This window comes from Sarcophilus harrisii, chromosome 2 (genome assembly GCF_902635505.1).
Source record: "Sarcophilus harrisii chromosome 2, mSarHar1.11, whole genome shotgun sequence".
NCBI classification, from domain to species: domain Eukaryota; kingdom Metazoa; phylum Chordata; class Mammalia; order Dasyuromorphia; family Dasyuridae; genus Sarcophilus; species Sarcophilus harrisii.
Genome location: NC_045427.1, coordinates 476,170,470 through 476,234,065, shown reverse-complemented (window position 1 = coordinate 476,234,065; position 63,596 = coordinate 476,170,470). Strand labels below are relative to the sequence as shown.

The 63,596-nt window shown below is 40.6% G+C and overlaps 1 protein-coding gene across 1 annotated transcript; it reads left to right on the top strand.

The window, feature by feature from the left end:
* The first annotated feature begins 7,453 nt into the window (after positions 1–7,453).
* Positions 7,454–52,084, top strand: TGM3 (transglutaminase 3). Its single transcript, XM_031954607.1, has 13 exons — positions 7,454–7,554; positions 17,578–17,751; positions 18,081–18,326; positions 19,835–19,953; positions 20,592–20,720; positions 25,736–25,913; positions 26,746–26,881; positions 36,060–36,163; positions 37,920–38,162; positions 41,828–42,136; positions 44,027–44,184; positions 47,582–47,715; positions 48,401–52,084. Exons 1-13 carry the CDS (start codon positions 7,548–7,550, stop codon positions 48,546–48,548), a joined length of 2,085 nt encoding a protein of 694 aa, XP_031810467.1. The 5' UTR covers positions 7,454–7,547; the 3' UTR covers positions 48,549–52,084.
* The last annotated feature ends 11,512 nt before the right edge of the window (positions 52,085–63,596 follow it).

The following is a 63,596-nucleotide window of genomic DNA, read 5'->3' as shown; positions in this document are numbered from 1 at the left end:
TTGAATTCCCTTTCTTTGTGGTCCAGTTCAAATGCTACCTATTTATTTCATAAAGTATTTTCCTGGCCTTCCTGTACACCTGAGTCCAAGCAGGATGAACTACATTCCAACTGTACTTTGCAACACATTACAAGCAAGAAATTACAAAAGACAAGTGGTATAAAGCATGTCATCCAAAAAGTGTTAGTGAAACACAGGTGGACTTGTCATATGGTGAGAATGAAGGGAATGAAGGATAACTGATAGATACTGCCTTCATTCTATTAGGATCTTCCTCATGGCAAGAGAAAACAAGCTTCAGCACATTGTAGATCCCACCTTTGGGAAACTTATGGAAGAATATGGGCAAGAGTCCCCAGAATAGGCAGACATAGATAGGTTACAGGCTACATCACTGGAAGAAACGCACCCATGAGACTACAGATCTATCTGAATATTTAAAAGGTGTCTCAGATAATTATATAAGTAACCTATGGGTAGGAAAATGTCCAGCAAAGGGCTAGACAGTTTATGCTGTTATGTTGATGATACCAAAGTAAAGTGATTGTAATCCAGCCGTTAGAGGCTTTAGGCCCTTAACCCTGTTTGTGGCAGAAATCTCTCAGGCAGTATTTTGACACCTGTCAATCCTTTCTCAGGATCATGTTTTTAAATACATAAGATAAAATATATAATGTTAAAAACAAATTAATTATATTGAAAGGCAATTACCAAAAATGTTTTAAAATAAGATCACCGACCCCAATTAAAAAATTTAGAGGATAAAGGCCATGTTTAACAATTTTAAATAGAAGGATGGAAGACTTATTGGAGAGATAAATGGATAGATAGTTATGAATGTGTGGATTTAATAAGAAAACTTTTACAAAAGATGATTAAAAATATGAAATGGATAAAAGGGCAAGCCTTCCTCTAAATGGCCCAAACATTCCTAGGATGCTAAATCCAGAGCTGGAAAGACCAAGGCCACTTGTTCAACACTCTTATTTACTTATCAGGAAACTGAGGACCAGGAAAGATAAGTGGTTTGCACATAGCCACACAGGGAATAAATGGCACTGACAAGATTTGAACCTAAAGGTCCCTGACTTCAGAAATGGATACCTTTTCAACTTCCCCATTCTGCCTGCCTGGTCAGGGTCCACTACATTTCATCCCTACTTTCCAGGTGGACTTTTCTCTTTCACTGTAATTTCGACAGAATCACCAATATAATCAAGCAAAATTATCTGCCCAAAATCTTCAGAAGTGACAGCAACATTTATTGAATGTCTGTTGTATACAAAGCTTGGCTAGACACTATGCAAATTACAGTGACATAAAATATACATCTTTTTTCCTCCCAAAGTTAAATTATACCTGAAGAAATAGGAGAAATGAGTAAATAGATAACTAACAATGCAAAGCAGCATCCAATAAGTACTTTAATTGCCATTGGAGTTCAGAGGAAAGAGACCTTGTGAGTCAGACTAGTTAGGAAAGGATTTGTGGAAGAGCTGAGCTTGGCTAAGTGGGAAAGAATGGTGAGAACATCATGGACAGGGAAACAGCTTGAGCAAAGGCAGATGTTTCTCTTGATAAATGGACCAGTTTGACTGACACAGTTTCTTTAAGGAAGTTCTTTAGTCATTCACTTATGTCTGACTCTTTGTAAACCCATGGATTTAACCCATGAGGTTTTCTTGGCAAAGGTATTGGAATGGTCTGCCAGTCCCTTCTCCTGTATCTCCCCATTTTACAGTTGAAGAACAGAGGCAAATAAGGGTTAAGTGACTTGCCCAGGGTCACACAGCTAGTAAATGTCTGAGGCTGGATTTTAACTCAAAAATCTTCCCAACTCTAGACCTAGCACTCCATCCACTGCATCACCTAGCTACCCATCTTTAAGGGAGTAATGGCAAATAAAAATAGAAAGGTTAGCTCAGTGTTCAAAGCCCTCTATAGTCTGCTTTGTCTTGATCCCTCACTAGTCCTCCTGACAAATATGTTCCTGCTGAACTGGGCCACGAGCTATGTCCTAAACATGTGCAATGCTTTTCTTCATTCATAATTTTATCCAACATTTCCTGAACCTACAATGCTGGTCCCTCCATTTTCACCTATTTTAACATTCTGCCCATCTTTGAAACTCTATTGTATATGCTCCCATAAAATTTCTCCTGTTCTCATTCAGCTGGTAGTGATTTCTCCCTTATTTGACTTTATAGGATTTAATAATCCTTTAATGTATTTAACATGTTCTAATTTGTATTACATTTATTTTCATCTAAAATTGCCTTTAGTGCCTCATCATAGCAGGAAGATGAGCCTATGTTCTCAGAGGATATGCCTATGAAGAGCAAGCTCTAGCAGATCCTACCACGCTTGAAAGGTTTTACATGTGGGTGTGGTGGTGGGTCAAAGTTAGGTACTTAGACCAAGCATAGGCTTATTGGCACCTGTGATTGGTCAACAAATAATTAGAGAGAATGCTGTGTAATTATGACCAAACTTGGCCCTGGACAAGAGGAAAAAGCACACCTCCCTCCTTTTTTTATACAAGTGGGGGACTATGAGTATGGAATATTTCACATAGTCTGAGACACAGTCCATGTGTTAGTTAATTTTGCTGAAATTTTCCCCCATTTAAAAATATAATAATGGTAATAAAGATTTATAAGGGAAGTCTCTCTAGATAGGAAAGGACTGAATTCAGAAATGAATATGATGTAAAAAACAAAAGGCATCAATAAAAATAAGATAAAATTTTTGATTAAAAGAGGTAAACAGTAAACCTTTGGCGTGATTAATAGATATTTGTTCTTTTTTTAAATTCTTATTTTGTTGCAACATCGGGTTTTCATAAATTTTTATGTAGATGAATATCCTATTCTATAATTCAGTCTTATATTCCATCATATTTATACTACATTATATAAAAATATCTTTTTATGTAGTTGAATATCTCATGTAGTTAACCTCCATGAATGAATTTTAAAGTATGAAGTACTTACCATATGCAAAGTGTTGTTCTAAGTTCTGGGGATATAAGTTAAAAAAAAAAGACAATAAACATATGGTTCTGAGAATGAAGCAGCAAAGAAAAATGTTACCTCATATTTTATTCTTTTTTATTCCAACCTACATTGTATCTTTTTACATGTACACCCTCTTATTCAGCACCAGCAAAAAAAGGATTGATTTGTATATATTCCTTTCTGTCTAAAGAAAAGAATGGAAACATTCCACTCTTTTTCATTGGTTTAGGGATTATTGCATGTACTTAAGAAGCATGATGGGCAGCTAGATGACACAGTAGATAGAGTACCAGGCCTGGAGTCAGGAGGACCTGAGTTTAAATCTGGTTTCAGATACTTGATAACTGTGTGACTCTGGGCAAGTCACTTCCTCATTCTGTAAATTGAGTTGGAGAAGGAAATGGCAAATCACTCCAGTACCTTTGCCAAGAAAACTCTAAATGAGCTCACAAATAGTCAGACACAACTGTACAACAAGAATCCTGGCACAGGCCTAGTATGGAGTTGGCATGGAAGCATGTAGCTCACAATGAGCCCTTAGAAACTGACAGATCATATATTATTGATCTGGACTAGCCAGTATTGCCCTTGTGGGTAATTCTTCCTGAAGTATACCTAAAGCACTACTATACAAGAGATGTTAGATTTGGACCCAATTGTGGAGGGCTTTGAATGTCCAGTTGAACTATAATTAAGAAGAACCAGCTGAAGTTTTTTTTAGGAGAGGAGTAATGTAAATCAGATGAGATGCCCCTTCATCAAGGCAGTCTAGTGCATTAGAAAGACCATTGGATTTGGGTTCAGTAAATTAGGTTAGAATTGTGGCCAGCATGCCTGCTAGCTGAAAGATCAGTTAACCTCTCAGCCTCAGTTTCTTCATCTGTAAAATGAGTAATAATACTTGTACAACATCCCTCACTGGATAGTTGTGGCAAACTTTATTAATATTAATATGCTATATACATGTGAACTTTTATTATTATTATGGATAATAACAAGGCTACTGCTGTTCCTTCCTGGCTGTAGTCCAAGCCTTCATCTTAGGCTCAGCTCAGCAAGAGGGTAAACAGAAAAGATCTCTAGCTAAACAATCCCCCTTTTCAAGTAATTATACCTGCTGAAGAAGCCATTGCAAAGGCTCAGTTTCTCAATTAGAGAGGGAAAAGGATAAATGATTAATTGACCTCTCCTTGAAAAAGCTCACATTAACCTCCATCTATTTGGTTTTTCTAATGTCTCTGTTACAGAGTGTGGCCAAGCAGGAAATCCATCAGGTTTACAGACAGATGACTCCACCTATGAATTTAAAATCATTTATCCTGAAATTGTGACACAACCCTGTGCAAATTATAGTCCTCAGTCTGCAGGCCTGGGCTCTGGCTCCCCATAGTGGGGCAATCCTCAGAGACATTAAAGGTACCAAAGCCCAGGTGATGTTCACTCCTATGGTGGCCAAGAATCTCTGTGAGCTCACTAATTACACATTTAGCCTCCACAGGAGGCTAACCGCATTGGGAGAGCAAAGAATCAAAGCCAAAGTTTACTCCTGGAGGAGTGAAAAAATCTCATTCTCGACTTATAGGGTTCAGTTACAAACCCTCCCCAATAAAGGCGGCTCTCCAGAAGGGCCAGTTGGGCAGTGCAGGTCCCTCGGTGGAGTATCAGGACTGCTTTTGAGTGCTGGCTTTGCCATAAATCATAACATGACTCCAGTGACCCACAGCCTCTCACAGCTTCATCGGTCTCTTTCAAAAGAGAGAGTCTGAGATTCTATGAGTAATACCTATGAAACACTTAATAATCATAGTGCTGAATGTTGGAAGGCATTTCTTCTGCACACCTGTGGTTTCTCACCAAAATATATAGCTAAAACAAGCATGTGTTTCCTAAGGGAACCACAACTTCCCCAGCATCTTTTTCTCAAGATTTTGCTTCCCTAGAGTCTCCATGGGATACCCCAGGGAACTGTGCTCTACAGGCCAGATACCCTGTTCTCCCATGCCAACCCGGGCTATCTCCCTGGCCATCTGCCCGGGCAAACACAGGGCACGTTCTGCCTTGTGTGCGCGCCGAGCTGTTCTGTGGTAACTAGACCAAGTCGCCAGCCAACAGCTGCATCTGAGACCCAGGAAAGGAGACCTGAGCTTAATTCTCAGCTCTGTTACTGACTTCCCAGTGACTCTCTTCCAGATTATTTCTTTCCTTTCTTTGGTGAGGCAGCAGGGGTAAGTGACTTACCCAGAATCACAGAGCAGCTATGTGTCGAGTATCTGAGCTACTCAGGTCCTCCCCACTTCAGAGCCAGTGTCCTCACCACTGAACCATCTAGCTATCCAGGCGGATTATTTCTAAGACCCATCCAGCTCTGAGATTCTGTATGCTATGTTATGAAATCACTTTCATCCTCTGCTCTGAGATTTCTTCTAGCTCTGACATCCTAAGTTCTGAGGTCCTTTCCAGCTCTGACATTCTGTGTTCTGCCGTTCCTTCTAGTTCTGACAGTCTGTTCTAAAGCCTCTTCTAGGTCTGGCATTTTTAGTGATGTAAGGTCCTTTCTAGCTCTGGCTTCTGTTGTTAGCCTGCCATGACATTTGTTTTAAGATTCCTTCCAGTTATATAACGTGATAGGATATTTTTTAATGTAACTTCTGACCTGACATGCTCTTCACATGGAGCAGGGGAAATCTCACTGTCACTTCCAGTCTTTCTGCCTGCCCCTGGTAAGGGACGATGAGCAGGAGCATTCACAGCTAGGTTGCAAAGAAAGGATATCCAACATCCTGGAAGAATAAACTAGGTTTTTGTTTTGTTTTGTTTTAAACTCAACTACAATCCTTAGTTCAAAGAATTGACAGGGAAGACATTCTGGTGGTTTTGGAGCTTAGTTTTAGAGGGTCATCTGGGACACCATTGTGATTTGTTGTTATTATTTGTCCTTCATTCTCAAATAGCACCATGACATCAGGGAGGTGATGCCGTGACATTCAAGTGAATTGGATTTAAGGGAGGGAGGGTTGGGCAAGGTCACCTGCCTCACTTCATTTCCCACTCTCCCACCCCACAGAGTTATCTGCGAACATAGCTTGGTATAGATTCTGTATGCTATGATTGGAGATGGACCTGGATGCATTCAGGAACCTTGGCCTTTCTAAGCTAAGGTCTTCAACATTGGTCTGTTTGACTGAGGTTATACCCAGTCAATGATTAATTAGATAGCAGCTGAGAAAAAGAATCTTCTCTTTTACCTAGTTCAAAAAATAAATTCTAAATAAATAAATCTGGGAGGGAAAGACCCTTAGTATTTCTGAGCAAAGCAGAAATAACTATTTTATTTATTAAATTTATTATTAAGTAACTATTTTATTTAAATCTGAGTCAATCAGAACTCAAACAATGACCAAATGGGGCTTGACCTAGAACCCATTGGTGGCCAATGGTCACCCTTAAGATTCTAAATGAGAATCTTAAGGACCGTGCCTTAAAAAAAAAATCTGGGGACTCTAAGAAGTTGAGGGACCTACCTGGGGTTTCACAGCCTGCATGTATGAGTGGTAGTCCTTGAATTCAGGTCTTCCTGACTTTGAAGCTTGCTCTCTAATTCCTAAGCTATTCTGATTCTCTAAGAATGAGTGTTGTAGAATTATGGCCCTTTTTCTTTTCTTTTCTTTTTTTATATTTCCACATTTATCATGTTGCACAAGAAAAATCAAATAAAAAAAATGAGAAAACAAAACAAGCAAGCAAATGATAACAAAAAAAGTGAAAATACTATGTTGTGATCTGCATTCAGTCCTCACAGTCCTCTTTCTGGATGTGGGGATGGCTTTTTCCATCCCAAGTCTATTGGAATTATATGGCCTTTTTCTCCAATAAAAAACCTAATCTGATTCAGTGGAAAGAGTCCTTGAATTGGAGACCTGGGATCTGGCTGGTCCTGATCCTTTCCACCCATATACTGTCTGACTTTGGACATTCACTTCCCTTTTTTGAACTGATTTCCCTACTTAAACAATGAAAGGATTGAACAAACTTATTTCTAAGTGTCTTTTCCATTCTTAGGACTTGTATTCCCAAACCTAAATGTATAGGAAAGAGAAAGAGGTCTTAGTCTTTTCTGATTTGCAAAGTTTACTTATATATTGTCTGGATCCTTGTAGCGAGCCAGAAGGATCTCTATAGAGGAAAAAGGGGGTGTCATACACCAAATCCCAGGATCCAGATCCTGAAATCACTTCTCTTTAAGAAAAAATCCGACTGGCTGACCCCTCTCCCCCACTTTCCTCCCCCAGTCACTTTTTTCATCTTTCTTAAGTACAGTGACTTTCTGGTGGGTGATAGGTATGTCGTAAGTGAAGGCTACAGGCACTACAGGAATGACCTGGTGCCTCACCCACCTGGTTATAATTCTAATTGTTGTGTGTAGGAGCGGCTTCTATAAATGGTAAGGCAGTCAGGAGCAACCCTGTCTCCCGGCACAGTATCTCAGCCATTCCAAGAGGATCACAGAGAAGGAGCAGGGGCTGGAGAGACATGGCTGGTAAGTGTGAGAGAAACTTCTACAATGGATAACTACTAGGGAGTCAACTAGCTCTTCCAATCCAAACAGGCCCTCCAGTCTGACCCAGGAGGATTTCTAAACGGTTCTAATTCACTCATTTACCTTGGAAAGGCAGCATGGCTTAGTGGATTTGGAATCCAAAGAACTGGGCTCTCAAGACCTCACTCCTTCAAATGGGGACTATAGTAGCGATCCTGTCTACCTCAGGGTTATTGCTAAGAAAGTATTTGGAAACTGTAAAGGGCCATAGAAATGTGAGTTTGTTATTTGAGATTCATGGATGAGGTCAGTTTTCTTGAAAGGGTATATATATTTCAGTGGACAATTTACATAACATTAAAGATATTATTATTGTACTTTAAAAAAAAAAAAAGAAAGAAAGAAAGAAAGGGTATATATACCACAGTCACTGTTGCAGGGGTTGCAATGAGATTCTGATCTCCAAGGCAGCAGATGTGTGTATTTGGGATGGATCTGACAATGGCAGGTGTTTGTTCAGCAGATATTAGGCTTGGCCATTCATAAAGAATAGTTTTGCCTCATTGGAATATCTTAGACTCCAGGTATCTGGTGTACAGTCCCTCTCAGCTTCTCAGCCTTCTGGCAGTTTTCCGTGTTCTAAGGGTCTTCCTAGTTCTGATAATCCCTGTTTCTAAGAGAACAGCTATCGTAACTAAAGTTGATTGAAAAGAAAACATCTGCACTATAGGAATGTACTTTAGAAAAATAACATCCGGGAGCATTCTTCAGCCTGGTTTGAAAGTGATTTGGTGATGTCAAAATTCCCAGTAGCAGGATGAGCAGGTGGTAGTGAAAGATTATCTTGTTTTTATAAATAGCTCCTGGGAAAGAAAGTTAGAGGGGGGTGGGAGGGAGGGAGGAAGCCAGAAAGAGAGAAGAAATAAATTATGAGAAAGAAATTAAGAAAAAGAGAGAAGGAAGGCAATGTCTTCAGTGTAATGACAGCTGTCGAGGATTCGGGCTCTTGTTAAACAGCCCTGCTGCTCTCCAGCAGGCTAATTATTGTGTGCTGCAGCTAAGCCAGGGTGGGTGATGGCCAAGCCAAACCCAAACAAGGCGTGAGTCAAACTCTTAAAAATCTCATGAATGGTGGTGAAACCTACAAGAAAGCTTGCCAAGGGAAATTGTTAAGCCAGATACGGGAGCCAAGTCCCACTCACTCCGTGGCTTGTGAGAGATGGGACTGGAGGACACTGCACAGATCTCCTGCTGTCCATGCAGGGAGCACTTGGCCTTTGCCAGAGGAGTCTTTGCAAAGAAAAGATAATCATATGGAAAAGAACCTAAGGAGAAGGACCTTAGCCGAAGTCTGGCATTTCACACTCATACCTGGGGGCAGTGAGGTGGCTCAGGAGCTAGACTCCTGGGTCTGGAGTCAGGAAAACCTGAACTGAAATCCAACCTCAGACGTTTACTAGCTGTGTGACCAAGTCACAAATGACCAGGCAAGTCACAGCTAGTTGTGTATCTGTGAAAAGGGGACAAGACCTTCCAGGATTCTTGTGAGGATCAACTGGGATAATAATTGTAAAATACTTAGCGCAGTGCCTGGCACATAGAAAGCACTGGCTATTGTTTATTATTATGCTCAAAAAGCCCCACTGGTTCCCGCTTGCCTCAAAGATAAAAAAATCTCTGCTTGGCTTTTAAAACCCATCACGGTCTGCCTCTAGACTATATTTCTATTACCCAGTTTTGTTCATTGTACAGATCTGCCAAACTAACCTGCCATTCCACAAATATAAATTCTGTCACCTATCCTCCACACCTAGAACATCCTCCCTCTTGATCTGGGCCTCTTAGAACCCCTAGATTCCTTCAAATAAGAACTACCTCCTACAGGAGACCCCTTTGAGCCTTTCCTCCCCCAATAACTTTGTGTATATTCTCATCCTCCACTTTCATCCCTAGAATGGAAGCTCCTTGAGGACAGGGACTGATTCACTTTTGTGTTTGTATCCCCACAACCTACATTGTTTGGCAAATAGTAAGGTCTTAATGCTTGTGGAGTGTATGAATGGATAAAATGAATGAACAAATAACCATAGAATATTAGAACTTAATGTAAGAGAAAAGTTCTTTAAAAATTAGAGCAATCTGAAACTAGAGCCATCTCAAGTGGGTTTCTTCCTCCTTACCCGAGGTCGTCAAAGGCTAGAGAGATCCTTGTCTGGAATGCTATAGAAAGAGCCCTGTTCAGAACTGAGGGCCTCGGATGTCCCTTCTAGCTCTGTAATTTTGTAATACCAGGAAATGGGGGTTTCTCTGGCTTCTGTGCAAACAATTGTCTGTGCTTTCCATCTCAACACATGGAAAGATGATTATCCAAAGCAACACTACGGACAAATCTGCAATTGCACACAGCTTAAATAAGTCCATGTAGCCTCTCTTAATGATTGTTCTTTGTCAAGAAGGAGTCAGCATCAAATTTCAGCTTGAGCCTGTGGGATGGGTATTTGGGGGAGGAGGAGTAAGGGATATAGAGACTTTTACTCCTTCCCGCATTTTTATCTTATGATTTTCGTTTTAGGGCTGGAGTTGTTGTATATTACCCAAATGCCAATTATAGACACTGTCTGAGGTATACATAGTCTAGGGAGAAAAAGAGACGGAAGTAGATGTGAAGGAAGGGGGATTTTTCTGTTTCTTTGGAATTTTTGTATGCCACTATTAGAAATTTCCCTAAATTGAGGTTTGAGAGTACTGGGATCCTAGGATTGACATAGGATGTTCCAAAAGTTTTAGTGCAATTTTGTTGTTTGTGGGGGATTGTTTTTTGTTTGTGTGATTTCCTCTGCCTGACCCCTTATTAAAAAGCTCAGGACTTCATTGATATCTGTTCTCCCTTCATTGTCCCCGGGAAGTCAGACACAAATTTGGGTGTGGTATAAGGAAAATTTTCTAACAATTAGCATCATCCAAATGATCCAAAAATGGAATAAACTTCCTCAGAAGGAAGTGCCAGTCTTTAAGTAAAGGCTGAACAACCTCTTGGGAAAGCAATAGAGGGGATTCTTGTTCTGGTAATGGTTGTGCTAATTGACCAACAGAGGTCCTGTACAATTCTGATGCCCTGTGATTCTGGGCAAGGTCTTTAGGTAAGGTCTCAAGTTACTTTCATTCATCTTTGAACAAGTTTTCTACACGTTGAATATTAAACATAAATAATAAATAAATAAATATACATAATATATTTATAAAATATAAATTGTCAAAATTATATAGTAATATATTTATAAAAGGGATAAAATAAAATATAAATATATAAATAAGTTGTATATTTATATAAATAAATAAATATAATACAATGTTAAAATTTTAGAATTTTAGAGTAGCAAAATGATTCATTCTCAGGCCAAGGGATAGTTGTCTATTAATTATGTCAGGCTGTGCCAGAGCCAAGATGAAATAAATAGATATACATGTGTATATCTCTATGAAAGGCTGTCAGGGATGACAGCATAGATATACAGAAAAACCAAGTAGTTCTAAAAATCTAGAACATCTGTACTGAACATCCCTGGGATGTGGTCCTAGCCTTTTCAGAGTATAGCACATAATAGAATGACCTCTATAATGCACTGACCTGTGCAAAATTCATGTTGTTCATAGATTATTCTATTTAATTTCACTTATATCTTCAGTATACATTGAAGAAGGAGAGGAGAGAAAGATTTATTAAACACATTATGTCTATTATTATGTATGCACTATGTGAAACATCAATGATCTTAGTAATAATAATAAAATAATGTCATTCCTTTGGCACCTTGCACTTGACAAAGTGTTTTCCTCAATGAGGTCTCATGAAGAATATCATGTAGGTATTATTATCCCCATTGTATAAATGAAATCTGGATGGAGAAGTGATTTATACACTCACACCACATTCTTCAACACCAAAAGGATGTTTCAGAAGCAATTGCTTATACCAGACTAGGGAGTAGGGGGAGAGGGAGAAGGGATATCACTGGTTCAGAAATTCTAGTAATTTCTTGAAAGAGAAAAATTCAGAATAAATTCTTGGGAATTGTGATCCAGTGGAAGGTAATTTCAACATGAGACTAAAGGATGAAATCTAACTGTTTGGTTAAAAACTGGCTGAACAGCTGAAGATTCTAGGATCCCTGGTCTCATCATTGTGTCAGAATATGAACATTGAACATTGTTTTCCGAAGCAAGATTCTGTGATCCCTCTGAAAAGAAAAATGTCATTGGGTTTATGATATGACACACTGGCTAAACCTTAGTCTTCTTGGTGAGTCTGGATTGGTGTCTACATGTCCTCAGGAAAGAGAATTGCTGGATTATTGTGTCTTCTGTATACAGTTCAGTTCAGAAAGTGGAGACAACATCCATTCCTTTTCAGCCCACCTCCATACACACACATAAATTCTACCTTTTTCTTATTCAAATTTGCTTTTATTTTCTTTTTTACTTCTTAGGATTATATAACTTGAATTTTTATAATATGGTTGACATGGTTAACTTGAATGGTTACTACATAGAGGAAAAAAATTTTTTAAAGGTAATAAAGCAGCTCTTCTTCCTCTTAACCATTAAAAAAATAAAAATTAATAAAAACTGGCTGAAAATTACATTAGAAAATCTTCTTATATCTTCACATAGACTATTATCTGGACCCATCTAAATCTTCAGAGGCCAAGTGCCCAAAGGTTTTTCTGGCTTTGTTCTTGGTTAGTGTTAAGTGCTAATTAAGCATATGGTTGTCAGACAGCATGGAACAAAGGAACACTAGATTTGAATTCTTAGCCATGTTAATAACTATGAAAAGTCCATCTCTTACAGCCTTACTTTCCTTATTTGTAAAATGGGAATATTAATACTTCTATGACTTATCTCATGAGGGTCTCATGAGGAAAGTGTTTTATAAAATGTCATATACTATAGACATGTGAACTAATATTAGACAACTTTCCAAGGGTCTGAGTCTGACATCTCTTAAGTCCTCATAGATAAGAGAGAAATTTCTCTGTTTGACCTCTAAATTACTCCAGTAATTAGGGGTGAGGGATGACATTTGGGCAGGCTACTTCCTTGTGAGATAACTCTGGGATCCTTGCCTTACAAGCAATTGCACAAACAATCTGCTATGATATCTATGGCCTCGATGAACAAGTCAGGAGTTAGAAAAAAAGGACTTATTTATTTAAACAAGATTTGCTGTCTCCCTCAAGGTACCTGGAAGTCAGAGAACAGTGACTGATCAAAGGTCTCTCCTGATTTGCCTAACATTTGCCTAGAGTAGGCCACAGGTCATGAAGTCCCCTTACTTGGTTGTTGTCAGCTTCTGGATACAACTGAGGATTCCAATCTTCATCTTAAAAGTGTGTTTCCTAGATATAGGGAATCAAGACATAGACAGCCCTAGGGCTGCCACTAACTTGTTTTACAAACCTGCGTTTTTCCTGGGCCTATTTTCTTTTTTGCAAAATGAGGTTAAAATGAGATACCTCTAATAGCCCTTTAAGCTCTATGTTCTGAGTTCACTGGCATTCTATATAAAGGATAGTTGACTCTCAAGAGTATAAATAGGAACTTCGGGTAAAAATTTCAAAGATTTCAATTTCAATTTATCCTTCATGTAAACTTCCTAACATTTATAATTAATCACAATTGGAATGGTCTACTGTGCAAATTGAGGGTCTTCAAACAAAAGTTGGCTGACCATTTATTGGATATATTGTAGAGAAGACTCTGTTTCATGTTGAAGTTGAGCCAGATAGGACTCTGAAGTGCCTTTTACCACTGACATTCTATGTTCTAAGGTCCCTTCCACCTCTGGCCTTGTGTATTCTAGGGCCCTTTTCATCTCTAACAATCTCTGTACTAAAAGTCCCTTCCAACTATGACATTTCCTTTTACATAAAAAACAGGAGGACCCTAGAGCTCACTCTAAACCTTTAGGAAACAGGGTTTCTTTATTAGACTTTCCCTCAGCATACAGGAACAAGCAGCTAGGCTAGAATTAAGCCCACTAAGTCAAGTGTTTCTGAGAAACAGTCCTAGATGGCTACTGTCGTTATGGATCTAGTTGCTCTGTTCTTAGTCTGAGAAGAGGAGTCACCTCCTCCACTCCCCTCACCCGGAGGCCTTTCACCTGGGACAAAAACCACTCCCCTCCATCTGGGGCCAGACTCACCTCATATGACCTGAAATGGAGCCGTTCCCACTCTACCAGGTGCTGATGGATTTTTTTGTGGGCCTATCTTCCAGCTTTGGCTTATTAAAAGGTTTACTCACTGGACCAAGTCTTATATTCCATGATAAGAGAAATTGTGGAGAATTCCTCTTTCATTAGTAAAGAGTTATCTTCCTCCCTACCCCAACTATCTTCCCAAGTCTCCCAGGATTATCTATCCCATCCTCCCCCTCATCACCCAAAATTCTGCTGGCATGAGCCTCAACACCTGGGGAAATGATGCTTCCATAGAACTGAAATGAGAACAAGGTGCTCTCCTCCCCCATAGGAAGAGGGAAACAGAGCCCCTAAATTGTCTATTGGGAGAGGCAGAGGAAGAGGTACAGAAGTCAGTTTCCTCCATCTCTTTCTTTCTAGATTTCCAGTACAATCTGGAGACTGTTAGTAAGAAGGCCTTTCTCTTCATGCATCTCTTTTCCCTGGGGGCAGCTGGTGTCAAACTATTCTGGAAGGCTTCAGTACCTTGTTAGCTTTGTACCTGGGACCCAGTCAATCGCTTCTCTATTATAAAATGAAGGGGTCTCTCATGTCCCCTCCACTTCTAACATTGAATGTTCTGTGCTATAAGTGTCCTCTCTCCTCCTTAAATTGTCCTACAACACTCTGAATCTCTGGATTCTGGATCATCAGAATCTACCTTGCATTATATTTATTTGGACTCCATGGTAAACTGTAAGCTCCCTCAGGATGTGTATCATTTTCTATCTTTTTAACTATAGTACCCAATACTTAATAGTTGCTTAACAAATATGTACTTAAATAGAATGAAACTTTCCATCTGTTAACATTTTATGCTCTAAAGTCCCTCTCAATTCTGCATTCTATGTTCTGTGTTTTGAAGTGCCTTCCAAAAATGACACTCTATGTTCTAATGACAGTTTCAGCTCTGACATTGTATGGTCTATAAAGTGAAAATACCTCTTTTTTGGCTAAAGAAGGAAAATTAAAGGGGTTAAATTGGAGATTTCTGTCCACTAGGCTCCTGAGTTCAAATGAGGTTGTCACCCTTTCCTACATGTATTTCATCCTGATGGGCAGCAAACCAGAGTCATGGGTTCTTGACTTAAACACATAAAACAACTTTAGTTATAATAATATAGTTAGTTACATAAACTTATTGGCCCTAGACACCTAAGAATGAGCCAGAGATAGATTGCAAACAGCTAATTTCTTTTTAAGGCTGTCTTTGGTGTTTTCATTTTAACCTTGTTTCACAGACCTATACATAATATCAAGGGAGAGAAATGATTCACAACAAAATTTGTTCCTTTGCTCTATGTGAGTGGCCCTGGGTACTCTACATGTTATACAGTAGAATTGGGCTTGTAATTATGAAACCTGAGATAGAAGACTGAGCTTCAATATTTAGCATCTGCATGATCTCGAACATCATTTTACCTCGCATTTTTTAGCCTCAGTTTCATCATCTATAAAATGAGAATCATAATATATGTTACTACCTCAAAAGGTTATAGTGAATAAAACCTTTTGGGAATTTTCAAGGGACATATAAATGTGTGCTGCCATCATCACATTATTAGAGATGGCCCTGCCTAGAACACAGAGCTTAGAGGCCTGTAACCCTCAATTGAAATGAATTTAATTAATTGAACTCATAGTCCTTGGGAAACAGAGGTCCTCCCCAAACCCAGAGCCTTCTCCTCCCTGCTGACAGCAACACAGTCTGCCTAGTTCCTGGTGGGTGGAGGCTGGGAGAGGCTGGGGCTACTTTAGAAACTCTTTTCCCTAATCCCTCTTCCTTCATCAGAGAAGGCTGGCCACGGCTTTCAGAATGAAAGAAAAAGAGACCAGAATAACCTGAGATTTAATCAGAAAATTGAATGTCCCATGGGGCAAGGAGGAGGCACACCTTTCATGTTGGTTTGGCCAATCTGAGAGAGAGAAATTGCTACTGCAATTCAGTAAATATTGATTGATGAATAAGGGAAAGAGTTTAGTAATCATTTATAACTATGAGCAAAGGATTGGGGAGACAAATAGAAAAATCAGACAGACCCTATTATCAAGGAGCACACCTCCAGGAATGTTTTAGTCGCAAGTCAGCTGAATGGAGGGTCCCATGATTCTTAGAATGCAGCATCTGAGACAGGAGATCCATTCACATCCATTCACATGTGTGCCATTGTGTACTCTGGGGACACAATGAAGAATAAGCCACAGTCCCTGCCCCCAGAACAACCAAAACTCAACTATAGCCCTGGAAATGGCTAAAAAAAATCCATTTTGACCATGGAGGAACTACGAGCAGCTAGGTAGCTTGCTGGAGAGAACACTAGGTCTGGAGTCTTCCTGGAGAACTTCCTTAGTTCAAGCCTGGTTCCCAACATTTCCTAGTTTTTTGATTTTAGACAAGTCACTTAACTGCTCCTCAGTTTCCTCATCTTAAAAAAAAAAAAAAAAAAAGCCTCACAACAGCTTATATCTCCCAGGGTTGTTGTGAGGATCAAATGAGGTATAAAAAAAAATTTAATAGCTTTTTAATGACAGAACATATTCATGGATAGTTTTTCAACATTGTCCCTTGCGATCACTTCTGTTCCAACTTTCTCTCAGTTCTGATTCCTACTATCCTAAATAATTTCAATTATCTATAAATATGATCATAATACTGACACTACCTTAATGGACTCTTGTATGGAAAGTGTTTTGAGAGCCAAAAAGGGGAATTATCATTTGTGTGCCACTACTGCACCCATTTGTCGTCCAATCATTTTTCAGTGGTGTCTGACTCTCCCATGCTCCCATTTGGGGTTTTCTTGGCAAAGATAATTGGAGATAAATTTCCATTTCCTTCTCCAGCTCATTTTGTAGATAAGAAAATTGAGGTAAGCAGGCTTAAGTGACTTGCCCAGGGTCACACATCTACTAAGTGTCTGAGGCTGCATTTGATGAGTCTTCCTGACTTCTTCCTGACTCCAAGCCCAGCGCTCTATCCACTGAGTCATGTAGCTGCCCACAGTATATTCTTATGAGTATATATATGTTTATATATTTTTGTTTCTATACATACATATGTGTATGTATATACATGCATACAGATATATATATATATATATATATATATATATATATATATATATATACATCTCACATATCTGTTGAATGAATAAATGTAAGAATGGTTGAATGTCTCCAGTTCCACTTCCCCTCTGTACATCAGTCTGTGGTTTCCAACATAAGTGTCCCAAGTTTTTCAGGTGCCTCCTTAGTCTCCAGGACCTAATATAGCTGTTTGGCATTCGAAGCTCTTCATCACTTAGTTACTCCTTTCCAGACCTTTCCAGTCTTCTTATACCCCATTCCCCAACACATACTCTTTGATTCAATGACCCTGGCCTCCTGTCTATGCACAAATAAGACACTCATGTCTCTGCTCTGGGCATTTTTTCTGACTGTCCCCTATTTCTGAACTATTCTTCCTCCTCTGCTTCACCCACTGATCTCCCTGGTTCCCTCTAAATCCCAATTAAAATCCCACCTTCTATAGGAAGCCTTCCCCCATCTTCTTTAATTCCTTTGCCTTCCTTCTGTTCATTATTTTCTGTTTATCCTGTTTTTAGCTTTGTATATACTTGTGTGCTTGTTGTCCCCTTCATTAGATTGTAGGCTCCTTGAGAGCAGCTACTGCTTTTTTTTTTCTGGTCTTCCTGGTACTTATAGGCAATTAATATCAATTGCCTGATTGTTGTTCTATAAAAGATCCCAAAATCCCCAACTTGTCCTTTTTCTTTTCCCAGATTTGAGACTCACAGACTTCAACTGGCAGACACAAGCTAATGGATATGCTCACCACACAGACAAGTACTACAGCAACGAGCTGATCACAAGGAGGGGGCAGCCCTTTAAAATCAAGATATCTTTGAACAGACCCATCACCTCTCTGGAGAGGCTGATCTTCACAGCCTCAACAGGTAACTGAATTCTTTTTTTTCCTCTTTCCCAGGACCCAGCATAGTGTTCTACATGTAGCAGGCACTCAATAAATTGTGTCAAATTTGTTGTCACAAGATGTTACGATTAACATAAATATGCAAGACGGGATGTAAGAGCTCTGGGCTCTGTTTGTGGGACCTCTCTAAGATTGTGATGAATAATGACTAAGATCCCTTCAACTCTATTGTTGTTTGTTTGTGTCTGATTGAGATTCCATTTGGAGTTCAGCTCATTTCCCCTACTCTCTCCTAAATCCTTGTTCAGATATACTACATGGATTTCATTGTTCTCTGTTGTTTTTGGAAAGGCCCAAACCCCTCCGAATCAGCCCGGACCAAAGCCGTGATGCCGTTGTCTACCGAGTCAAGTGGCAGTTCCTGGAGTGCAATACTCGGGTCCAACAACCAAGACGGTTCAATGACCATCGCCATCTCCAGTCCAGCCAATGCCCCTATTGGTCGATACACACTCAGCATTCAGATCGCCTCTCAAGGTGGAAGCACCTCCACAACTGTGGGGACATGGGTTCTACTGTTTAATCCCTGGCTGCAAGGTAGGAGGCAAGCCCCCTCCCACATCATGAGCCCACCACTGGACTGATTCCCAGTCCAGGTGAATCTTGCAAGGGTTTACAGAAGAAAAAGGGGGGATTGGAGAGAGCTCTACCCCTACCCCAGGAGGCAGGAAAGTTGGGACATAATGCTAGTTCTTCCATTAACTTGGGGTTATCTTGAGCAGTTCACTCCCTGTCTCTGGCCCTCACTTTCCCCATGAGGAGGTTGGGCTAAATCATTTTAGAGGCTTCTTTTGGTTATAATATTTTACATCCTAAGTATCCTTTCAAATCAAACATTATGCATTGTGTTTTTTTCTAGTTCTGATATTCTGTTTTGGGGTCCTTTCTATCTCTAATGTTCTGCTTTTCATGCTTTAAGGTTCCTTCCAGCTCTAAAACTCTCTTCTCTACATTGTGATGTCTCTTGTAACTCTATCCATCTCTGTTCTGTCAAGGGCTTGTTATAGCTCTAAAGTTCAATGATACTCATTGGAGTCAGGGAATTAGGTCAGTGACTCTCAAAGGTGAATTCTAGCACAAGGACTTTATGCATCAATATTTCTGAACCAGTTAAATCATGAAGATATTGTCATAGCATTCAGTAGTTCTCTGGCAGCATCCATGCCTTTAGATTTGATGACAGTATTACAATAGACTAGTAATACTGAATGACTTCCTGGTGATGTGGACAGCTACTGTTCCACATTTCCCAAATTCTCAGCACTGAAACACAATGACCTCATCTCTTCAGCCTGAGCCCTTAGAGTATCTCAGTTTATTTAGACATAGGACTTAGTGCTGGTTGGCAGCAGACCCTTTCTCCAGCCTCCCTTCCCACCTGCATTTTTCCAAAAGCACACACAGGGAGTCAGAAACATCAAGCCTAGACCTGCCATGTAAAGAAGGGATTAGTTCTGTATGAATTAGCTGGAAAGGGTAGAGTCTGAAACAAAGGCTGGAAGACATAAGCTTAAAGTAAAGAAAACCTTGTCAAGAATTAGAACTAGCCATAAGTGGCACATTCTGCTTTACAAGAGGTTTTTAAGCTGATCCTGGAAACATGATATTATAGAACCCATTCCTCTTCAGGCATGAGTTGGACTTGTCTGCAAGAAGTCATAGATCCCTTTAGCAGTCTGATAAAGTGAATGAACCTGCTCACAGAATAATTGTTGTTTGATTTTTAAAATCATAATAGAAGGAAATGCAAAATGTCGGAAAGAGATTAGTGAAAACAACAATATAATTGCCCTCCCATACAAATACATGGACCAATTGAAATATATCCATAGAACCTCAGGTTAAGGATTTTTGGACTAGAGGATATCTGGGGTACTTTCCAACTCTGAATTCTGTGTCAATGAGTTCTTTTAAAGTCCAAGAGTGGAACTTTCTCTGAAACAGCCAGTTCCTTAGTATAGAGTGTATCTGGGATGAAGTGGAAAAATGAAAGGGCCCTTTCTAATTCTCTCCCACCTCGAACATTTCTTTTTTGGGGTTTCCAGAGGATGCTGTATTCATGAGGAATAATGCAGAGAGAGAAGAATATGTGGAGGAAGATGCTGGCATCATATACGTAGGGAGCACAAATCGAATCAGTATGGTTGGCTGGAATTTTGGACAGGTAAATTAATAATAAGGCAACCAAAGGTTGCATACAAGTTTCCTGAGTGATTGACTTCAAAGAACAAGTTGGATTATCATTTGTATATAACTTGTGTGTTAGTCATTTAATTAAAAAATACATTCAGCTCTTTTTGGCAAATGTTTTCATTCAAAATTCTAAGCTCCTGCTCTGTTCTGCTCCTTTCTTTTAGCTTCTAGTGTAAGTATACAGTGCAACTAGGTTTTCTCATCTTGGAAAAACTGGCTTGCTACATTTTGTAGTTGGAACAGCTGGTTACACAGCCCTGACCAAGATACTTTCTTCCCCTGAGCCTAAGGTTCAAATGAGGGGATTGGGCTTTTATTGCGGAATCATTTCAGTCATGTCCATACTCTTCATGATCCCATTTGACATTTTCTTGGCAAAGATACTGGAGTAGTTTGCTATTTCCTTTTTTTATAGCTCATTTTACAGATTAGTAAATTGAGGCAAACAGAATTAAATGACTAGTCCATAGTCATACAGCTAGTAAATATATAAGGCAGATTTGAATTCAGGTCTCTCCATTTACCTTGTGGCCCTTCCTCAGGGCCTCTCTCCTCCCTTCATTACAGTCATGTCACCACTATTAACCCCAGGCTTCTCTTTCTGAACAGTTTGAAGAAGACATTCTGAACATTTCTCTCATAATCCTGGACAGGAGCCTCAATTTTCGCCGTGACCCTGTCACAGATGTGGCCCGAAGAAATGACCCTAAATACATTGGCCGAGTGCTGAGCGGCATGGTAAGGAGAGTATTGTCCAGCCCATAATCAAGGCTCTGGACAATTCTAACTTGGATCCTGGCTCATAACATTTCTTCTTCTAACATTTTTGTCAAAGTAGTCAGACCCTCTGCCCAGCAGGCCCAGAAACAAGGCAGGGTTCAGTCCATAAACTCTAGTATTGTCAAGAGCCAGGACCCAACCTAGGAGAAAGAGAGAGAGGACATTAAAACATACTTCCCAATGTTCCACATGGCATGGGCAAGGGAAGAAAATAAGCATCTGTATAGCACCTGCTATAAGCCAAGCACTGTGCTAAGCACTTTAGAAATATTATACTCTCCCCCCAAAAAAAGAAACATTATTTCCATTTTACAGCTGAGGAAACTGAGGCACATACTAGTAGTCTCTCATTCATCCAGGGTTACACAGCTAGGAAGTATCTGAGACGACATTTGAATGCCATCCTCTGGACCAGCTGGAGGCTCTGGAAAGTGCCCTGGCCTTAGAAGGAGAAGACTTCGATTCAATTTCCAGCTCTAATGGCTGGGTGACCTTGGGCAAATGACTTCCCCTTCTGAACTTCAGTTTCCTAATCTATAAACAAGGGATAACAATTTTTATATCACCCATCTTAGGTCTGTTGTGAGGAAAATGCATTTTAAACCCTCAAAGGCTTTAGAAATGTGAGCTGTTATTATCCTGGCTCCACTCTGCCACATCCCGCCAGAGCCTTCATTCATTCAGCAGGCAAGCAAGCCTTCTCCAAACAATCTCTCCATACCATCCTGGGCAATCCTGAGAAGCCGGGATAAGAGACAGGCAGCCCGCGTCCCAGCACTTCCAGGCTGGGGTGTCGGGAGAGAGCTCGGGTACTAACACGTTACACAGGAGGAAACTGAGTCCCAAAGAGGTCACTGACTTTCTGAAGAAACAGAAATAATCATTAGAAAGTGAAGGTACAAACCCTGGCCTTCTGAATCCAAATCTTTCTTCCCCCCCACTCTTGTTGAGCTTATAACCCAATAAAAGAGACATAGATAAAAAATCTTCCACCTTGACAGAGTGTGAGGTCAGACCAGTTAGCCAAGTGTTCCTAGGAAAGCACTGCATCAGGAATGCTGGGGGAGGCTCAGGGGAGTGTCCTGCGACGACCTCATTCCCGGGACGGCCTCATCCTCTGGAACAAGTGCCCTTAGCTCTGGTACTCTTCCTGCAAGAGAGGCCTGCCACCCGGAACTGGGTCAGCCTTGGCAAGGGAAGTGAAGTAGTCTGAGCATCGTGGAATGGCAGTGCTGGAGGGAATCTGAGCTCGCTGCACGTGGGACAACGGTGGCCCACAGCCAGGAAGGCACCCACCTCACGTGGAACCAGAGTCCCAAGCAGTCAGAGCTACAGGGCTCCTCACTCCCGGTGGGAGTGAGCCAGGACACTTGGCTCCCTGCAAGTATTTTAAAGTTCAAAGTCAAAGGGGTGGCTGTAACTTGTTACCAGTCACCTGGTTAATTAACTAGAAATCTCCTTACCTTTCAACTTGTTAATGAGCTCTGATGGCTGGGGAATAGACTTAGCTAAAAGGTTAAAAGGTAGAGCAATCTCTCTGGCTTTGAACTTTTTAACTTTTAACATTTTAACTAGTTAATTGAAATGACTTAGATGCAGGCCAGAAGCCCTGCCTGTCTGGTCTAGGATGCCAACATCTCTTCCTACTAGCCTTCAGAAAGGCATTGCAAAATCTCCACTTTGCTGTCCCATTCGCTGGAGATTATTTTCTCTTCTCTTAGCCAGAAGTCCTGCATTCCAGGTCCATCTTTTGTCATTTTCTTTTCTTTTCTTTCGGATTCATCTTTGTCACTTTGTCATTTTTTCCCTTTTGGATCCAGTTGGGTTAAGTGACTTGGCTAGGATGTAGCTAGTATCTGAAGCCAAATTTGAATTCGGTCCTCTTGACGCAAGGGCCAGTGCTCTATCCACTGTGCCACCTATCTGCTCCTGATTCACCTTGTATTCTTAAGTCCGCGGGACCTGAAATCAGCTCCCTCAGTCTCCCTGTTTCACAAGAGGACCCGAGGAGGGACTTGTCTAATATAAAGTTAGTAATGGCAGGCGCAGGTCTTGAAGTCAGGACTTCATGGTGAGGAGGAAAGATCTCTGGATTTGGAATGAGAAGAACTTGGGTCTGAATCACAGAACTGTGATCCTGGAAGTCACTCAGCTGTTTTGGGTGTCAGATCTCTCACCTGAGAAAGGAGAGGACTGGGCTAGACCCCCCTAAGGTCCCCTACCCCTTGAAATGCATAAATCTGTATTCTCAGTAAGAAGCAACAGCCTTCATTGAATGAGTGCCTTCTTCATTGGGTGGAACACTTTGTTTTCTGGAACTCTCCCTGCTGTGCCCCGCTGCCCCTTTATAACTCAGATAGGCTACAAATCAATAACCACTGAAGCTTCAGAAGGCAGGTGAGACTTTGAAAGCTAAAGTTTCAGAAAAAGTGAGAGCATTGAAGGTCAAGCCAAAGATCAGAGAAGATTGGGGCTGAGAAGCTGAAGCCTGTGGCCTGTGAGGCAGCCGGGAAGGTCCTCCACAGTGCCCAGCCCTCCCAGTTGGCATTCTTTGTGGCTTCATCGGCTGCTGATTCATTCCTAGCCCCTCAGGCAAACCGCTTTATCTCCCAAGAGTTTCCTGAGCTGCATTTAGGAGATGATCCCTCCCAAACTGTCAGCTAGGCTGGGCTGAGTGAACTACCCTAATTATCACCTGCATTGCCTTTTGAAAGTATCAGAGCTCTTCAGTAACTCAGCTGATTACTACTTTCCATGCTTCGGCCCTGGTGATTCAGGAGATGGGGACAGATGGCGAAATCTTTCATCTTGGCCTGTCTGTAACATATCTTATGATCTCAAATGATGGTCCATCAGAGTGGGAGGAAGGGAGAAAGATTTGTAGGTCTTTGGCTCAGCTGCAAACAGGGGAGTGCTATCTTCTTCTAGAAAGAATCATAGACATCAGCTACTGGAAGAGGCCTTGGAAGGTTAACTGTCAGAGTTGGAAGGGACTTGCTAGTAGTCCCCTCTCATCATTTTGTAAAAGAGAAAACATTCCAAAAATCAGTGCCTTCTCTGAAAAAAAGTAAAGAGTTTTTTTTTAATCTATGTTATTAATAATATAGCAATAACAAAATCCAAAGGAAATAATGGAAAGAGAAAGTTGATTCAAAATAGCTATGAAATATGCATAATATCTGAGAGTCAGTATACCAAGAAACAAAATAGATAGATATAAATGGATAGGTAGATGGATGGATAGATAGATGAACAGATGGATAGATAAATGAATAGGTAGATGGATGGATGGATAGATAGATCAATGGATGGATGAATGGATAAACAGATAGATAAACACAAAGCAGTGTTTAAAAAAATAAAGAATAGGGGCAACTAGATGAGGCAGTGGATAGAGCATCAGCCCTGGAGTCAGGAGGACCTGAGTTTAAATCTGACCTTAGACAGTTAATATTTATTAGCTGTGTGACCCTGGGCAAGTCACTTAATGCCAGTTTCCTTACCCCCCCCCAAAAAAAAAGACTTGAGAATGACAAGTAATTGAAGAGCTATTCACTGCTCATGGTTAAACTTTATGAATGAAATAAAAATGATAAAATTCCCTATATCAACTTTAAAATTAGTACTTTTTTAATCAAACTAACAAAGGAGTAGTCTATCGAGCCAGACAAAATAATAACAATTCATTTGAAGGAACAAAAGGGATAGAATCTTAAAGGAAATGAAATTTAAATAGAAGGATAAAGAGAGAACAACACTTCTAGATTTGATGTTATAAAGCAATCATTATCAAAACTATTTGGTCCTAGGGGAAAAAACAAGAAAAAAAGTATATCAGTGGGATATAATATGTCTCATTCATTCAATAACCCAGCAAAAACAAGAATATAAACTACTTACAGAAGAACTCTCTATCTGACAAACACTGCTAAGAAAACTGGAAAGCAGTTTGGCAGAAATTCCATTGTTGTTGTTCAGTCATGTCTGACTTTATGAACCCATTTGGGGTTTTCTTGGCAAAGATACTGGAGTAGTTTGCTATTTCCTTCTCTAGCTCATTTTACAGGTGAAGAAACTGAGGCAAACAGGGTTAAGTAATTTGCCCAGGGTCATACAAGTATTTAAACTCAGATTTAAACTCAGAAAGATGAGTTTTCCTGATTTCTTGCCCAGCTCTATCCACTGTACCACTCAACTGCCCTAAAAATTAGGCTTAGACCATCATTTTACACCATATATCACAGATAAGCTTAAAAAAAAAAGACCTAAATATAAAAGGCTACCCCATTAAGAAATTAAAACAAAATTAAATAAGACATATCTCACAATTATGGCTAGGGAGATAATTCTTAACCAAATTAGGAAATGGATCACAAAAAGATAAAATATATAATTTTGTATGTGAAATTAAAAGGCTTTTGAACAAATATAATTAGTACCATAAGACAAAGATAATTTGTTTTAATGGTTTTGATGAGTTTGGCTAATAACAGTAATAATAACAATATTTCCCTCCAACAGATCTAAAAATAATTTAATAAAGAATGAGAGGAAAAACATAGATTTAACAATTATAGTGCTAAATATAAATGAACTGAACTTCCTGGGGGGAAAAAAGATACGGTCATCCAACAATAGGTTGTTTGTAGAAAACACATTTAATAGAGAAAAATTTTAGTAGATTTAAATGAAAAGATTGATATAAAATTTTCCATGTTATTGCTAATTCATGAGGAGTCAGGGTAATACTGAAGATGTCATAATCTATAGATGTAGAAATCGAGACCCAGACAGTAAAAGGTACTTGTCCAAAGTCATCCAGTGCCCAGATCTCAACTCCCAAGCCACTACTTCCCTCTTCACCATGCTGAGCTCTTCTCATCTGCCACTTCTTCTTCTCCTCATTCCCTCTCCAAACATTGCCCTCTTTCCTGCTCTCCACCAGGGGAGTTGACTGGACAAGTATTTTTCAGATCAATGGCAATGATGACAATGGGGTATTATCTGGGAACTGGAGTGGAGATTACACTGGAGGCAAGGATCCCCGGAATTGGAACGGCAGTGTGGAGATCCTGAAGCAATGGAAGAAAAATCGTTTCCAACCTGTCCGCTTTGGCCAATGTTGGGTCTTTGCTGGGACCCTGAACACAGGTATTCAGTGGGATACTGGGGGAACTGCAGTCTGGCTGAGCCAGTGCCAAATAGGGAACTCACTCCCAAAAGCTTATCCCAAATTCCCATCCCTGAATTAGGAGTCAGGAGTATTAGGTTCCAGTTCCAACTTTGCTATTGCCTCCCTTTGTGAATTGACAACACTGAGACTCAGAAGAATGGGGAATAATCATATTGTATCACCTGCCTACCAGGGCTGCTGTAAGTTTAATGCTTTATGAGCCATAAACTGCTATAGAAATATGTTATTATTATTATCCTCTTATTACCCATAGAAAAGGGCCAAACAACAGACTTATCCAAGGACTAGCATTAATTAAATGTGGAGAGAATCACCTGGCTGACCAGACCACAGCAACACTTAGTAATCCTCTGCTAAGTTACAACCTCTAGGTTGTGACCTGTGCCAGCAGGGAGGGACATCTCGTACAGGTGAAATTGCAAATCCCTGAAACACAAAGGTTTAAAGTAAAAGATGCTTTGAGGCTTACAAAGCATCCCTGTATCAAGAGCGCTGGCTGGCTGGCTGGCACCTCATTTTATAGATGAGGAAGTTGAGGTTCAGAGAACTGAACTGAGCCACCAATGACTACATGGACAACCCTGTATTGTCAGACCTCGTATTCAGGTCCAGATCTCCTTATAACTCCAAATGAGCACATCAGTCTCTCCACTGCACCAAACCTACTGCAGAAGGTTATTGTGAGGAACCGCTTTTGTAAATAGTATATAAATGGAGATTGTCACCACTACTGCTGCCACCATCACCATCATTGTCTTCTAAGCTGTCTTCCTGGTTTTTGACTTCCAGTGCTTCGGTGTTTGGGGATCCCTGCCCGGGTGATCACTAACTTCAACTCAGCCCATGACACAGATCGTAACTTGACCATAGATGTCTACTATGACCCTCTGGGAAATCCATTAGAAAGAGGGAGTGACAGTATTTGGTAAGTCCCTTTCCTTCTGTATTGACTCTGGTATTAGAGAGGTGGGAGGAGGAGAAATGCAGACCCACAATGACTGACAGACTGATGACACATCCAAAGTTAAACCATTCTGACATAGTTCGGAACAGGATCTGAAAAAATGGAACATACTATGTAGTGTTTTGGTTATGGATTACCTAGAAAACCCATTGTCACTGCCACAATGGTTATCCACTCTTTGGAATCAAGCCTAATAAAAAGAAAAATATGTTTTGGAAATTTCACTCAGTGCAAAGAGTTTTTAAAATTATAAAAACTCTGATTAGCTGAGTTCTTAGAATTTAAAAGTGGAAGCTCCTTTAGGAAATAGAATGTTAGTGCTGAAAGGGACCTGAGAGCCAACAACTTTAAAAGTGATAGGACCTTGAAACATTCCCCACCTTAGGGGATGCGGAATATAGAATGTTAAAGCTGGAAGATTTCTTGGAGATATCTAATCCATATAGCTCAGTTTACTTAGGTAAAACATGAGACCCACAGGGGTTGAGCGATTTGCCCAAGATACAACTAGTAAAATCAAACCTAGAACCTAGACCTCCTATGTTCCAGTCTTCTTTTGCAGAATTTTACACAGCCACCTGGTATCATTTTAAATGCCTTAAGAAGTCTGTAGGGGTAGAGAATTCCACATCATTCTCCTATCCTCCACACTTGCCTAGCCCAACCAGATGCCAGCAAAGCAGCTCTGCACATAACCATATGGCCCTGACTTTGCATCAGTATTGTAGGAGGCCAGAATTTATGCCCAGTGCTCTTCCAGAAGTAGCCAAGATCTCTAAGCACCCCCCTCATAAAAGTCTAAGTGACTGCTACACAGAAAGTTGTGGGATCTGGTCCCTACCACCATTCTCTTATTTGAAAGGGGTAGTGAGAAAGTAAAAATCAGAAGATGTGGGTCCTAATCCTAATTGTGCCATTACCTGACTCTGTTCCCCTGGGGCAAGCCATTTCCCCTCCAGAGTTCAATTTCCTTCTCATAAATTGAGGGGAATGGATCTTATGATCTCTAAAGTCATCTTAAAAAATTTGATTCTCTAGATGTTTATTTCTCCCAGCTGCAGCTTCTCCCAGGAAAGCCACACCCTCTTTTACTTAATCCTGACAAAATCTGGGGAAAGAAGGCCTAGAGTCATTTAGGCTTGAGTATATAATAACAACCTGTCTTTGCAAGAATTTATAGCATAGTACAAATACTATTCGTGTTTAAATGGAATCCTGTGAAAAACAGGTAATAAATAATCTCGATTTTATCCTCAATTATATTAATGTGATTCTATTTTTGGTCAGAATCCATCTGGCATTACATTTTAGAAAGTTCATCAACAAGTTGGAACAGCTCACAAGAGAGGAGAGTGGCCAGGCTGAGGAGGAGCCTTAGAATCATGACATGTAATAATAACTACCATTTATATAACACTGACTATGTGCCAGGCACTGTGCTAAATACTTTGCAATTATTTCATTTGATCCTCTGGGTGGCAGGTGTTATTATTATTCCCATTTTAGAGATGAGGAAAGTGAGGGAAATAGAGCTTAAGATCATATGAAACCAGATTTGAATCAAGTCTTGACAAATCTTGCCCCAGAGCCCAGGTGCCCTATCCATGGTGCCATCTAGCTGCTCCTAAATGTGAGAATCATTTGAAGGAATCTAGGATATTTAGCCAAGAGGAAAGAAGAATTGGGTGGGGACATAATCATTGTCTTCAACTATCTGACACTTTTGAGGCAATGAGAAACAGCCTTATTTCTCAGCTAACTCTAGAAGTCAGAATTAGAACCAATGAAGGGGGATTTCAGTGTCTCAGATTTTGCCTCAGTATAATAAGAATCTATTATTCCAAGGACACATAGAACTGTCTAATAAAGGAATAAGCCGATTTGTTAAGTAAGATAAGAATACTGGAGTGAGCTGTAATACCCTTGGAGTGTAATAGAAGCGATTCCTGATCAGGTAGGAGTTAGAAGCCCCAAATTCCCATTCATCTTTTAAGATTCTGTGATTTAGTAAAACCCAAAGATCATGTGATTTTCTGATCCATTATGGCATAAAGTTCCCTCTTTCCTAAATAATGGTTATTACCTCAAGGATTGAAAGACCCAAGTGCAGTAAATTGTAGTCATGGCTTCAGTGGCATCTGATCACAAGGCAGATGGGGAAAGAGCATCACCTGTTTTTTTTTAGCATTACCCGTTTTTCACTGGTACAGCTTGCTGAACTATGTACAGGGCAGGCCAGTCCACATTGTGTCCATCCTGCTGGTCAGATCAGAAGGAAAGCAATATTGAGCCAATATAAGGTGTTATTCTCTCAGATTAAACTTTAGTGCTTCTCAAAGGATCTTTCTTAAATTTGAGCCTTCCTTCCCCTGCCCCTACCCAACACCCAAGTCAGAAAATATAGCAGCTTCAACATATCCAAACAGATCTTCAAGTCAGAGCCAATCTTTTTAGTTGTGAGGAAGTAGGAAATATGTTTGTCCATGGGATTGGGGGTAGGGGGAAATGACCCTTGTAGTAGAAAAAGTACTTGACTGAGAGTTAGGAGCCTATTTATTCCCTGTATGACCTTGATCAAATGTCTTTTCTAATCTACATTGCAGTTTCCCCACTTATAAAATGAGCTGCAGGAGACTGGATCAGTGCATCTTAAACTTTTTTCACTAGTACCCATTTTGCATCCACCCAAGAAATTTTTACACAGCCATGGGCATATATGTATACAAATCAAACATTTGTATACAATATGCATACAATTTTGTATACATCGTATTTGAGGTATACAAATCAAACATTTACTGATAATAGATCATAATTTCACAACCTTCACAGTCAGTTACATGACTCTATCTCACAACCCACGGTCTAAGAAGGTTAGAACCAGATAATCCCTTAGGGCCCTTTGAGTCTTAATAGTCCTCAAATATAGAGCAGAAGCTCAAGGGTTAAATCTCATTTTTAGATCTTGGAGTTCATCCCACAGTTTGACACCAAATGTCTGCTCTGTATCTACTTCTCCAGAGCCAGGGAGCTATTCTGTGACTGTTGTTGTTACCGTAAAGGAAGCCTCAGGCGCCGTCCAATCAATAAGCATAACCAAATCATCTGAAATAGTTTGGGCTGTGGTTAATTTTTAACTTGACATTTCCATTAGATGCACGTGTCTTTGTATACATTTCATTTATCTCTGACCGATCTTGGGCTTCTGAATCCACAAAATGGCTTGCACATTTCCTGTGTTTAAGGGGCCTAGAAAGCATTGGTTTGAACACAGATCCCCTGACTCTGAATTCAGCACTGTTTCTGTTTTGTCTTGGTTCCCCTTAAAAGTTTCCTCTGGTACTGAGAACCAGAAGGGAAAAAAAAATCCTTTTTTCTTAAACTCATAGGGTGATAGAGCCTCAGACTCAGAAGGCACAAAAAGGCCTTTTATTCTAACTCACTCTTTCTACCATATCTCCTCCTGACCAATTATTTAACAGTAAAATGTTTCCAAGATTTATGTTATTCCTGATAGTGTCAACCAAATCATAAGAAGCCAACATTTTAAAAATACCTACTTGGTGTGTACTAGGTGATAGAAGTTAGAGAACATTGAGTGTGAAGTTAGAAAGATGAACAAGACATGCCCTGCCCTTAAGGCATTTATGATCCAGTTGGAAAGACAGCAAGTATGTTAAAATGCAGCTTATAATGACTGGGAGAAGCAGTAAGTGTGCCAGTCACATCACGCGATGTTCTGTAGGATGCTGAACCACCTAATACCTGGGAGGAGAGAAGGGGCAGAAAGGAGCTTTGTTAGGCAGACTGGGCAAGCATCCTCATCCTTTATCTCAGATTCACTCAGGGATCTCTGACCCATCAGCCAGCACCTTAGCCCTGTTCTCTCCCCAGCTTTATACCTTCCCCTGGAATTTCTTAAAGTCCTGCTTCCCAGAGAACCCCTTTCTGGGTGTCTATCTGTCCAGATTTTCCTCCTGCAGACAGAATGCTGTTTGATAACTTTTCAGGAAGAGAAATTTTAAAAATTGGTCCATGATTTTTGAGACCTTTAGTTAATTTGTGAGCTCATCAATTATAAAACACTGACTGGCAAACCCTTAGAACACTGATTATCTGATCTGGAAAGGGCCTTAGATTATTGCAGTTGTCTTTCCATTTCAATTGTTGTACAGATAAAGAAACTGAGGTCCAAAGAAATGAAGTGGCTTGCTTACTATAATAGAAAGAAATGGGTGTGTTCTATACCTTCTAGCATGGAATTATGGAAATTTATCTACTATAACTTTCCCTGTAAACTTTCCCCACTAATGTTCTCCACCCCCTGATACTATTGTTACTATTTCCATAGTCACAGAACCTGTGAGACAGGAATTGCTTTCTATAGCTACTCTCCGAGATAAGAATTTACATTCGGGAGTCGGTCTGTTATAATAATGAAATATGGAACTGAGAAATAGGGTCTGAACTAGCTGTGTGATCTTGGACAAGTAACTTCACCCTTCTAAGTCTTGATTGGAGTGCATGGCCCCGAGATCATTTCCAGCTCTAACACTTTATGGTCCAACATTTGTGCCAGGGCTTTTTTTTTTTTTTTTAATTTTCTAATATTTTGTGTTCTTGGGTTCCTTCCAGTTCTAGTTTCTGTGAATTCTTTGAGCTCAAAGGAGCAAGGTATATGCCAAGAACAGTCTAAGTTCTCAGACCTCACAAGATCTTTCCTGGTCCCCATACCTATCATTAAGATTCCCTCAAACAACTTTATATTTACTTGTATGTTATTCTCCCAGTAGGATGCAAGTTCTAGAAAGGCAAAGAGTAGTTTTATTTGTAACACCTGGCAAAGTATCTGATACATAGTAAATGCTTATTGATTGAAGACTTTTATGGATAAATATTCCTTCGGAAAAATAGCTTCTTCCCAAGGGCTTGATCCCAATTCTCAACCTAGAGGCTAGGCTCTAATTTAATTCAATAAATATTTAAGAGTGTCTACCTTGTGCACAGCACTATTATAGGTGATAGGTATACAAAGGCAAAAAGAAAAAAAAATTACTTGTCCTTGTGGATCTTGCCTTCCACTATGGAGTTGTACAGAAAAATACAAAACAATTTCTTTTTATTTTATTTTATTTTTATTTTTATTAAATAACTTTTTATTGACAGAACCCATGCCAGGGTAATTTTTTACAACATTATCCCTTGCACTCAATTCTGTTCCGATTTTTCCCCTCTCTCCCTCCACCTTCTCCCCAAGATGGCAAGCAGTCCTATACATGTTAAATAGATTACAGTAGATCTTGGATACAATATATGTGTGCAGAACCGAACAGTTTTCTTGTTCCTCAGGGAGAATTGGATTTAGAAGGTATAAATAACCTGGGAAGAAGAACAAAAATGCAAGCATTTTACATTTCCTAGTGTTCTTTCTTTGGGTATAGCTGCTTCTGTCCATCCTTGATCAATTGAAACTAAGTTAGATCTTGTCTTTGTTGAAGAAATCCACTTCCTTCAGAATACATCCTCATACAGTATCGCTGTTGAGGTATATAACGATTTCCTGGTTCTGCTCATTTCGCTCAGTATCAGTTCATGTAAGTCTCCAATCCTCTCTGTATTCATCCTGATGGTCGTTTCTTACAGAACAATAATATTCCATAACATTCATATACCACAATTTACTCAACCATTCTCAATTGATGGGCATCCATTCATTTTTCCAGCTTCTGGCCACTACAAACAGGGCTGCCACAAACATTTTGGCACATACAGGTCCCTTTCCCTTTTTTAGTATCTCTTTGGGGTATAAGCCCAGTAGAGACACTGCTGGATCAAAGGGTATGAGCAGTTTGATAACTTTTTGGGCATAGTTCCAGATTGCTCTTCAGAATGGCTGGATGTGTTCACAATTCCACCAACAATGTGTCAGTGTCCCTGTTTTCCCACATCCCCTCCAACATTCTGCATTATCTTTCCCTGTCATTCTGGCCAATCTGACAGGCGTATAGTGGTATCTCAGAGTTGTCTTAATTTGCATTTCTCTGATCAATAGTGATTTGGAACACTCTTTCATATGAGTAGTAATAGTTTTAATTTCATCATCTGAAAATTGTCTGTTCATATCCTTTGACAATTTATCAATTGGAGAATGGCTTGATTTCTTATAAATTAGAGTCAATTCTCTATATATTTTGGAAATAAAGGCCTTATCAGAACCTTTGACTGTAAAATGTTTTCCCAGTTTATTGTTTCCCTTCTAATATTGCCTGCATTAGTTTGTTTATGTACAAAAACTTTTCAATTTGATATAATCAAAATTTTCAATTTTGTAGTCAATAGTGATCTCTAGTTCTTCTTTGGTCATAAATTCCTTCCTCTTCCACAGGTCTGAGAGGTAAACTATCCTATGCTCTTCAATTTATTTATTTATTTATTTATTTATTTTTTTTTTTTTATTTAATAGTCTTTAATTTACAGGATATATACATGGGTAACTTTACAGCATTAACAATTGCCAAACCTCTTGTTCCAATTTTTCACCTCTTACCCCCCCCCCTCCCTAAATGGCAGGGATGACCAGTAGATGTTAATATATTAAAATATAACTTAGATACACAATAAGTATACATGACCAAAACATTATTTTGCTGTACAAAAAAATCAGACTCTGAATTATTGTACAATTAGCTTGTGAAGGAAATCAAAGATGCAGGTGTGCATAAATATAGGGACTGGGAATTCAATGTAATGGTTTTAGTCATCTCCCAGAGTTCTTTTCTGGGTATAGCTAGTTCAGTTCATTACTGCTCCATTAGAAATGATTTGGTTGATCTTGTTGCTGAGGATGGCCTGATCCATCAGGACTGGTCATCATCTAGTATTGTTGTTGAAGTATATAATGATCTCCTGGTCCTGCTCATTTCACTTAGCATCAGTTCATGTAAGTCTCTCAGGCCTTTCTGAAATCATCCTGTTGGTCATTTCTTACAGAACAGTAATATTCCATAATTTTCATATACCACAATTTATTCAGCCATTCTCCAACTGATGGACATCCATTCAGTTTCCAGTTTCTAGCCACTACAAAAGGGCTGCCACAAACATTCGTGCACATACAGGTCTCTTTCCTTCTTTATAATCTCTTTGGGATATAATCCCAGTAGTAACACTGCTGGATCAAAGGGTATGCACAGTTTGATAACTTTTTGAGCATAGTTCCAAACTACTCTCCAAAATGGTTGGATTCGTTCACAACTCCACCAACAATGAATCAATGTCCCAGTTTTCCCACATCCCCTCCAACAATCATCATTATTTTTCCTGTCATCTTAGCCAATCTGACAGGTGTGTAGTGAGTATCTTAGAGTTGTCTTAATTTGCATTTCTCTGATTAATAGTGACTTGGAGCATCTTTTCATATGACTAGAAATAGTTTCAATTTCTTCATCTGAGAATTGTCTGTTCATATCCTTTGACCATTTTTCAATTTCCAATTTATTTATGATCTCATTCTTTATGCCTAGATCATGAACCCATTTTGACCTTATCTTGGTGTACGGTGTTAAGTGTGGGTCAATGCCTAGTTTCCTGCATACTAATTTCCAATTTTCCAGCAATTTTGTCAAATAATGCATTCTTATCCCAAAAACTGGGGTCTTTGGGTTTGTCAAACACTAGATAATTAAAGTTATTGGCTGTTTGTCCTTTGAACCTAACCTATTCCATTGATCAACTAGTCTATTTCTTAGCCAATACCAGATAGCAAAACAATTTCTTAAGGAGAGGAAGGGATGGAGGGATTTGAAGAAGTTTAAGAACAGTTTCCCTCCAGTGTAAAAACGGTTCATTTGTAAATATTCAAATTGCATAATGTAATAAAGGTCTCTTGGCCCTAGCTAGCCCCACAGGTAGGAGGAATTTCTAATATCAGATTCTGAGGGTTGATTGAATGCAGGGGCTAGATTTGGATTGTGGATAAAAACATTTACGTTGGATGAAACATTTAATTTAATTCATTTAATTTTTTACTTCAGTTTTCTCATAAGGTGGAAGTTGTACTAGATCAGGGCTTCTTAAACTTTTTCCACTCACAATCCCTTTTCCATAGCCACAGAACCTATAAAATAGGAATTGCTTATGACCCCGGGCACAAAGGTATATAAAATAGGTATACAAATCAAACATTTACTGAAAATAAATCATAATTCTGTGACCCCTCACATTCAGTTATGAGACGCCATATGTGGTTGCAACCCACAGTTTAAGAAGCTTTGGACAAGAAGGCTCCTGAGGTCCTTTCCAGATCTGTGATTCTGTGATCAAGTCTAACTTCCTCCAAGAAGCCTTCCCTGACCTTCCTAAGCCAAAGGATTCTCTCCCTTCCCTAAACCCTTGTGATCTTTGTTGTCTTAGGTAGAGTCTCTTGGATTATCTAGTTATTTTTGGTCATCCCTATTTTCTCTATTAAAAGTCATCATCTCTGCTAATAAGAGTAGTTATTTAATTTGTATAGCACTTTCAAAAATGATTTCATACCCATTAATTCATCTAGTCCTCACAACATTATCTGCATTTTAGAGATGAAAAAAGTGAGATTCAGAAAAGGAAAGCAAAGTTGCCCAAAATCACAAAGACAGTAAGTGAAGGAGACAGAAATTGAACCTTTCTTCCAAATCTAGTGTTCTTTGTAACAAGCTCAAACTCCCTGGAGGCAGGGGTTCTATTTCTTTGTTCTTCAACTATGCAGAGGTTAGGGCTTTGTGTAAAGCTTGATGAAGGTTGGTTGATTGAATAAAATTATTCTCCATTCCAGATGTGGGAGCAGAACAGAGATAGAGTACTGTAAGGTTCCAGATCAGTTCAAGATCTTTGAAACTCCATGACTTACTGCAGCAGAATCACAGACTCTTAGGGGTGCTTCAGAGGCTATCTGGTTTATAACCCATACTTGAAAACCCCTCAATCTATCAGAGTTTCTTTGTGTCTTGGGAGAAACATCTCTTTTTCAAGTTTGTGTGATAAATAACTTCAGTTGAAATAGTTCTACTGCAATACTCTTTTTCTCTATCGGTAAAACAAGAGGATTATGTTAATTGGCCTGATCCTAATGATCTAAATTAATCATGATTTGATTATTCAGGAATTTCCATGTCTGGAATGAAGCCTGGTTTGTTCGAATTGACTTGAGCTCACAATATAATGGATGGCAAGTGTTGGATGCAACTCCACAGGAAAGAAGTCAAGGTAACCTAGTGAAATTAAGTTGGTCTGACTTTTCTCTTGGTTCTTGAATAGGTTGTGGATTAGCTAAATTTTTATTTCTTTGAGAAATGGGGAGGATGGTTATTTCAACTTGCCTTTGAGATTATATTTTCCCTAGCAAACTTATCCCCATTTTTCTCTTTGGTTTTGCCTCATAATAAAATGGCTTTGCATTCTCTGATTTCATATCACTTAAAAACAGAGACTATAGCTACTCCATGGGGCAATTAGGTGGTGCAGTGGATAGAGCACCAGCCCTGAAGTCAGGAGGATCTGAGTTCATATCTGATCTCAGACACTTAACGTGTCCTAGCTATGTGACCCTGGGCAAGTCACTTAACCCCAATTGCCTCAGCAACAAAAAAAAAAAAAAAAACAAAACAAAAAAAAAAAAAAATAGCTGCTCCACACCATGCTACAGGAATCAAGGAAGCCATCCTAGGATTTAACATCTGCCAGGGAGAAATTTCCTAAAACACTGCTTTCAATGTCATTCCCTGCCCAAAAATTTTCACAGATTCCCTACTTTCTTCAGGATGAAAGCTTAACTTCATAATCCAACCTTAGTATCTATATCCCAACTTTATCTCCCATTTCTGTCAAGCTTAGATCCTCTGTTCCAGCATGACCATCATACCAACCCAAATACAAGGTTGCCTTGTGTTGCCCTGTTTCCACCTCCTTTTTCAAGTGTCTGCAACATCCCTACTCCTCTTTGTGAATCTGGATTTTACCCATTTTAAGGCCTTGCTCAAGTCTTTGGCATGAAGCCTACACCAGCTGCCATTGCCCTCACTGATCTCTCCTTCCTATTTTTGAACTCAAGTTCATGAAATTTTTATCCTTAGAAAAGAATTCACTGGTTAACTAGTCAAACTATGTCTATAACAGTTCCGATGACAGGTCATTCAGCCTTAACTTAAACACCTCTGGCAGTGGAAAGCTCAGTGCCTCCCAAAGCAACTCATTCTTTGATCCTAACAGCTCTGGTTGTAAAGAAGTTACTCTCTTTGGATTCAAATATTTATTAATTTTTTTAACCATTCATAATTTCTCATTGTGACATAGAAGTCATTCTCTCTTCATCAAATCCTAAGACTTAGAATTGGGAAAATATTTCTCAACCATTTGTTATATGTAGAACGCCATATGGGGTTGAAGAAGATACAAAATTTAGATAGTATGTGTTCTCTGTTCTGAATCTGTTGATCCTCTGATAGTTTAACAAGAATGTTTCTAGCTTTATATTATAGCCTATCACATTGGTGATTCTTTAATGCAGTCCTATAGGACTGCCTCCAAGCTCTGGTATTTTTTGAGTAAGAATTGGGGTCTCCGCTCATCAAAGCAATGTAAAGATGGTCCTAGCAGGCCTCCCTTTGACTCTGCTACAGCACTATAGCAAATATAAGAACAAAGAACATGGCCCCATCCCTGAGGAGCTCCCATTCTCAATCTCACAATCCTGCAAAGCTTATGACAAGAATTCATTGATGGTACAGACAGTTTAATCTATCAGAGGTGAGGAGCAATCTTTCTAAGATGAGGTGTTCAAGGAAAACTTTATGGAGGAGTAGGACTTGATCTGGTTCTTGAGGGTCAGCTAGGATTTGGAGAGATAGAGAAGAAAAAGGAAGCATGTAAATGTGATTGGAAGGCCTTCTCATGATGGAGGGAATGGCATGGGGGGGATGTCTGGGCTGTATCTTTACATTTTGTCTGACTCTTTGCACCCTAGGAGTGTTCCAGTGTGGTCCTGCTTCTGTCATTGCCGTTCGACAGGGTGATGTTAACCTGGACTTTGATATGCCCTTTGTGTTTTCGGAAGTGAATGCTGACCAGATCACCTGGATTATTGGCCCTAATGATAACAAAAAGCAAACCTCCTCCAAGACCAGCTCTGTGGGCAGATTCATCAGCACAAAGGCTGTGGGCAGCAATTCCCGCATGGATGTCACAGACAAATACAAATATCCTGAAGGTGAGGATTCTGGGCCAGACAGAGTCCTTTATGCCTAGGAAGATGGCCATCCATCTCATGCCTTGTGTTTCTGAACTGGCAGACTCCCTCTTTCCCATTCATTTATTCATGTGAATAAGTATTTGCTTTGGGTACCTCCCAGTGTTTGATGTCCTAAAGGGTAGAGAGATGAATAAGGCATGGTCTTTGTCCTCATCAAGCTTACTGACCAATGGAAGCAGAAGCCATGTCTGCAACTGATTCTCTAAGGGAGTGTGAAATCAGGGTCAGCAAGCCATAAAGTATCCTGGAGGTACAGAGATGGCAGCAATCAGGAGATCAGGAAAGGCTTCAGGGAAGAGATGGTCTTGAAAGATAAATAGAATTTTAAATGGCAAAGATGAGACTTTCTGACATAGAGATCAATGGAGCAAAAGCATCCAGGCTTTGTTAAGAAGGGGAGAACTTTCCACACTGATGGTTTGTAATAATGGGACAGAAAAGCTGACTAAAGTCAGGTGGTACATGCTTTCAAGTTCCAAAATTGTGTTTGGGCTATTTAGTTTTCAGTAGAAAAGTGACATGATCTGAACAACCTCAGAAAAAAAGGGCTTGTCTCTAAAGAAAGCAGAGATGTCTATAAGCACCAATCACTGAGAAGGAAGCTAGGTGATGGTGTAATGAAGAAAAGCAAAAAAAAAAAAAAAAAAAAAAAAAAAAAAAGGGGGGGGGGGGAGAACAATGAAAGCCATTTAGACTGTGACTTTCTCCCAGAGATATCAGTGGCCATATTTGGGTGTCCTTATCATTGTGCCTAACGGAGAATTCTGTCCCCAGCACACCTTACTAAAGACCTCCTAACTAGGTGAGTTATGGCACTGGCATCACAAAATGGTACCAGTAATAATCCATGTAGAATTCTAGACTCCAGTCTGTGTCAGCAGGAAAGAATCTTCAGGCAAAGAATGGGAAGGAGTCCTTAGCAAACAGAACATCTAAGGATTTTAGAGTCTAGAACAAAAAATCCCATTGCTAGGAGATACCTTAGACTATAGAATCTAAAAATGTAGCTGAAAATATAGATCTCAGAATGTCAGAACTAAAGGAGAATACAGAATAGACTTTAGAACATAGAATATATGTTTAGCTTGAAAAGAACCTTGGAGATGTACTCTAGTCCAAATCTCACATTCTACAGATGGGAAAACTGAGGTCCAGAGAGGTAGTAAGTTGCCCCAAATCACTCAGTTTATTAGTAGGAAAGCCAGGATTAGATACCCAGGCTTATGTTCTTTATTAACCCTTTTTATTTTTCTTTCCCTTGTTTCTCTAGATTTTTTCTTCCTCTTCCTTTTTACTCCCTCTCCCTCTGCCCTTTCTAAGACTGCTTTGGGCCCATCCACAACCCCTACCAGCATAATTTATCCCTACAGGTAATATCCAAAGCTTTCTGTTTGCTTAGCTCTGATTCAGAGGACTAAGCCCAGCGGTTTTTATTCTGCTTCTGTCCTGCCCAACTCCAGATAGCTTCCAGTCTTATACAATTGCTTTCACCGCTAACACGCAGTAATGTGAAATACAGACAAGAGAGTGTAGTAAAAAGGACAGGAGCCTGGCCATCAGGTGGCCTGGGATCTAATCCTGGCTTTGCCATCAATGCCCTGCATCAATGCCTGACTTTAGATAAATCTCTTCTCTCCAAACCTCAGTTTCCTCATCTATAAAATGAGAGGGTTAGAGTACATGGCCCATAAGGTCCCTTTCAGAGGTAACATCATCCATTGTAACATCCCTTCCAGCTCTGATATTTTCTATATTTTCTGTAGGAAATAGTCCTGGGCAAAATTAGTGCCAAGAGAAAGATTCTTTTGCATATCGACATGCCTGCTCTCTCCCCAGCAACATATCCAACCATGTCAGCTTTATGTCACCATTCTCTAAGGATCTATAACCAAGGGGGAGTCTGTCTCCAAGCCCAAAGTCACAAGGAGTTTCCCTCTGGAAGTCCCTAAGAGAACTGAAGGAAAATAAACCTCAGTAAATAAATGTCCCATGCATACTAAGGAGATAGACTTGAGAGTGTGACCCATTCCAACCTAATATCAGGTTATTGCAAAAAGTCCTAGAATACAAAATGAAACTAGAAACAAACAAAAAAACCTTTTAAAAATAGACTACAATTTATTCTAACAAGCATTTTATAAAGTGTAGTTACAAAGGGAAACATTTGTATATACGTTTTCATAGAGAGTATCTTATTTTTACTTCACAAGAGCCTTCTCATGTAGAAGGCAAGGAAGGTATCCCATTTAACTGGGAATGGGAAAACTGAAATTCAGAAATGTAAAATGACTTACCCAGGATCACACAAGAATGTGATGACAAATGACAGATCCAGAACCTGGGCTGTTGATCCACTGCTTTCCCCCGACTGGATTCATGATACTATTTTAAGGGGGAGAATGACCCGTGGCATCCAGGTGACCTAACCTGGATTTTGGACTCTGTCCCAAGCTCTGTGTGACATTAAACCTAGTCATTTGACCCGTCAGCCTCAATTTCCTCACCTAATGATGCTAAAGGAGTAGCTCATAAAAATAGTTGCTAAGCATTTTGCACAACAGAAATGCTAAAGCTTGAAAACAAGACTAGGAAGTTCAGATCCTTGGGCAAACCCCAGCAGCTGCCCTACATAGCCTCAGCCCCATTCTCAGTGGGAGCCCCTTTCTGCAGATAGCTTGGGCACGAAAATACAGTTACCAGCATAGCTCTTGGCTCCAGGTGTTCAGCCTGCCTCTCAGCTACAGGATGGGAGGAAGCCAAGAGAAACCAGCACTGCAAGGACCTGGATGTTCTGGTAATCTGATTGATTCTTCTTCCTTAAAAGCTGGAGCTGAACTTTCCTGGGGCCAATTTGGGAGGAGATTAAGGGCAGGGCCAATAATTCCATCCTCTTTTCTTTCCATCCAGATGCCTTATTCTGTAAGAAATGTAAGGGACTGGGACTTTACATTAGCTCACAGTCACTGACAACTATGACCTAAAATAGAGGCTGTTAGAGCTGGACCTTAGAACATAGAATGTCATGCCTGGAAATGCCCTAAGATCCTAAGATCTCAGGATCTTATGAATCCTTAAAAATAGCATCTGTTTTATATCAATGTTTGTATCTCTAGTGCCTGATCCAGTAGTGGTGCCCTGTAATAGCTACTTCATAAATGTTGGTGGAATTGAAATAAGTCAAACTTAGAATCTTTTTTTATTTGTTTATTTATTACAGCTTTTTATTTATAAAACATATGCATGAATCCTTGTAAAACCTTGTGTTCCAAATTTTTCCCTCTTTTTCTCCTACTCCTTCCCCTAGATGGCAAGTAATCCAATATATGTTAAACGTTAAAAAATATAATTAAACTCAACATATTTATACAATTATCATGCTGCACAAGAAAAATAAACTTAGAATCTTAAAGTTGAAAAGAACCTACGTAGAAAGTATTCAGGAGACCAACTTGCTCATTTTACAGGAGAGGATACTGAGATTTAATGAAGGAAAGCAATTTGCCTAAAGTCACCGAACAAGTCAATAGCAAAGACAAAACTAGACCCCAAACTCTTACAGTATGGTGCGCTTACCTCCAGACACCTAAGGCTCCTCCAACACCTGTCCCTACCCCTTTGCACAGGTTCCAAAGAGGAGAGGGAGATATTCAACAAGGCTCTGCAGAAAATGAAGCCCACTTCTACTTTCGGGGCCACAGCTGCTAGGGGAGAAAACCCAGAAGGGAAGCCATCCTCCATCTCTGGGAAGTTCAAGGTCAATGGCACCCTGGAAGTGGGGAAAGAGGTCAACCTGGTTCTGCAGCTCAAAAACCAGAGTGACGACTGGAAGACTGTCACGGTGAATATGACAGCCTGGACGATTGTCTACAATGGGACTCTGGTCCATGAGGTGTGGAAGGACTCCATCACTGCCTCTCTGGACCCCAAAGAAGGTAACTCTTTCCTTAACAATTCTCTCTGTAACCTCAGTTACCACAGTTTACAGTGGGTGGACCTTGTTCAGCCTTACAAAGAAGGGAGAAGCTGCAGAGATTATTGCCCTCCCACCCCCAGGTACCAACCCCAGGTACACTAGCTCAGGTAGCATTTCCTCCCAGAAGGCCGGAGAGTTGTCCCTCTGGGTGGAATAAAAGGTCCCCGTTTTTCTGATGTCCTTGATCTAAAAGGCTGCCTGCTTAGTGAGGATTTATTGAGGATTATTGATTCCACACTGCATGGGGGGAAGTGACAGCAATGCAGAGTTGTCTGTCCTTAGTTCTCAGAGGACTGAACTATGGACCATGGCGTCAGGGAGCTGATGTCGTGACAGCATGTGAGCTGGGTTTAATTCTCGTGTCCCTGACTTTCAGGCCCCATATTCTCTCCCTCTCTTCGCCTCTGAGCAGCCTCCCAGGAAGGCTGGCTGGGTCCAGATTGTAAACTTCTAAATGCCGGATGTGGGACTTTGCACTTGACCCACAAGCAATGGGATGTTGCTTTTGAAACAACTGGATAATCCCGAGCAGGGAAGGGAGGTGCTTTAGGCAGTCTCCTTGAAGACCAGAGGCAGGGAGTGGGGTTGTTGCTGTGGTGATCTAGAACATCGAGCTGTGAAGGACAACAGAGAGATCATCTCCTTCACTTGTGTCAGTGTGCAGGGGTGGAAGCTGGGGCCGGCAGCGGGGTCTCGATGAGCCTCGGGCCATGTCACTTCTCTCTGCCTCTCTCAAGAGCGGTCTGCATTTGGGGCTGCATATCTGACATACACAACCTCTGCAGAGCGGCCGTGGGGGGCTGGGGCCCGGTTCCCACTCAGAGGCACGAGGGTCAGCCTGGTCCCCAGAGAAGTCTGACCATGGGAGAGGCCCCCAGTACCTTTACCCTCCAGCTAGGATGAGAGGAGGAGAAGGGAAAGAAAGAAACCTTAGTCCTCTCCTCCTCCGGGGGAAATGGAAATAAAGTATGATATCAAGAGGACTAGTACTCCTGGGTTTGAGGCCTGTCTCTACCATTAACTCAACCACAAGCAAATTATTTCTCTCTGAGTCTCAGTTTCCTCATCTATAAAATGGGAATAATAATCTCCGCTCTGCCTACCTCGCAGGGTTGTTGTGACAATCAAACTCAGTAATGTATGTGAAGCATCTTGAGACCATAGAGTGATATGTGAGCCTGCACCACTGGTATTTTCCCAGTGGATTAGTATGGATTAATCACATCTGTTATCTTCTTGGATCCTCAGAAGGATCTGACCTTATGAAGTTCCCAGCGGATAGAATGCTCTGAGTCCCTCCCCGCTCCCCCCCCCCCCCACCAATAAAGGAGAAGGGTGGAGATACAGACCCTTCACCACCACACAGTTTGCAGTGAGACCAGTAGAGAGATGGGAGGGTCCGGAACCAGAGCAGAAACTGCTAGTTTGGCTCCATGCATCTTCTTAGCCGGCCCTCGGAGCTCACCCCGAATTTGGGATACGCCATCCTGGGGAGTTTCCTGTTTAACTCAAATGTGGCTGTGGCTTCAACTACTTTCTGGCAAGTGAGGGTAGAAAGGAGATTGTTACTCACAGCCCTCTGGACCCAGAAATCTGGAAGATTTCCCCTTATGTAAGCCTGGCCTCCTGGGGGTTTGCTCACCTTTTCCAGTGGCCGTCCCACCCTAACTCCAGGGCAGCTGTGAGCGCCCAGTGGCCCCCTCAGCGTCCCCCGGGAAGGAGACATTTTTAAATCAGGGTTTGCTAGGGAAGTCCCCCTCATGTTGACCAGAAAACTCTTACTGCTTCAGACTCAGCTCCTAAGAGAACCCGCACCATCCCACACTCACTCTCGGGGTTCTCCTTGCAGAGGCGGAGTACCCACTGAGGCTCACGTACGCTCAGTATGAAAACTTCTTGACGGCTGACAATATGATCCGAATCACTGCCGTGTGTCAGGTTACAGACGAAGCCGAGGTCGTAGTGGAGAGAGACGTCATCCTGGACAACCCTGCCCTCACTCTGGAGGTAGGATTCTCCTACTGTGAGGGGGAGAGAACGAGGGGCAGAGATTCTGTGAGTGAGGGTCAAGGGCAGGGGGACCCTCACCCACACACTCCTATTACTTAAAATTAGCACAGCCGTAACTGGGGTCATACACTCAGAGTGGGGGAACTCGGTGGAGACGTAACTACTGCCCAGGGCCCAGGAGTCTCAGCCCAGATTTGTGCCACTCTTTCTCTGCTGCCACATTCACATGCCCAAGGGCTCAGAAGTCACACAGCCTTTTTGCTTTTCCCTTTTCCTTTGTCCCAATATTTACCAACTTTTTTGGTTTAAGACACATCTGTGAACTCCCCAGGTCACACTGGGGCACACCCAGGGAGGAAGCCAGGACACCACAGCCAGTGAAGGAAGTTCAGGCTCCCGCAGAACAAGCCAGGACTCCCAGCTTTTCGGGAGCTTGCTTTCTTCTTGGCTGCTCATCCTCCTAACTAAGGCCTGTTAGTGTCCCGTCGCTCAGGGGTTGAGCATGTGGAGCCTGCACCCACAAGGGGCTGAGGTGGTCTCCTTTCCAAGCTCAGTCTTAGGCTGAGTCCTCATTCTGACGGAGGATTCTCCAGCTTGAACTGAGGTTTCCTCTCCAAAGACCTCAGCCTTTCTCCCCAGCCTGTATATGGCGCTTATAGCAGAGAGAGATATCAGCATGGAAGCACTGAGCAGGGTCACAGGACCTGGGTCTCAAAGCAGTTCTGCTCCACACTCCTGATGTGGCAAGTCACCATCTCCCAGGGCTTCAGTCTCATCCCCTCTAAAATGAGGGGGTCTTAATTAGATCTCTGATGCTCTGAGCCTGTGTCCCCAGCTGTCAAGTGAAGAGCTTGGGCCAGAGGGCTGCTAAGGCCTTCCAGCTCTAAAGTCCTAAAAATATGAAGCTCTTCACACATATGTGGAGTTTACAATTTATAAATAAAATACGCTCATTCTCTATTATTAAACACGTTATTAGTATGGATTAATCACACCCATTATCTTCTTGGATCCTCAGAAGGATCTGACTTTATGAGGTTACAAGACACGTCCTCCCCTTTACAAATGAATCTGAAATGGAGAAAAATGAGAGCGCAGCATCTTCTGAAGGGTCACCTTCAGGCTGGGACTTGATGCAGTTTGCATGGCTCCCAGAAGCCCCTCTTTGTCCTCTCCTGAGAGCACTGAGGCACAAGGGGTCTCAAGGCCCTGCTTCTGGAGTCTCACAGCCCTGCAGAGGAGAGCCATGAGGGGACCATCTGCAACCTAGCCTGGTGGCCATCAGGGACACGGGCAGCTCAACTACAAATCCCCTGGAGATGTACAAGACCCGGGCTCCGTCCGTGGCAGCCCCTGAAGGCCTGCCTGCTCCGTGGAGGATGCTGGTCTCAGAAGAGGGGAAGAGGGGAGCCATGAGGAAGGAAAACTGGAGAGAAAAGAAACTGGGTCCCCAAAAGGCCTGAGCCTCGGGCACAGAAGCCTGCGCCAGACTCCAGGCTGAGACCAGCACCCTTCCAAGCTGCCTCCTGAGCCACCTGAGAGCTCTTCCCCAGGCCTGACTAGTCTGTGCAAGCAAAGCCCAGAGGATTCCTCTCTAACACAGATGGCTTTAAAAGAAGATCCTGGGGGAGTGACAAATGGATTGTCCCCATACACGCTCATGCGGCACATCTGGTTCAGAGAAGAAGCACCAGATTCAGTCATGTAGCCTAGCACATACCCCACTTGCCTTACCAATGAGATTTAGGACCAGAAAAATTAAGTGATTTACCTAAAGTCAGCAGATACCTGAGATGGGATCTGGGTCCTGGTCTGTGGACTCCAAATACTGTTTTTCACTTGCGATCCCTACTGTTCTCCCAAGGCAAATTATATATTCCAAGGATGTTGTCATTTTATCATCCCCCTTTAATTGGGGTGATCTCTGCTCAGTCTACCTCTGGAGGCGTGAGGAAGATTGAGCCCCTTTCTGCCAGTTGCATATCCCCCCAGAGCCCTGCACAGCCTCCTAGGAGCTCCAGGCTTGGACCTGCCCATCCACACTGGCAAAATCAAGTGAAGAAAGAAGGCTTCAGCCCAGATAATAACACAGAGCTGGATAGATGACCTGTAACATTTGTCTATCTATGAGAATAGCTTGGACAGAAGACAGCGCAGCTGAATATCAAGGAGGGTCCGGTATGGAACAAAATAGGAAAATGGTAAATTTGGGGAAATTACAAAGCTCTCTTAATGATGACAAACTTCTCCCATAAACAAATCCCATCTTTTAACACAGTGGTTTCCACTGCGGATGTCTGGAAGCACAACATGGAACACTACAGTCTCTGAAGAATTTTTAAAATAAGGATCCCCGAGGAGGGATGGAGAGGTGCACAGAAGGTGGGAAGGGGCTGGGGGCTGGCTGCAATGCATGATAAATAAGGAAATGTCAAATAAAAGCCAGAATAAAGTATGTTATTGAAGAAAGACCCAACCAAAAATGTATCATCAGGTAGTGAGAGTGAGGAATAATCCTCCACTAGTCCACTACTATCAACATGGTGTCAGGAGAAACTGAGAAAAGCCCCAAGCTCTTGGAGGATCCCTCTGATGACCCAGGAGAGCATGGCCCTGAATGCATGGTGAAGTCAGACATCGATGGGTGAGGCTGGCCACAGCATGGAGGTCACTGGTCCATCTGAATAGTTTAAACTCACATGCTAAACTCACATGCAAGAGATGATGATGATGATGATGATGGTGACATGCATTGTTGCAAAATAATATCAACTAACTTCAATTTTTTGGAGTCAATTTTCAAATATTTTCCCCAGGATCAAACTGGGAGAGGAAGTGGAGCATAGTGGAGGGAACCCTGCCCTCGCTACCACATGTCCTGAGTTCTTTTCCTGGCTCTGTAACTGCCTCTGGGTGACCTTGGAGAACTCAGTTCTTTTTCTGGGCCTCACTTTCTATATCCATGAAAAAAGAGGGTTGCTCTAGCTTTGAAGTGTCAAGCTCAAACAGAAGTGAGACCATTAAATCATGCAGAGACCTGCAGGAGATATCCTCATATTATCATTATCTACATTGTATTTTAATGTTTATTTTGTTAAATATTTCCCAATTATTATTAAATTATCCCCAATTACACGTGAATTTGCTTTGGCAGCATTGATCTAGATGACCTCTATGAGAACTCTGAGTTTCTAAATTTCCCAAGTTTCTCAATCTGGGTGTCAGGGGCAGAGCTGGAATGAAAAGCCAGGTTTCCTGACTCCTCATCATTTCCCCAACACTCCACCATCTTATACCATCCACTCCCCACTGCACTCTAGGTCAGGTACAGAGGAGCAGGTACTGGTCGGGCCAGGGAGACAATGCCGTGATATAATCTGCCTCTTTCCCGCAGTTAATGGACCAGGCCAGAGTGCAGACCCCTGTAAGAGTGCGTGTTTGGTTTGCCAACCCCCTGGATGAACCAGTGAATAACTGTGTACTCACAGTGGAAGGCAGCGGTCTCATGCGGGGCAATCTCAAGATTGGGTGAGTTTGGGGGCCTCAGCTCTGGGCCTAGCGTGATTCTGGAAGCTGGTTTGATTAGATCTAAGTGACTGGGGGTCCTTGTCCCAAGGCTCAGAGACAATGACGTCCTTAGGGTGAGACAAATTGGGGCCTGTGTTCTACACAGCTTCTCCCATCTCCTCCTGTCCTTGCCAGCTGCTATAGAGACCAAGGGGTTGCAGTCTGTGGGGCAAGGATGGGAGAGAGAGGTCAAGGAGGTAACACCATCTGATGGGCATTCACAGAGGCCTGAAGTCCTGGCACATAAACCCACAAAGTTTTCCATAGCCCTGGGTCCCCTGAGATCTAGAGCTATGTTGTCAACTTGACCTGTGAATTAAGCTAATTACTTCTTTTTTCTAGTTCTCAATTTCTTCCTGAGAAGAATATAGTCCTATATGATGTATATGCATATATAAATAATACAATATCTTTAAATTCCAAAATACCATGACTAAATAGAGAACTTATTATCATCAGGCTCCCCAAGAGACTAGGGTTACTGGTTTTGAGGGTGACTGAAGGAAGAGAACCTTGTAAAAGGTCACTGTCTTTCAGGCTCCCTTTTGGATTAGGGCTTCAGTGCAGAGCAGGGAGCTTTGCTCTGCTCCCCACCCCCACCCCCCAAGGCCTCTCCTGATCTCCTCTCACTCCTCTCTTCCCTCAGAGTGCCGAACCTTCTCCCCAAGGAGCGCTCCAACTTCAAGTTCGAGATCACCCCCCTCAAGAGCGGCACTAAGCAGCTGCTCATTGACTTCTCCTGCAGCAAATTCCCCGCCATCAAGGCCTTCCTGTCCGTGGATGTGACCGAATGAGGAGGCAGGAGCTCCCTGCTGTCCGCCCCCTCTCACCTGGCTAGGCTGGGGTCAAGGGCTTCCTGAAGCAGCCATGTGGCTCAGCCTGGGCCTCCTGCCTGGGAAGCCCCAGGCTGCTCAACACCCCAGTCAAGTCTCCTTTCTAACACCCCCCCCCACACACACACACACCTGCAGCCCCTCACACACACACATCTTCTCATATCCACGTGCATCTCACAGACATGGTTACTGGCATACGTGTGCACACCTATTCTTCTCCGATACACATATACACACCCTTTCTCTGTCTCTCTCCTCAACACACACACATACACACACTCACACAGATGCATGCACACACTTACACACTCTCACACACACACACACACACACATGCACACACACCCGCGTGTATCTGCAAAGGACGCATCCACTTCACTTTTGCACATTCCCCAGCAGGTAATTCCCCCTCAAGCCAAAGCTGCCTCCTCTGCTTCTCCTCTAGGCCCCTCCTGTCTTGGATTTGCACTCTACTTGACCACTGAACTTTCAGGGTAGAAATAACAATAATAATAGTCCCCTTAATTTTGATACAGTGCCTTACAATCTCCCTGCTTATAAGTCTTATAGTTTACAAAGAGCTATCACATCCATTGTCTCATTGGATGCTTTCAGCAACCCCATGAGGGTGACAAGGTAGGGATTTTTATCCCCATTTTACAGATCAGTTAGAGTCGGAAAGATTAAGCAGCTTGCCAATGGGTACACAGCTAGTGGATGGCAGAAGCAGAATCCAGACCCAAATCTGCAGACCCCAAGCTGAGGGCTCCTTCCGCTGCACAATTCTCTTCCCAGTCATGGAAGAAGAGGATATCTGAACTGTTTGCAACTCAAGATGAGTGTTTGTGCTATTCCTGTTTCTGCCTCAGGCATGAGGGTGTGGGGGATATAACCTGCCACAAGTTACACCCCCCTACATTGAACAATGGTAATAATAAAAAATGTTATACAACAGCGCTGTTGAAGGACGTCCCACTCTCATGCCTTCAGAGGAAAATGCTTCTCATAACCTTCTCTGTTACCAAACTTAAGCAAAGTTAAAGAAGCCCAGAGATCCGTCCTCACTAGCTGCCCCGCTCCTCTGGATTTTCTAGCACCATTTTTGTTATCGCCACCCTCCACCTCCATCTCCATTCTCTCACATTCCTGTGAAGCTCCTTGGTGCATTGTAGCCTGGCTGGAGAACTTGGAACATAGGAAGGGAGACTGAAAGAACACAGAATGTCAGAGCTGGAGCAGACCTTAAAAAGGCAAAACTGGAAGAAACCTTAGAAATAATCTTGTCCGACCTCCATTATTTGGGAAAATAGAAGACATGTCTTTTGTGGCAGAGTTAAGGTTAGATACCAAATCCCAGGGTTCTTTCCAGTGAGGGAACCCATGAAACAATAGGGAGTTCTCGCCATATAGAAAGAGGGGAGAAAAGGAGATTTTTGTTTCCATCCATGGAAGGAGTTGAAAAGCTCTCTCCAAGCCTAGGATGTTTTGAGCTGTGACATTATAGTGGACATCCTCTTTCTTTTTTTCTCAATTCATGGAGCTATAGAAATTATAAAGGTCCTGATTCTGCTTAAGCATGGTTTAACCCCATGGTTTAGTGTGCAAAAAACAAAGAGATAAGCCAACCCGAAAAGGACAAATAACACAGGTAGAGAGAAATTTTCACTCAGACTAGAATCTGATTAGCTCAGATTTGTCCAGAAACCACCATAACTTCCTAGGACCAGCTTTCTCTGATATACCACCCAGGAGATGCCCTCTCCCTCATTCCAGAACACACACATGACATTCACTCACCTCAGTCAAATAATTAACAAGAAGGACCTTAAAACTGTAGTCATTGGAGCATAGGTGGAAGATACCTTAGGAGAAAGAAAGTTAGACCTTAAAGACCCAGACATAGATTGTTAAAGTCTTAAAGGAATCTCATAAGATGCAATGTTGGAATTGGAGAGTACAGAATCTCAAGAGTCCCAAGGAATCTGAAAGTCAAACTGGTTCAACCCATGCCTCTATAGAAATCTCCATCAAATGGTCATCCAGCCTTTTCTAGAAGACCTCTACTTAAGGAAAAATCTGCTGTCCCCAAGGCAGCCCATCCCACTTTGGCCTGAAGTTCTCCCTTACCTTGAGTTGAAATTAACCACCTTTCAATGTCTACCTGTGGAGCCAAAGAGAACAGGTCCAATTCCTGCTCCACGTGACAGTCCTCCAAATACTTCAGAGAAGAGACAGTTGTTATGTCCTCCTTAAGTCTTTTCCAGGTTAAACATTCCCATTTCTTGCAATTGATCCTCATATGCCATGGTTTCTTTCCCATCCTCATCCTCATTCTCTGAAAAACCTCCAGCTTAACAATGTCTTTTTTAAAATGTGGAATCTAGAACTTAACACAATGTGATATGACCAGGACAGAGAGCGACTCTCACCTCACCTGTTCTAGACATGACACCTCTTTAAAAACAACTTCAGATCATCATTCTTGGCTGCCATGTTGCACTATGAACTAAAATTGAACTTGTGGTACATTATACCTCCGCCCTATCCATGATCTTTTTCACACAAATTTTATCCAGCTAACACCACCTCCATTTGGGTTTGTGAAGTTGATTTTTAAATCTGCCATAGGATTTTACATATATCCCTGTTAAATTTAATCTCAGTAGATTCAGGCCATTATCCTAATCAAAAACTTTAGATTCTGATTCTGCAGTCCAATATGTTAGTTATCTTCCCCAGCTTTCTATCATCTACAAGTCAGATAAAGATACCAAATATACCTTTATCCAAACCATTTATAAAAACTCTTAAGTACCACAAGCCCAAGGACAAATTTCTAGGGTATTTCAATTCTAGCTCTCTCTCCACATTGACATTAATGACTATTCTTTTGGTCCAATCATTCAGTCACTTCTAAATTATACCCCACTGTGCTATAACTGAACCCACATCTTGCCCTCTGGCCCACAAAGAAACCATGAGAAACTTTGTCAAATGCTTGTTAAAATCCAGACAAACCATATCTACTATATTATCCTTATCTACAATCTTGTCAATACCTCAAGGACCTGATCCCTCCTCTGATTCAAATCATAACACAGCAATGACTTACCATCTTAGTCTCCTAAGGCTCAGGATGAGTGAACTTGCCCATGGTCATCAAGGTCAGAGAGCCAGTATCAGCAGCAGGATTTGAATCCATGTCTCTCTGATTCCAAGTCTGGTATTCTGGAGATATCAGGAGATGGAGGATAGAAGGCTTGCTACAGTCACAAAGAATCAGACACAAATGAACAATTCAACATGTCGTGATGCTTCTCTGCTTAGTCTCATAACCTATTCCTAATAGGTAATCTGACAGATCTATTTTTGATAAAGCTATGCTGCTTCTTAGTAATGATTGCTTCCCTTTCTATATGCTCACAAATCATTCCTGTAATGATAAATTGTGAAACTTTGCTATTAATTAAAGTAAATCTCACTGGTTTATAGTTCATAGGCTCTATCCTCTTCCTTTTTTTTAAAACTGGTCTTCATTTGTCTTCATTTGCTCATCATGGTGTCCTCAATAAGTAAACCAAAATTTCAGTAGCTCAAAAGAAACATGAGGTGCACAAATTTAGAGCCATCTCCACTCTGATTGTTCATAAGGATTATTTGTGCCCAACCGTGGTAGAACCTTTCAAGGTCACATTGGTCTGATCAGCCATAGTCATACACTGTACCATGACCTAACATACTCAGGTCATTTGGGTCCTCTTTGAGCACAAAAAAACAATAATCCCAGTCTTGAGAAACTAACAATAAGTAGAAAGCCTTATTTTATTCTGGATATGTCTTTACTTTATTCAAATATCTTTCCATTTCCACATTGCATTCTGTGGCGATTACACCCCAAATCATCACAGAAATAGCATTACACATAATTAGTATTGTACCATATGCTATCGTGCTGCCAGGTGGAATATCCCTGCTTACATTAGGATCTGGCGCGCCCCATCTTAATTTCCCATCCTTTGTGCATTTGTATGCAGGTATCTGTGACCTGCCTTATTCTCTATGATCTTTCCCTGCCTCCCTGCCTCCCTTCTTTCCCCATATTAGCAGGCAAATTTGTCTTATTTTTACATAAGTAGAAGTCCATGGAACTGTCCATTTCGGTAAAGTGAGAACCATCTGGAATAGCACTTACCTCCCAAGGTTGTTGTAAGACTCAAATGAGGTAGTTTTTGTAAAGGGCCTGTGACACTCATCCTTGCTTCTATCTCTGCATGTGACCATTTACAACCTGAATAAATAAAATCAGTAACAGCAGTTCAATAATCACATCTGCCAGGTTTTTCAGTGCCCTGATGTACAGTTGATCATAACCCAGTGACTTGTACTGATTAAGGTCTGGCTGGTGTTCTCTTTCATTGGCTGTCTCATTTAGCTTGGGTTTTAGCTCTCAGCTAATGGTACTGGGTGGGTAACCTTACAAGTTTAGAAGCCCTGTCCCTGGTCTCCATTGCCTATTGTTATCATCCTGTCCTTTCCAAAAGCTGTCATGTCCTTTCTTGGAGTCTCTTCTTCCCTATGACACAAGTCGAAAGTCACCTTTGATGCCGGTTTTTTTAATCTGCTTTTGCCTACCTCCCTCAGTTCATTCTGAACGTTAATACTCTTGACATACTTATGTGAAGCAGTTAGGTGGTGCAGTGGATAGAGCATTGGGCCTAGAGTTAGAAGTACCTGAGTTCAAATATGGTCTTAGACATTTATTAGTTATGTGATTCTGAGGGGGAAAAAAGAACCTTCTCTGCCTCAGTTTCCTGAACTGTAATAGAAAGATAATATAGAGAGTTGTTGCTTTATGTGGATTTGAATAATATACATTTGACTTTACATAAAGAATTATGAAAGAAATCCATATTCCAAAATACCACCTAACTTTACTACAGTACTGCTCTCTCTCCCTCCCTGTCTCTCTCTTGCTCACCCTCTCTTTTTCTCTCTCTCTGTATCTCTATCTCTCTTTGTGTCTCTGTCTGTGTCTCCCCCCCCTCCGCCTTTCCCTCTCTCTCTCTTTCTCTCTCACATCTTCCTTCTCTCTTTTCCTCCCTTCCTCCCTCCCTCTCTTTTTCTGTCTCTCTCTCTTTCTCTTTCTCTCTCCGGTCCCTCCATTCAGCATCCAGCTTACCACTTGCCACTAAAAGAACCACTCGCCCGCTCCCACCCCTCAGCCAAGAAACAATACTCTCCAAGTAAAAGCAGAACAGACTCAAGGAACAGAGAAACAGCCGTCACAGATCATGGGCTTGGCTTGACCACACAAGAGAGGGGACTTTGGCCCTGCCCCACCCCCTCATCTCCATGTCTAGCTCCTGTGTGTCTGTCCCTGCCCCCTAATATGAGTCCATCCTTTCCAGTTTGCGTCTGTGTCTGGCCCACACATGGGTGCCTCCATCCCACTCCTGTGTTCTTCCTCTCAGTTAAGCCAGGCTGACCCCAGCCCCCATGTGTACTTCCTCCTGCTCTTGTTTCTGTATCCTCAGCTCCCTTTACCAGCTGGAGTCTCCCTCCCTGCTTCCCTGCCTCCCTGCCTCCCTTCTTTCCCCATATTAGCAGGCAAATTTGTCTTATTTTTACATAAGTAGAAGTCTATGGAACTGTCCATTTCGGTAAAGTGAGAACCATCTGTAATAGCACTTACCTCCCAAGGTTGTTGTAAGACTCAAATGAGGTAGTTTTTGTAAAGGGCCTGGCACATAGTAGGTGCTTAATAAGTGCTTATTTCCTTCCTTTCTCAGAGGCCTCAGCCAAGTTTTTGCATTCATTCTTTGACACTCATCCTTGCTTCTATCTCTGCATGTGACCATTTACAACCTGAATAAATAAAATCCCTTGTGAGGATTTTGTGACACATTGGAGAGAAAGCAGTAACTCTCATCAGAAGAGACACTGTTAAGCTCCTTTTCCCTCACCTTGCCAAATAGCAGAGCCAGAGGATAACGCCAAGACAGTGCTGGGTAGGAGCAGCCAAGAACAATGGCTGAAGCTTCCACTATCTGGGCACAGGTGGGACCTAGAAAATGCAACGGGCAGATAAGACACCGAGAGAGCCAAGGCAAGAGGAACCTTTATTCTTGAAACTTGGTGATCCTGAGAATTTATATTGTGGGCTCTTTGGAACTAAGAGCTACTCTAGAGTTTCTGTGAGCTTTCCCTTTTCTTCTCCCAATTAAAACTTCTTCAATCATTTGGTGAAATTCCAAGTGAGTCAGTGAGTTCCCTGTACATTCACAGGAGCCTTTAAATACATTTCCCTCTTTCTTATTCCTCAGAATTTTTGTCCATCCAGAATTTCATTTTTGGGAATCTCCATTTCCTCTTAGACTGATTTCCCCTGAAAAAATTTTAAGTCTTTGGATCCTTCCTGTCACTTTTCTGAAGTTCTCATGTTTGCTTTTCTAAGACCTGGGTACATCAGATTCTCCCTCTTTGTCCTTTTCTCCTCAATCACAAATTCCAAGAAGGAATGGTCCCTTGTCCCTAATGCTCCCATCATTTCTACTTCAGCAGCCATCCCTTGTTAATCAGAATCAAGTTCAAGGCATTGGCTCCTCCTGAGTCTTACCCTACATTTTAAACAATGATTGCCAATAAAGCATATCCAAATGTATCAGATGTCCCTGATACTTGTCTTGCAAATACTAAAGCTCTTTCTGCTCTGCATAAACAACACACATGGCTGATCCTGTGCTGTTCCTTGAGCATGTAGCTAGAGGGACAGGTGGCAGTTCTGGAGCCCCTGCCAAGTCTCCCAGAACTGAGGTTCAGGGGTGCCTCAGCTGCCCATGGGGCAGAGTTCAAGTGCTAAGGTACAGTTCCCAATGGGGGATAAACTCAAGGAAAGTTGGGAGACCAGGATAGTGGATGCTTGACCCAGAAAAGGTAGTGAGGCAGGGGCTTAAGGACCAGGAGTCTTTGGAATGAGGACAAGTACATGTAAGTATTCTGGTTTTTGCTCTACTCCTTTACAAAACTTTCTTAAGATTCTCCTCCCTCAGTCCTTTTATTTTTTAATTTATTAGGTACAATTATCTTTAATATTATATAAGATTGGAGTAGGGGAAGAGAAATAGAAGCTTACTAAAATGAGAAAATTGGTGGGATTGAGATGGGGATGGGCCCTATTTCTAGGTCCTGTGAACAAAAGTGCCTCCAAAAGGCTTGGGGAGATTTACATGAACTGATGCTAAGTGAAATGAGCAGAACCAAGAGATCATTATTCATGACAACAAGCAGACTATACAATGATCAATTCTGATAGATGTGGCGCTCTTCAACAATGAGATGATTGAGACCAGTTCCAATGATGTCGTGATGAAGAGAGCCATCTGCATCCAGAGAGAGGACTGTGGGAACTGAGTCTGGACCACAACACAGCATTTTCACTCTTTCTGCTGTTGTTTGCTTACATTTTGTTTCCTTTCTCAGTTTTTTTCCTTATTTGAGCTTATTTTTCTTGTGGAGCAAGATAATTGTATAAATATGTATACATATATTGGATTTAACATATATTTTAACATATTTAGCATGCATTGAATTATCTACCATCTAGGAAACAGGGTGAGGGGAAGGAGGAGAAAATTTGGAACAGGTTTTACAAGGATCAATGTTAAAAAAAATTATCCATGCATATATTTTGTAAATAAAAAGTTTTAATTTAAAAAAAGAAAGAAAAGAAAAAGAAAAAGAAAAGCCCCTAAAAACTAGTTTGCTTGCCCATCTGGTAAGAGAAGGTAGAAAAAAATTCAGCTTAATAATGGTGATACTGAATATTAGATAAAATATATATTTGGAAGTCTCATAGGCATAATGTTATATATGAACAACTAGCTGAGATTCCTATGGGCTTTCATGACTTTACATGAAAAAATTGGTTAGAATATGCTAACTATTATTGCAAAATTATATTTGGGCTGGACAAGCTTTTGCAAAGTATGCCTATCTTAGGATATAGAACTTGAAATTCTAGGGTTTCAATGAACCTTAGACATTAAATAAATTACATTTAAATAATAAATAAAAAACACTAAAATAAATAATCACAGAACATCAAGTTTAGAAGAGACATAAGAAAATAGTACATTGTATATTAAAGCTAAAAGGGACCTTAAATATCATCTAGAACTACATTTTGATTTTAGAGAAAGAAATTAGAGCTAGACCTGCCCAACATCAGACTGAATTAATGATAGAGATGGAATGGTTTTCTCTTTCAAAGCATGCACAGTCTAGGCAGAGAGAACATTCATCCAAATGAAAGAGTTCAAGATCAAGGCCTGGTATGAATGATGGGCATATCTTCGGCACAACCGGTTTCTGTGAGTCTAATTCCCTGATTTAAGTGAAAAGAAGGACTGAAGGATCATAAATGTAGAATTAGAAGAGAGTTATGAAGGCATCCAATGCAACTTTCCACAGATAAGGAAACTGAGGCAGAAAACAGTTCTAAGATCACACAGCTTCAGAGGTGGAATTTGAATCCAGGTCCTGAACCCTAAACTCAAAAATCAATGTTCTTTTTATCCAAAGAAACAATGAGGGAAGAATGAAAAACACCACAAGTGTTAAGGGATCTTGGAAAAACAATGGGGGGAATGCTGGGGGAAGGGAGGAAGTATTCTCAGTGACTTGGAGAAACCAAGTATGGGGGAGAGAAGAATAAGAGCCAGATGGTCTAAGAGAAGGACATCAAAATGGACAGTGATAAAATAGAATTGAAGCACATGTGCGTGAGGTGTAATATACTCATCTGTGTACCCTCTTGTTTTGGAAGTTATTGGGGAGTAGGGGACTATATGGGTAGGGGTGACTGTGTGTAGGGGTACAGGGTCATAAGAGAGGGGTTGTAGTATAGAGGCATGTGTGCATTTGGGTTGTAGAGTTATTCATGGGTGGGAGAGTTATACATGTAACAGATTTCTTTAGAAAGCAGCAATCATTCTCCCTTAAAAAAATAAAATAAAACTTCCTTCCCAGCATCCAGACCACTCAGTCCCCTTCACCATTAACACCACTGCCTCATTTTCCTATCCAGAATGTCCTGCTTTGCCCCACAAGGCAGAACCAGTGTCATGTCACAGGAAAGCTTCATATTTTTATGCAATTAAATGAAGAACTTTGAAACATTAGAGGTAACCAAATATTGAATGGTTCTGATGAGGTGGGAGGTATAGTTTCAATCAGTGGAAGTCTTCAAGTGAACACTGGAGTTGTTTGGTAACTTAGAACATTCATTTAAATTAATTATTCATTTAAGTAATAAGTCATTTTCTTGGCAAAGACACTGGAATTTAATTTCATTTAAATAATTTAATTCATTTAAATTTAAATATAATTATTATACAATAAATCATTATTTCATTAATATATTACATTACACAACATAATAATATAAAATTATAATATATTATATATAATAATATACAATATACAGTATGAAGAAATAAAATATATTAATTTAAATATATTAATAAATTTTAATTTTTAATTTAATTTAAATAATTTAATCATTTGAATTCATTAATTTCAATGGGTTTATTTCAACATATTTATTTATTTATTTCAACATCATTATGCTTTTTTAGGATTTTTCATGTCCATACACTCTTTTTCACAGGATTGAGCTGAGTGTGTAATCCACTCATTAGATTCTATTCCGTCTTCCCAGATTTCTTTGTTTGCCAGCCTTCATTGCATTAGAATTAGGTTTCTCTAGCACCCCAAATAGGGGTTTCCCCCAACCCAACAAGGACTTTTAAAATAAAGCATTTACATGAGAAGATTCATAATTAGCATCATCAGCTCTGGCTATATGACCAATAAATGTCACAGATGATGAATGCTGTAGTAGTTCAGAAGTCGCCAAACCCCAGACTGCAGAGGGAATGTTTCCTGAAGGAGATATGCCCTCAAAAGATTGAGAGCATTCAAGGTGGAAGGGGAGGTACAACATGTGAGTGGAAGGGAAAGAACCTTTAAAAACCTCCTCATTTAACATTCTCTCCTATTTTCTCGATAAAGAGTCTAAAGTCCACCGAGAAAAAAGATTCCTTGCATGAGTGGACAGAAAACAAAGACTAGATCAATCTGACTGGACCACAGGTGTTCTGAGATCAAGGGCATCACGGTTGGGAGGTAATAATGGGCCGTGCTGCAGAAGCCCTGAATGGCCCAAGTCAGCCTGGAACAGTGGAAAGAGCACAACCTTAGGAGTAGAAAGACTCAGCTTCACATCCTGACCCTGCTATTTATTGACTGGATGGTACAAGGTCTTCCTCAATTCCCTCATCTATAAAATGAGGGTTTGTACTGGATGACTCTTAAAAGACTTACCAGTTCTAATACTCTGACTGGAGGTGGGTGGGTTCCCAGGTCCCCATCAAATCGTCCTGGTGGACAAAGGTGGGGACACAATGTCATCCTGGAGTATGATTTACTGAATTCCCCACTATCATTTCCAGATATATCACTTGTATAACCTATTATTATGCCCAGTATCAGCATTAGAACCAATTATAGCATTCCAGCTACCTGGTATTTTAGTTCTGTTTGGTTTCTACTTGTTTACTGGGAGGCTGTGACCCATCTTTCACTTCTCTACACCTACCCCCAAGGGGCTGAACCCTGATGATTTTGCTTTAAGAATAGGGTATTTAGCAAAGAAGTTAAACAATGTTGCCCAAAGCTATCCATCATCAGGCAGACCAGGAGTCAATGACTCTGGCTGACGAGAATGTGGTTGAGTACCACTGAAACAAATAAACCCACTGATAACCCTCAAATAAACAAAAAAAAATGAAGGGGAGATTTCCCCACACTTCAAATTCTGCCTCTTCCAGCAAAGCTTCCTGACCTGGTTCTCCCCCCAAATCTTCACCCAGATTATGAGGGTATAAAGGGGGTTGGGAGAGAAGCACTAGAATAGGTATCAGAAAACCCAGAGGCTAGGTCTGTCTCTGTCACCAGATCACTATACTATTTGGAGCATCTTTGTCCTCCCTGGGTCTCATTTTTTTCCCTGTAAAAAGAGACTAATGGGAAAAGGAAAGAAGGATTAAGTTAGATCGAGAATCCTTAATCTAGCATCCATAAAATCTGCAGATTTGGGGAATCCATAAACTTAGGTTAAAAAAAATTGTACTTGTCTATTTACAAGCCTCCAACTGAACTTTAGTGTTCATTCCCTTCCACTATAAATGTAAGCAGCAAACCTGGGTGGTATTAGACTTACCATGGGAGGCCCATAATAAAAAAAGAAAGAAAAAGAAAGAAAAAAAGGAAGGAAGGAAGGAAGGAAGGAAGGAAGGAAGGAAGGAAGGAAGGAAGGAAGGAAGGAATGTTAAGAACTCCTAAGGATTGCTAAGGTTTTTTTTTTTTCATATTTATCTGATTTTTGTTTTTGTTTTTTTACTTTACCTTCATTTCCAAATATATCCTTCCCCCCCTTTTTTTTAACATCCAAAACAATTTATTTTATGTGAGCTACAACAGCAACAACAGCTCATACTTATATAGGCAGTAAAACATAATAGAAACCTGGGCTTGAAGATACTAAGACCTTGCTTCAAATTCCACTTAACGTTTACTTGCTAGGCAAATCTAGGTAAGTCACAACCTCTCTGGCAGTTTTTTTAGCATCTACCTCACAGGTTGATCAAATGAAATAAATGAAGCTTTATAACAAACTTTAAGGTGGTCTATAAATAAACTGCTCTCATCACAAAGCTTTCCTCAAACAACCATGTGAAGTAATGCAAGTAATATTTTATAATTTTTTAAAAAGACTCTTAATATTTGAGACTTTGTTCATGGTCAGATTGCAGAAGACCCAGGAATTATTATTGTTTAGATGTTTTCAAACATATCTGACTTTGTGAGTCCATTCGTAGTTTTCTTGGCAGATATACTGTGTTCTGCCATTTCCTTTCCCAGCCCATTTTACAGATGAGGAAATTGAGACAAACAGGGTTACAGGACTTTCCCCAGAGTAACACACCTATATAGTATCTTTCCCAGGATAACACAGTTATTAAGAAGTCAGATTTGACTGACAAAGATGAGTCTTCCTATTTAGGGCCTGAAGCTTTAACCACTCAGGTATCTACCAAGCTGCTGAGGACATATATAGCTAGGTCTCTGGTTTCAAATCATATATTATTTTCAGGAATCGTGAAATCCCAAAGTTTCAAGCAGTAGAACAAAATGTAGGTTCTAGAATACAAGCTATATCATTAACTTTCCACAATGAAAAACATTTTTAGCATAGCAGATGGAACAACTACCAAAAAAATTATAATACTAGCAAAATACTAGCAAAAGGCACCGAGAGGAACCTTTACAGAGAAATCCTTTCATTTCTTAATGCTTAACCTGTATTAGATTACTTATCTAGGGGGGGTAGAGGGAAGACAGGGAGAAAAATTTCGAACACAAACGTGAATGTTGAAAACTATCTTTGCATGTACTTTGAAAAAAGCTATTAAATTTTTTTAAACATTAATATGAGCATATTTAAACATATCAAATCTTAAATAGCACCCAATTTTTCAGAGCAATAACTTAAAGCATAAGGCTAAAGGTAAAACCTCAATCACATCAATTTTGTTGTTAAAATATTATCTCGAGTCAAATTAACATACAGATCATTTTTAAAAACAAAAAAATTCCATCATTAACATTAACAAAAAATTTTGCCCCTCTCCTTGATCTAGGAATCTTCACATAATCAACAAGTAAAGATAATATATTTCAAATTTCACTGGACTTCAATAAATGACGCCATTTTATATGTATCCTAAGACATCCCTTGAAACAAACATCTGTTAAAGGCAACAAAAACACTGTTTTCATGGTGACTAGACTAGACTAGACTTTCTCAAAAAGGTGATCTTTTTAAGTGTTAGAAGACACTGAGTGATATCTTCTATTTCTACATTTTAAACTATGTGATGAAACATTGGGCTGTAATGCCTACATTCTTCATTTAATGACACTTGCACTATAATAAGCACTAACAACAGCCCTATCATCAGATGATCTGAGTACTTCTGAAATATTCAGTAAGCCTCACAAAAGTCTTATGAATTTAATATTGTTTTCCATAATAGAACAATTACACTATAATCACTGTACGAGACACCAAATGAAACCCAATGGTAGGGTAAAAAGTAACATTTTCTGGACAAGGTATAGTATGTCTATCATACTATATTCCTAAAAACTATATTCCTGAAAAGTATATTTTTACTCTTCATTCTTCTGTTTCTTCACAAGTGTTACTTTTCAAATACTTCCCAAAAAGAAACTTCTTACTCCCTCTATCTCTGATAGGACATTTTTTCAATAATCTTTTGTGAATGACCTTTTAAAACTGACTTCTATTTAAAGAACAAAAGGTTAAGACAGCAGATGAATGGCTTTTGACCTTTTCAACAAATTGCAAATCCAGAATCATAAGCTGCCTTCATTGTCCACCCTTCCTTAACAACAACAAAAAATTTTAAGGGATGTTAATAGTTTGTCCTTCCTTCTTGAAGAGGACCATAACATCAGGGAAGTGATATCATGACATGCCATCTGGGGCCAGCGGCAAGATATACATCAAGATGACTGGAGATGGCCCTGGATGCAAAGTCTTTAACAAGACTCAGTTTGACTGAGGCTGCACTCATTCAGGGATGAAGGCTAGGAAGCAATTGAGGCAAAGAATTTCACTTTTTATTTAGTCCAAAAAAAAAAATCTAAATAAATAAGTAAATGAATGAATGAATCTGGGAGGTTAAGTCCCTCAGGGTTTCTGGCCAAAATAGAAAAGATTGTTATTTACATTCAAAATGAGGAAATCAGAATTTAAAGATCAGATGGGGCTTGGCCTAGGATCTATAGGTGGTCAATTAGAATCAGATCGGTTTTGGTTTTAAGACTTGGTCTTTAAGAAGGAAATCTAGACAGTAAAGCCCAAGATATTTTGGGAGGGTTCAGAGGTACAAAAGAAAAAAAATTGCTTTTAGGTATGGTATGGTACCCTATGTGGACAGAAGGAGGTAAGGAAAGGGAGGGAAAGAGGGAACAAAAGAGAGTGGAAGGGAGGGATATATCCTTCCCTTTTGCCCACCTATTGCAACATCCTTGTTACTAGTTATGTGATCCTGGGTCAGGCATTTAACCTCTGTTTGCCTCAGTTTCTTCATATGTAAAAAAGGATAATAATAGCACTTATCTCCTAGAATTGTGAGGATCAAATGAGATAATTGTACAGTGCTTTGGCACATAGTATTATATCATTTCAGCTGTTATCATTACTGTAAAGTATAGAAAAGAAAAATTTTAAAAGCAGTTTTCAACAAAACTAACCAATATGTCAACCAAATCTGACAGTGTATGCAATATTCCATACCCACAGTTCTCCACCTCTGTAAAAAAAAAAGATGAAGGAGGTGCATTTTCACTCCATTTCTTCTTGGTCATTATAATTTCACAGCAATAGGTTTCAATGATATCATTCTTTACATTTACATAATTATGATCATTTTGAATTTTGTTTTGCTGGTTCTGATTACTTCATCTTATATCAGTTCAATAAGTCTTCCCTGTATTTATCAAATACATCATTTTTAAGTTTATTTTTTAATACATATTGTTGTATGAATTATGTCAGGAGAGAGAAATCAAAGCAAACAGGGAAAATCTTAGGAGAAATTTAAAAAGAAAACAGAAAAAAGAAGTGAATGCAGCATGTGTTGATTTACATTCAGTCTCTTAGTTCTTTTTCTGGATGCAGATGGCATTTTCTGTCCAAGTCTATTGGGATTCCTTTGGATCACTGAACTACTAAGAAAAGCCAAACCTTTCTTAGTTGATCATGGCACATTTTGGCTGTTATTGTTTACAGTGTATTCCTGGTTCTTCTTGTTTCCCTCAGCATCAATTTATGTAAATCTTTCCACTCTTTTCTAT

Excerpts from the sequence above, each read along its gene's own strand:
- TGM3 (XM_031954607.1), top strand. Across the intron at positions 44,185-47,581 it reads ACCCTGCCCTCACTCTGGAG|TTAATGGACCAGGCCAGAGT; the intron begins GTAGGATTCTCC and ends TCTTTCCCGCAG. Across the intron at positions 47,716-48,400 it reads CGGGGCAATCTCAAGATTGG|AGTGCCGAACCTTCTCCCCA; the intron begins GTGAGTTTGGGG and ends CTCTTCCCTCAG.